The sequence below is a fragment of the Clarias gariepinus genome, chromosome 11 (genome assembly GCF_024256425.1).
Source record: "Clarias gariepinus isolate MV-2021 ecotype Netherlands chromosome 11, CGAR_prim_01v2, whole genome shotgun sequence".
Taxonomy (NCBI): domain Eukaryota; kingdom Metazoa; phylum Chordata; class Actinopteri; order Siluriformes; family Clariidae; genus Clarias; species Clarias gariepinus.
This window is the reverse complement of record NC_071110.1, coordinates 11,224,051-11,279,209: the sequence shown is the minus strand read 5'-3', so window position 1 is coordinate 11,279,209 and position 55,159 is coordinate 11,224,051. Positions and strand designations below refer to the sequence as shown.

The 55,159-nt window shown below is 37.5% G+C and overlaps 1 protein-coding gene across 5 annotated transcripts; it reads left to right on the top strand.

Moving 5' to 3' along the window:
* Nucleotides 1-12,173: 12,173 nt before the first annotated feature.
* On the top strand, nucleotides 12,174-54,292 carry si:dkey-24p1.1 (uncharacterized protein LOC556718 homolog). Of its 5 annotated transcripts, none has more exons than XM_053507116.1 (17): nucleotides 12,174-12,392; nucleotides 12,982-13,039; nucleotides 23,428-23,832; nucleotides 23,933-24,223; nucleotides 25,790-26,050; nucleotides 26,251-26,523; nucleotides 27,017-27,292; nucleotides 30,404-30,658; nucleotides 30,785-31,051; nucleotides 31,680-31,940; nucleotides 32,747-32,831; nucleotides 50,418-50,526; nucleotides 50,797-50,888; nucleotides 51,025-51,082; nucleotides 51,265-51,356; nucleotides 51,474-51,540; nucleotides 53,492-54,292. In XM_053507116.1, exons 2-17 carry the CDS (start codon nucleotides 13,012-13,014, stop codon nucleotides 53,717-53,719), a joined length of 3,048 nt encoding a protein of 1,015 aa, XP_053363091.1. In that variant the 5' UTR covers nucleotides 12,174-12,392; nucleotides 12,982-13,011; the 3' UTR covers nucleotides 53,720-54,292. The 5 variants fall into 5 exon arrangements, with proteins under 5 accessions (XP_053363091.1, XP_053363088.1, XP_053363089.1 ...); XM_053507113.1 differs by having other exon boundaries at nucleotides 12,174-12,397; XM_053507114.1 differs by lacking the exons at nucleotides 12,174-12,392; nucleotides 12,982-13,039 and adding exons at nucleotides 21,854-21,987; nucleotides 22,796-22,859.
* Nucleotides 54,293-55,159: the final 867 nt, after the last annotated feature.

Genomic DNA, 55,159 nt, shown 5'->3' with positions numbered 1-55,159 from the left:
TTGAAGATGTTTACTTATGATAATGACCTCTGTGTATATTGATTATGAAAGAATGATCTCATTTCAGAGTCCTGACTGACACCTGTGCCGGATGTTAAAAACCACCTTGGAATCAAATGAAACACAATATGTGCACGAACTACCTGCATGATCTGGAAATGTCTGCCATATGAGTAGTGTAACAATTTTAAAAAGTGTATTGATAAAGCACTACATAAATAAAAGAGACTTATATTAAATATGGATAATATATTTTTTCAAACATAATATGTATGAGAACAAATATTACATTATGGTGGTGAGTGGTTTATGTCATTGACAGTTCATTGACAGACACTTCCTGTTAAACCATAGCACAATTTATATTAAATGACAAGTTTTTAACAGATCTGGGAAATAAGGCACACTTTTAAAACAATATTTACCTTTGTACAAACTCCAGGGTCCTTAAAGCTTCCTCTTGGTACTGTAGATTAAAGACATAGTAAGTGGAAAAAACAGCAGCTAGGCCTGTGATGAAGCTTTGGTCGACACCTTCACAGATTACATGATTTTCGATGGTGATCATTTATCCTCCAATTGTGGTTTCATCACTGGCAACTGATAAAGACAACAAATTGTAGTTAAAACAGTGTTTAATATGGTCATCAGTACTTTATTCATTCATTCATTATAATGTAAGTAAAAATTTTTTTTGCAGATTAGTACTTTTTGGGAAATGGGATGGCTAAAACAATATTGATGAGGCAGACTGATGGAAGAACCTTGCTTATCTGACACTTACACAGCAGTATCAGTTGTGGAGAGGCAGGGAGGGTCAGGGTGCACTCAACGTCTGCTACGGTGGCAGATATCTGTAGAATACAGGCAATTGTATACAAATTATGAATCTCAGAATAGCAATCCCAGTAATAGCAAATATATGTAAATGTAAACAAAACATACGTCAGCATGGATATGGCAAATGTACATTTTCTCCTGCAGTCAACATATATCAATATGAAAATAACCATGCTAGTTTGACACAAGCCCTCTTTGAGCTACTGTAAAAATTAACTAAACTTATGTTGACTGGCAATGCAAACGTAGCTACTACACTGCTAATTCAGTACATACTACTCAGAAAAAATAATTTTATTAGATTGTTATTAGCAAATAATATAATAAAGGCTAGTACAGTGTAACAATGATAATGATAAAAGTGCATTTACCTCAAGCAAGGAAGAAAACACCGTGCGGGAATGCTGTTTATCTTGACCAGTTCAGCCTCATGAGCCGATGAGTTTATAGTCCGGACAAATCACAAAATTGTTGTGTTCTAAAACTCTTCCTCCTTTGTTCTTCAATATTTATGTACACCAGGTGTAAAGATGAGGCTAGATTTGATGATCTTGCTCAGATTAAACCTGCAGGAATCTCCTCTGAGGAGTTGTGAGCGACAGCAACAGCATCGGACATGTGACTAGACTTAAAAAATACTGTTCTTTACCGTAGAATTAAACAGTAGTTTGCGATTAAATTTTTTTTTCAAAAAAGGGTTCGCATTCACAGTATTCAACTGTATTTTGAATAACAGTTCCTTACTGTTGGAAAATCCCTGTTTTTTTACAGATATTTTTTACTGTGTACATGTAATTTTACTGTATAGCATACCTACAGTATATTGATAACGCAATGTGATATTTTGCTGTATTTCAGAGAGTTTTGCGAATGGATGTGGAAGAAGTCCCGCATGAGTTTATATACATTGATGAAGCTGGATTTAACCTGACAACAGTGAGAAGAAGGGGAAGAAACATCCTTGGCCACAAGGCTATTGTCAATGTACCAGGGCAACGTGGGGGTAACATTACCCTTTGTGCTGCCATTACACAGAATGGGGTCCTCCACCGTCATGCCAACTTGGATCCTTACAACACTGACCTCATTCGTACATTTTAGACCGATTAAACGATATTATTACAGCAGCAAACCAAAGGGTCCAGATGCAATACATTGTCGCCTGGGACAATGTGGCTTTCCATCGTTTCGCCCACGTCCAAAACTGGTTTCATCAACACCCACAATTTACAGTACACTACCTTCCACCATACTCCCCCTTCCTAAACCCTATCGAAGAGTTCTTTTTAGCATGGCGGTGGAAGGTTTATGATCTCCGGCCCTATGTCCAAATGGCCCTCATTCAAGGTATGGAGGAAGCATGTGATCAAATTGAAGCAGCATCCATACAAGGGTGGATTCGTCACTTCAAAAGATTCTTTCCACATTGCCTTGCAAATGAAAATATAGCCTGTGATGTTGACGAGGCCCTGTGGCCAGATTCAGCTAGGTGGAGAGATGTTTAGGTTTTTATTTTTTATTTTTATTCTGTACTGAACTGGATATGTAATTTGTTACAGTATTATTGAAAGCTTACAGTGCAATGGTATGTTTAGTAATACCATATGGAAACTGGAAAGAATTTTGTTACATAGGAATGTTTCGTTCAAATGTTCAGTATTGACTGACTGAGTACATGAAAAAAAAAATATGTTCATCAAGGTGCAGTACTTGTCTCGTGTGTTGTGTTTGGTCAATATATTCATGTTCTTTATTAATATCTTAGAAAAGGGACAAAAAAATCTAACCAAGACTGTGTCATTAGAAAGGTGGAAATGTTACAAGTGTTTAAGATTGAGCACAGCAGTGTGTAATTGGTTCAAACAGAATCCGACTGTATAAACCATGTGGGCTTTTGATAAGTTATTGTACAGTTTTGAATTACGTGTTTAATTTTGCAAAAGATCTGAGATGTTTTGCTACTTGTGAGTGTAGATGTGTGAATTGTGTGTAGGGTTTTGACAAAATGAGTCTTGTTTTTAAAATCGTGCCTAAGCAATCGTAAAAAACTGTAGTTTTATTGGAAACTACTATTCAGCATCCAAAAGTATAGTTAATTTTAAATGACATGACATAAGCAAATGATAATGTTATAAAATGGCAGAGAATTGTATGAAAGCAACTGATACATGTCCAAGGGCATTGGCAATTCGTTCAGAGGAAAGAGAAATAGCTACTATGACGTGCACAAATTACCAAATGTTGTGGAGGTTGCACTTATTGTTTTGAGACTTTTCGTTCTGATCTGAGAAAAGCACCAAAGCAACTTAGAAAAACTGTAATAGCAAGGCTCATTAAAAAATGTTCATGTTCACTTTAGGTGTAGCATTAATATCCATGTTCTGTCTCTTCTGTTCTTGAGGGCACTGGTGGCTCAATGGTAGGTGTTTCGCCTGGCATGTGGAAGGCCTGGGTTCGATTCCCAGCCACTGGATGCAGTGCCGGTCCCAAGCCCGGATAATGGGAGGGTTGCGTCAGGAAAGGCATCCGGTGTAAAACCTGTGCCAAGTTGTAGTGCAGACTGGGTATTCTGAGGTGGCGACCCCTTGTCGGGAGCAGCCGAAAGACCAACATCCATGTTCTGTCTCTCTGTATTTGCTTTGGCACTATATAACTTCTAATAAATAAACATTTTCAACTGTCCCCATTGCAATTTGTCACCACATCCCTTACAAAAATAATTCAGCTATGTCTACATCTCTGCTCTGCTTAAAAAACAAAAAACAAAAAACTTTATGTACTGTAAATGACATGCCAAACACTCATCTTTACTCATTTGCAGTGTGTGTTGTATTTGTATTAAACAGAAATTTTACATAACAGGGCAAAATAAGACAGTAAAAAGTGACAAATAACATTTCTGACCCTTTCAAACTTAAAAAAATATATATTAGTACTGTACTTGCACATTGTGCATAAAAATTGGATTTTTATAAAGTTTTAGTATTTTACTTTTGGTAAGGCTGACTTTGTGGTCTTTTATAATTAACACATCTGTCTCCTGACTAAACATATTTAAATTAGTTACCATGACCATATCAATATGACCAAAATAGCAACCAGCTAGCATCACCCTGACACCTGGAAAACCACAGCAGCATCACAAAATCAATCACCTGGATTACCATAGCAACCAGATAGCATTAACTTATATAGTGTTATCAGTACCATTCTGGTTTAAATGTGAACACAAATACAAGGATATTTTTAAGAGTGATACACACTTTTAACTTTAATTTGCTTTTCTGCCAGAGGTCCTGATGTGCTTACACTAAGTGAGGAACTGAGGAATTCAAAATAAAGAACTTTTGCAGGAGAATGTGAGGGTAGTGATCTTTACAACACATAAGTTTGCAAGAAAGCTCTGTCATACTGGAACAGGTTTTGGTCTTTTTTTCGGTCTCTAAAAGTTTTTTTTCCCCCTTCCAGTTGAAGTAAATTTTTTATGCAAAATCTGACATTTCCCTCGAAATGTACAATATATGTGGTAATACAGTTTCTCAACTGCTTTCAGTCACTTCTCAGATCAGAATTGAAGTTTGCAGATCTCCAAGTGCATTTCCCAAAACATGTACAAACTCCACAACATACGTAGTGGATAACCGGAAAAAGCGTGTCACCTGCTCAAAATGCTTTGTCAATCGTGCAAAAGCGTATTTTTTCAACAATGTGAATGTGACAGGCAAAATTATTAGTCATGTTGTCAGTATAACATCATACTTAGTTTTAGTTATTTAAATTATACTCAACTCAGGTTTTAATGACTAGAAACCACTAAATTACCGTACTGGTGTGTGACATAATTTACAGTGTCCTTCCAGTAAAAAAAAAAAAAGTTATTCCTGCAAATCATTGTGCATCAACCATGTGTTACACAGTGTTACAGTAATTTACATGGTAAAAATAGATCATTTTTCTGAATTATTCCATTTAACCTCATCTAACCAATTAACATGGACTCACGTAACAGTATACGGAGGAATCAAAAAGATCAAAGGATCAGACATTTTTATTGTATTGTCAATAGTAGTACTTGTATACAGAAAACAAAGGAAACTATGCTATTTACCAACAAATGGAAACATAAAAAGACAAAGTTCGAAAAATCGTCTTAAGTGCCTAATCCAGCCTCTGCATGCATTTGCTAAGATGTCCTCACACGCTGCATCCATGACAGCCAGCAGTGTCACCCGAATATGTGGCTAATGATCATAAACCTTCCACCTTCAAGACGAGAAAAACTTTTCAATTGGGTTCAGGAATGGGAAGTAGGGTAAAAATAATTCAATCAAATAAATTTAAAAACTATGGTAATTATCTTTTACTAAAAGATTACTTTTAAGAACAAAATAGGGCTCGATAGAAACTCTTCAGAACCAGGCTCGCTTCGCTTGTCCTTTCTAAAGTCCACCACCATCTCTTTGGTCTTTTTTTACATTGATGCAGAGGTTATTTCCTCTACACCACTGTACCAGTTGTTCCCCCTCTCTTTGTAATAGGATTCATCGTTGTCAGTGATGCATCCCACTACTGCTTTGTCATCTGCGAATTTGAAAATATGACAGCACTTCATGACTACCGGGGTTAGAGCTATGGGTCGGTAGTCATTCAGACAAGTCACTGTTGAACACTTTGGCACTGGAACAATAGTGGCAGTCTTCAGGCAGGTAAGAACAGACGCAGTTGACAAAGAGGTGTTAAATATGTCAGTTAACACTTCTGACAGCTGGTGAGCACAGTCCTTAAGTACCCTTCCTGGTATGTTACTGTATCAGGGCCTGCAGCTTTGCAGGGGGTTAATTCTTTTTAGAACGGCTGTTTTTACTCTAAGGAGCATGTCATCAGGAAGTGATGGGAGCTTGGTACAGGGAGGAGCGTTGTCGTGTTCCTTGAAGCGGGCATAGAATGAGTTTAGTATATCTGGCAGGGAGGGGTTTTAGGGCATTGTGCATCTTTGGTGTTGTATCATATCAATAACAAAAAATACATAATAAAGAAACAAAAACATAGGAACAAACAACGAACTCCAACAATAAAAGCATATGGCGAAACAGGCTCAATGGCAAGACACAGACTCAATGACATCAACAGGCTCTAATACTTTTACCCGCAAAAACCTTCACTCTGTCTCCCCTTCCTCTGTGTCTTCATACACCCTATCATTCCTCCCAGACCCAGACTCCTTCTCCTCTTTACCACTAGAGACTGCGACTGAAACTTTCCTCTCCTCTCTCTCCTCATCCATAGATCTCCTTTGCCCGCTGTCATCTAAACCAAGGAAGAAATCTTGTCCTGCTCCTTGGCTATCTGATGTACTGCGCAACAACAGGAGAGAATTAAGAACTGCGGAGAGAAGATGGAAGAAATCACAGCTTGATGCAGATCTCATCTCTTACCAGACTCTTCTTTCCAAATTCTCATGTGATGTGACTTCTGCCAAAACTACCTTCTTCAGACAAAAGTTGGAAGCGTCTGCACATGATCCTGGCAAACTCCACAACATCTTCTCCTCACTACTCAACCCACCGACTCCTCCTGCCCCTTCCTCTCTGACTGCTGACGATTTTGCCACATTCTACGATGGGAAGATTGTAGCAATCCGCCAGTCCTTCGCTCTCAACCAAAGTCCTACGGCAGAACCTCAGGACCTTTCCTTCCCTCCTTTAGCAGAATTTTCCAACTTGTCATCTGACGAGATTCAACAGATCATCTCGTCATCTAACCCCACCACCTGTTCATTAGACCCAATCCCTTCCACAATGCTCCAGGCCATCTCACGAGACCTCCTTCCCTTCACCACAGCCATCATCAACCAATCCATATCATCTGGTCATGTTCCTGCCGCTTTTAAGAAGGCGAGGGTTATTCCCATCCTCAAGAAACCCTGCCTGGACCCATCAGAAGTTAACAACTATCGCCCGGTATCACTGCTCTCTTTTATTTCCAAAATTCTTGAAAGAACGGTTTATAATCAAATGTCTCTTTATCTCTCACAGAACAACCTTAATGACCCAAACCAATCTGGATTCAAAGTGGCACATTCCACAGAGACTGCCCTTCTGTCAGTCACTGAGAAGCTCCATGCTGCTAGATCTGCTAAACTTTCATCTGTCCTCATCCTCCTGGACCTGTCAGCTGCATTTGACACCGTGAACCACAAGATTCTATTATCTATTCTTACAAGCCTTGGAATTTGTGGTACAGCGTGGCAATGGTTTGCTTCTTACCTTAAAGATAGGTCATATGAGGTAACATGGAGGGGATCTACATCTGCCCCACGTAGACTCTCTACTGGTGTCCCGCAGGGCTCAGTACTTGGTCCTCTTCTGTTCTCCCTCTATACCCGGTCTCTTGGTAAGGTCATATCATCGCATGGATTCTCATACCACTGTTATGCAGACGACACCCAACTTGTCCTCTCCTTTCCTCCCTCTGACACTCAGGTTTCTACCCGGATCTCAGCATGTCTGGCAGACATCTCATTTTGGATGGCTGCTCATCAGCTGAAGCTCAATCTCAGTAAAACCGAACTGTTGTTTATCCCTTGTGACTCATCTCCAGGTCAAGACCTTGTGATATCCATGGACAACAACCAAATCACTCCCTCAACCACCGCCCGCAATCTTGGGGTAACCGTGGACAATCATCTGTCATTTTCCCCACACATCGCTAACCTTACTCGCTCTTGTCGATTTCTTCTTTACAATATCAGAAGAATTCGCCCATTTCTTTCTTCACAGGCTACTCAGGTGCTTGTTCAGTCCCTTGTTATTTCAAGACTGGACTACTGCAACTCACTCCTGGCAGGCCTGCCTCTGTCCACGATTCGTCCTCTGCAACTGATCCAGAATGCAGCAGCACGACTCGTTTTTAACCTTCCCAAGTTCTCCCACACCACCCCACTCCTCCGCTCCCTGCACTGGCTTCCTGTAGCTGCCCGCATCAAATTCAAAACACTGATGCTTGCCTACAAAGCCAAAAATGGCCCAGCACCCACTTACCTCTCTGCGCTAATTACACCACGCACTGCACCACGTTGCCTCCGATCCTCCAGCACTGCTCGCCTCATCCCACCATCTCTCAGGGATCGAGGGCGGCATTCATCCAGGCTCTTTTCTGTTCTGGCACCTAGATGGTGGAATGAACTTCCTCTAGATGTCCGTACATCAGAGACTTTGACTATCTTTAAACGACGACTCAAGACGCATCTGTTTCTCCAGTACTTGGACTAACCCCCCTCCCCCCCCAAAAAAAAAAAAAAAAAAAAAAAAAACTCAGTTGTGTTGGACTAATGGTACTTGGTTATTAACCTAGTTAACCCAGTGTAAGTATGTATCCAATGTTGTAAACATTAAAGCACTTTTTGTAAGTCGCTCTGGATAAGAGCGTCTGCCAAATGCCTAAATGTAAATGTAAATGTAAATGTACCTGTTACACTAAACATAAGCGCTATGGTGAAACACAGGCTTAAGTACATACACAAAAACTAAGCAAGGAGCTGAAATGGGACAAGACAACACTAGAAAGATGGAGGGACCAGAGACACGAAGAGACCAGCGGCCCGTTTTTCGTACGTTGCTAACTCAGTTAACTGGATTTAATTGTTGTGGATTTGTCCTGATCTTGGATTGTTTTGTTCTTTGATGCGCTTCTCGCATTTGCTGTCATAGCAACATATTTGTAAGCTTAAACCTGCTCGGGAGCAGGTTTTTTTCATGTAAACAGGATTAAGGCTGCGCTCCTGGTGAGTTATGATTGGTTGAAATGGCGAGGTCACATCTGATTGATTAAAGAGCACGACTGGTTATGATTGGTTGAAATGGCGAGCTCACATCTGACAAATGTGGACAAAAGAAAAGTATCTTGCATATCTATCTATCTATCTATCTATCTATCTATATATATATATATATATATATATATATATATATATACACACACACATAATCGCTATCAAATATTATATTAGAAGATAAATTCATAGGTTTATTATTATCAAATATGATATTACTATTATAATGAAGCCTAAGCTCAAGACAGCCGTCAAGACCATTAATATAATTTCTTGTATAATGTTTATTTTGTAACAGATTTATTTTTCAGGGGTTTGTCATGAATATGCAAATAAATATTTAGATATAATAAAACTAAATATTTTTAAAATGAATAAATTTATTATAAAATAAATATAAAAGTATACATGTACTTAAAAAAAATAATATTTTTATTTTTTCATATACAACATATTTATTTTCATATTGCTTATTTTATTGTCTCATGTAATTTGTAAACCATTAACCTATGAATTTTTGGATCGGAGGGCTTGTGATCATTGTTTCTACTGTTGATGCATATCGACTTTTAAACCAACGCACGAAAGCACAATCATCCTAGACAACTCAATCCAGCTATACTAATCATCAACAACAGGTGTGCTCGAAGAACCAGCTTAGCCAGACCGTAATTAGCACGATGATCTTATCTTAGATGTGTCAGTTCATCTTGGATGTGTCAAGCGACGTACGAAGAACGGACCCCTGAGACACGAAGAAACTATGGCTAGAGGCATGGCAATCAGTTAGGCATGGCAAGTAGATAAACATAGCAACTAGCTCCACATGGCAATTAGCTAAACATGCACCTAGCCAAACAAACTGGGAAATAACAGAGGTCCGTTCTTCGTACGTCGCTTGACACATCCGAGATGAATTGACACATCTAAGATGAGATCATCGTGCTAATTACGATCCGGCTAAGTTGGTTCTTTGAGCACACCTGTGGTTGATGATTAGTATAGCTGGACTGAGTTGTCTAGGATTATTGCGCGCTCGTGCGTTGGTTTAAAAGGCGATATGCATCGACAGTAGAAACACTGATCACAACCCCTTTGATTGGTTGACGAAATGGAAAAAGAGCGGCTCAATTTTTTTTATAACACGTGTTATGCACTGAAATGCCCCCCTGCCATGGATTGCCCCCCCTACATAATCGCTATCAAATATTATATTAGAACATAAATTCATAGGTTAATGGTTTACAAATTACAAATTACATGAGACAATAAAATAAAATAAGCAATATGAAAATAAATATGTTGTATATGAAAAAATTGAAATATTATGTATTCTTTTATATTGTTTATTTTATAATAAAATTAGTTTCGTCCAATTTATCATTATAAAATATTAATTTTTAATATATATAAATATTTATTAGCATATTTTTATGACAAACCCCTGAAAAATAAATGTTACAAAATAAACATTATACAAGAGTTTGTAATAATGGTCTTGATGGCTGTCTCGTGCCTAGGGTTTATTATAATAGTAATATCATATTTGATAATACTAAACCTATGAATTTATGTTCATATATAATATTTGATAGCGATTATGTTTGTGTGTGTGTGGGGGGGGGAGTCCATGGCAGGGGGCATATACTTAGGGGGCATAATCTCTTTCCACGTGAGTCAGTCGTGCTCTTTAACCAATCAGATGTGACCTCGCCATTTCAACCAATCATAACCCGCCAGGAGCGCAGCCTTAATCCTGTTTACATGAAATAAACCTGCTCCCGAGCAGGTTCAAGCTTACAGATATGTTGCTATGACAACGAATGATAGAAGCGCATCGAAGAACGTAACAATCCAAGATCAGGACAAATCCACAACAATTAAATCCAGCTAACTGAGTTAGCGACGTACGAAGAACGGACCCCAGGAGGCCACAACCAACAATACTTTCATAAACAGTAAACACACACCACACTTCACATGACCAAGTCAGCTCCACAAACATAGACACATACTGAACATTAGACATAGCCAAACTAGAGCCTTTTTATCTTAACAAAAAAACCTTAAAACAAAACACCCCCATACAGTAGTGACAGTAATCTATAAACAATGCTCAACCCAGTTTCCCAGACTAAACAGCTATTTATAGATGATCTAATGAGCTACCTCGGTTCAGGTGTGCACCCGCATCTCCTGACCGAGGTGCCTTCTGGTAAACTACAAAAAACAAAACAGTGACCTCTAGTGGTGGTCCCTTACACGAGTAAATAAAGTATTATTTCCACTGTTTAAAAACTCGACATACACCTTCACATACTGTAAATCAAATTTGTAAAACGTAGAATATGTTTTCTCACTGTTAAAAATGTAATGTAAAAAAATGTAGATAAAAGTGTAATTGAGAGTTAATTTCTGTAGGGTGATAGGTTAACATGGGATCTTTCCATTTGTTTTAAATGACTGAAATTTGTACCTGTTCATTATGAAACCACTGGTGTGCACACTCAGTTCCTAAAGACAAAATAACTTATTCAATTATAGCAGACTACTTACAGTACTTGCTTTTAGTTGAACCTCAATCTTTTTTCATATTTCCAAAATGATACAATGCCAAAGTTATACACTGCCTGGTCAAAAAAGCTGTAAGTTCAGAAGGGTCAAATTATTGTGCGGCATTGAGCAAAGAAAACAACTAAGGAGAATTTACATTTCTGGAACTGAGTTAAGAATCCTTTAACACATTTTCAAAACCTGTAAGAATAGTGCTGAACCATCAACTTTTTGCTGTAATCAGAAAAAAATAAGTTCACTCAAAACAGTATGTTTAATAGTAAATAGTAAGAGCATTTCCATATACTGTACACATCATGTTATGAGATCTCACAACATTGAGACTTTGAGCTTTGTGGCCATGAAAAAGTCACTTGTTAGTGAGACTAACAAGAAAAAAAGGCTTTGGTTTTCAAGGAAGCATAAAGAATAAACTTTGGAGCAATAGAAAAGGGTTCTTAAGAGCCCAGATTTATCATATTCCAGAGTTATGGGTGCGTCAGGGTGAGGAGAAAAGTGCATGCTGCACTGTGTTATGATCTGGGGTTGCTTCAGTTGGTTAGGTCTAAGCTCAACAATGTTATGCGGCAATAAAATAAAGTCAGCTGACGACCTGAATGTACTGAATGACCAGGTTATCACATTAATATTTTTTTTCTCCTGATAAAATAGACATATTGCAGGACTGTGTAAATAAGAAATTAAATAGCTGTTAGGAAACTAACATGCATGCATTCCTAGTAATTCTATAAATCTCCACGTTTTAGAAGAAGTTTAATACCAAAAAAAGATAGTTCTTCCTTCCTTGCAGCAACATCTGCTAAACAAATAATATTTACGCTGTACCACAATTGACTACAACTGATCACTCCAGCAAATGTTGTACTAAATTTTTTCTCACCACGGAGGTAAAGAGGAAATTGATGATACAGGAAGTGGGCTAGTTTGCACACCTTCAGGAGTAAATTTACATTCTAGAATTTTTAAACTTTAACTAGAATACATGTTTCTTTTTTTTGATTTCTGCATGGTTGATGATGCAAATTTAGCACATTGAGGAGTTCTCCTTTTGTTTAATGGTTTCTATTTCTTTTAAGAGACTTATTTAAGTTTAAGGACCTCACTTTGAAGTCTGTGGAGCTATATATGAGAAACGCTGGTTTTGACTGTAAGGTAAGCTTTTTGCGAACTGTAATTTATTTGTTATCATACAAATAATTTTCTGATGAGTTGACAAACCGTCTATTACTTTGAACATTGAAACTACTGAAATACACTGCAAACATAAATGTAAACAAATTGTTACAATGTTCAATGAATTAGTTTGCATGTTAAGCGTATTAAATGTTAAATATACATTAATTAGATATTGAGATTTATATACATATTAAAATGTAACATTTACTGTATATTTTTGCATGACAGCAAATACTGTAATTAATACTGCATTAATATTATATATTTATAGAAATATGTATAAAGTTCTAAAATGAAATTGGACAATAGTATTTGTGAATGGACAAACGTTTATTGTTAATTTACTTTAAGTGTTACTTTCTGCAGGAACAAATTTCTCAGTTCCTCACCAGCAGTTTAACCGTGAAGCTTATACCTTGAGAGTTAGTCATTTGCAGCTGCAACATGTCAAATATGATTATGTAGTGCATTCATGCATGAACAGAACTGATGTGCTTAGTCTAAGTTTTAGAGTTTCTGAAAACCAGAAATTTAAATGGAAATGTCTTCTTTTTTAAAAGAAACCAGATGACACCATAGCCAACAAAGCCATGTGTTCAGTGTGGATTTTTCCTTGGGGTGTGTATTTTATATTAAATTCTATTTACATTTTGTGAAGTACTTAACTTGTCAAAATAATTCAAGTAAGGTATAACACTTATAATAATTCAAATAAGGTATAACACACTGCAGAAAATAAGAAGTAACTAATAATAAACAAGTAACAGTTCCTTCACTGTGCTTAAAAATACAGAAATTGCCTAAAAACATGAAAAAGTTTTTACCCCAGCCAAATGTTTCAAATTATTAAAAACATTAAATTATTAGCATAAGATTGTGTAGCATTCACTATTACTGTTGAACACGATTCTGTTCTTAACTAATTTACTGTTGTTTTAATTATGATAATTAATTATGTTTTTTTATTATGATAATTAATTATGGTAACTGACTCTGGTTTCTCTCTCAGTTTTGTTGTGTTTGTTTAGCTCAGGAGAAACAGCAAATTCACCACCTAAAATCATCCTAGATAAACAAAGCGCAACAAGACAAGAGGGATCACATATCACAATCAACTGCAAATATATATTTCAGGAACAAATGCAACTGTTGTGGATTAAAGATCCCAAGTGGAATGAAACAGAAAAAGGATATTATGGAGTTATTGTATATAGTAATACAGAGAAGTGGCCACAGGTCTCTGAGTACTCTGACAGAGTGGAATTTTTAAATGACAGACTTTTTGAGACAGTTTGGACCAAATGTACATTAAAAATTAATCATCTTAAAAAGAACGACAGTGGAAAATATGCATTTAGGTACATAAGAGATGGTGAAAAGTATTTGGGAAGTAAATTTGAACTTATGATCACTGGTGAGACCTATAACCTCTGTTAAGTAATTTTTCATTCTTTCTTTTCTTTTCTTTATTTTATTTTGTTACAAATCATTTATTTTGTTATTTTATATTGTAGACAATCCCTGCAACATCCACATTAAACCACAGATTTTGAAGACACTTAAAGAAGGAGATGCTATAAATCTTTCCTGTACAACATCAGCAGCCTGTGAGACTTATCCTAAATGGCAGTGGTCTGACTCAAGTGAGGATCTTATCACAGAGCATAGAGAAGATGAGATGAAAAAATACACTGAGCTTAAGTACAATGTGAGCTGGACAGATGATGGGAGAACTCTGACATGTCTTTTAAGATGCAACGGTGATGACTGCGCAAAAAAGAGTGTTACACTGAGAGTTGAACGTAGGTACAAAATACAGTATATGCATGATGTATTTATTGATTAGGGTTTAAAAGTAAATATAAAATAATGTTTAATTATGTAGCACTTTGCATTTTAAATTCAAAATATGTCATTTACAAATTTCAAAATAAGCTTATGGTATTAAAAAAAAAAAAAACTAAACAAAACAGGGTGTTGCAAGGCCGGAAGTTAATTATTTTCCAGTAACAGCACAAATAGAAGTGTTTTATTCCTCTTACTGTACAAGACATCAGTTTGTCAGTGCTAAATATGTGCTAATTTAAGAAAGGCAAAATATTTTATTTTGTTTAAACCTATGTCTATTATTTTGAAAAGAAAATGAAACAAAGACATTAATAGTTTATATGGTATGTAACACATTGTATAATTTCTAAACAGCCTCTTGTTTTTCTCTTTTTTGAAGCTCTTCAATGTCATGTGACAGAGAAACCTCAAAACCCCCTGTAGTGAAAAAATTTTAACTGAAGTTTAACCTGCACCATAAGAGAAATTAAAATGTTGAGTAAAAGTGATGTTATGAACAGACATTTGCCATATTTTATAATCCACTTTAAAATAAGATAAAAATAAGATACTTGCTCAATTTAAACAAACACACCAAGGCACCAAAAGATTTTAATTAAAAAAGCTAACCTAAATATTTTTGGTGGTAAATTTTATGGTTTTAAGACAAAACTTTATCCAATCTACTATTTCCAGTCTCTGGAAAAAATGGGTACTTATGTTAGCATAAAATAAATCTAGCTGAAGTCCTCAATGTTGATGCAAAAATAGTTTATAGAAATAGTTAAAAAGGTAAAGCTAAAAATATGCTGATTAGCTTAAATGTAATTAGTGATATTATTTCACATTGAATTTCACATGTACAGTACTGTACATGTCTGCTTGTCTTTCTGTTTGAAAGAACCTTTAGCCTAAGAAATTATATTTGTAAGGTTAAGTATCTTACTGTTTGCCTTGTTCACGTGACATAACTGTTCATAATATTGGTTTTACTTAACTTATTGATTTAATATATGTTGCAGATTAAACTTCAGGTAGATATGTAAGTAGTGCAGAAGTTTTAATAAATTCCGGCAAGCAGTCTATTGAAGACGTATACACAGTTTGACGCATGCACAGTACGCTGTCAAAACTTGCGGTTTCTAATCTGGCACAAAACCTGCTCATAACTTTACCTCTACTCAACATTTTGATTTAATTTCCATTTATTTAATTAAATTCTGTCCAACCAGTTTTGCATGTGGCAAATTATGGCTGGACAGACAGACGGACATAGACAGAATCTTTTTACTGAGGCTGGTTTCAGATCCTCCAATGTGTGAAATGTAAAGACATTATTGAAAGAGTAAGTTCTGCCCAATGTACAGACAAAATCTTTCTTTTATTTAAATAGATATTTATCTAAAAAAAAAGGGGATTGGGGGCTCAAATTTCAAGCATGTGAAAGAAAGACAAAAAGTGACAATTTCCTGCTCTAGCAACGACCACCCAAAGGCTTACTTTTTTATGTAAACAAGAAAGTTATTTTTCTTCCCCAAGAACAAATCTTACTTTGTTATATGATACCAGAAAAGTGTTATACTGTCAGGCTAAAAATAAATATGGAACAGATAATTCACTTTATATAAATATCAACATTGTTTGTAAGTACTGACTGTTATGGAGCAAATAATTGCAATGTGTTCACAGATATTAATAAAAAAAAATACTTAAATATTCTTCGGTTTATCATCCAGAAATGAACAGAAATCAGGAGCTCAAAAAAATTCAAATGTAATACCCATGATGCGTTTTGTTTTGTTTCTTCAGATACTCCAGATGCTCCACTAGGTGTAAACATCAGTCCTAAATTAACCGTACTCACAGAGGGAGACCATCTTATACTCACATGCACAGTGCAAAACAACAATCCAGTAGTGGAAATGCAGTCCTACAGATGGTACAAAGATGGTCAAGAGATTTATCAACAAACAGGAAATACATTCACTTTGCCAAAAGTAACACGATTTGATAAAGGAAGTTATCAGTGTCAGGCCAGAAATTTAGTAGGAGAGACCATGTCTACCCACACTGCGCAAGTATATGTGGAGTGTAAATGTGAAATATGAAATATGACATGTGAAATATTATGTTTAACAATATTTCACTCAATACTAATCCTACATTACGTTAACAAAAAGACAGATTGGTAAATGGATAAGTGGGCAAGAACTGTTAAAGTTTCAGTCATCAGTTTTCTTAGGTACTTTTTTAAAATCAGAAAATACTGTATAGCTGTAACTTGTTGTTGAAATGCTGAATATTAATGCAGCATAAATATTTGCATTGCTAGAATGTAAATCAGAAATCTTTTTTATTTGTTTGTTTCTTTTCTGCTTTTTTTTCAAAACACTGAACAACTCACTTCCTCTATTTTTAAACTATGTACAGTACATATGTCCTGTTGATGGCCTTGAAGGTATTAAACCAGGATTGAGTAACTGTTTACGCAAAGGTTCAAATATAATTTTTGTTGGCAAAAATGTAAGTACAATGCTAAAACAAAGAAACCAGCAGACTCTAATCAGTATTGCAATTTATAAAAACCCTCAAGTTTTAAAAAATTATTTATGTGATTATTGTGAACGTTTTAAAACTTTTAACTGTTTTATACTGTAAATATTTACTTGTGTTGTCCATAAAGGGTTTACCAATGATTGTGGACATTTGAATTGAATGAAATAAAGTAACACTCTTATCAATTTAACTGTCTTTGTGTATAGAATGAAGAACTTTTGGGGGTGTGTATGTCCAAGTTAAATGCACCTAATAAAGAAGTCTCTGAATGTAGATACACAGAGTAACACTGCCCACATATGGCATAAATGGCTTTTATCTATTTAAATAGATTTTACAACAGAAGAAAATTGGCTGCACAAACTTAGTCACGTGATTGTAATGAACAGCTCAGTCAGAACAGACTGACCCAATCCGACGAGATCTCAATTCAGTTTTAATCGGAATTTAATCTATCTATCTATCTATCTATCTATCTATCTATCTATCTATCTATCTATCTATCTATCTATCTGTCTGTCTGTCTGTCTGTCTGTCTGTCTGTCTGCACATGATTTTCCCTGAGACTTGAGACTTTTTGCTTCCAGTTGTGATCGGTAAAGTTTGTAAGAACATTTCTCTCCATCACTTTACTTAAGAAATCATCCACTGGGTCCTCGCATTTAGGATTAGGATTTGCCTGCATTTTAGCCGAGGGGGGAGGGTGTCATTCCTCCTCCTCTTCTCTTACTTTAGATCAGTGGTCCTCAAACATTTTCTGTCATTCCCCACTTAAGGGGGTGGGCAAATTTTCAAGCCCCACTTGTCAACAAAATGCTAACGAAATCGGCCAAGTTCACTATTTATTGAAATATCAATTTCCAAATCAAAAATATCAAATAACACCAAGTTCGAAACAGATAAAATGCACATGCAATTGTTATAACAGACTTACTTCGTCACTTATCTAGAGATTACTTTCAAAGAAGTCGAGTGGCTTATTAACGTGACTGGGGTGTGTTGTCTTTAAGTGTCTTCCTACTTTGTTGGGTCACATGCTGTCTGCTGTCAGCGGTTTAAGACACAAAAAACACACGGGTCTCTCCTCTGCCCTTACCATCCCCACCATGAATCCAAGCGCAACATAGACTTCATCATGTTTTCCTTTCGGCTGGCTTTTTGGTTGATTAGGCTGATAGTGCTGAATCATCTGCTTTTTTGTGGTCCATGTACAGTAACAAATCCATCTATTGGATGACGTTATTATGCTCACTATATATAGTACGCTACTGACCCAATTTGTGTCCGCGGTAAAGTTAGTTTTATATTCGCAGCTCCGAATTCAATAGCTGCGTAAATAAACCCGCAAATAAGGTGCCCACATATATTTCCTCTCTACATTGTCTTTAAGCTACATCCGCCTTAAATTATACATGTTTAAAAGCATAAACACCATTATTCTCTACGGCGCAACGCATGATTTAGAAATCATCGCAAAATGCCGCACACCAACAAAAAGCGTAGAACGATATTGATCTTCCAGAGTAATGGACATGTCGAAAGGTTGGGGCGTGCCGAAAGGTAGCGGGCGTGCCGAAAGCTCTTCATGATTGGTTGCACAAGTTGCCTGTTTAAAGGCTAATATTAAACGCTATTGTACTTTCTAATGTGTTTAAGTAATGCAGCCAACATAATCCTTTATATTAAAATTCGATTCTTTTCTTGTAAAATATGAATATTACAAATATTTCTTTCTAAACATTCTACTGCGTTGACACGAGTTACTAAAAGGGATATATAGCTCCAACCGGAAACTAACAATGAAATGAATTGTTATACCTATTGTATCATTTTTCACGTCTAAAACTAATCCTTTCTGGAATACTACTAATAATAATAAGTTTTATTGTTGAATAGTGAGAGAGAAAAAAAAAACGTCAGATTGATGTGCACATGCTCAATAGAGCTCGAGCTGTATTCCTTCTAGCCTTAACTGTATTAAACCCATAATCAAAATCATATTACAATTATTTAAAAGTAATTTCTATATTTTTGGAATACTATTAACTTTGTATTGGTTAAAAAAGACTATAAAAAGTTACAGAATTAGTTATTCAGAATTTGTTTTGAACTGGCAGTTGTTTTTCTGTAGTTTACTAAAAACATTCTTGTTTATACTGTTTTGTTTACCGTTTTTTATACTGTTTTATATTGCTCTTCAAAATGTCACTTTAATCAACTGAAATAAGCACACTGGCACTATTTTTATTGCACTGTTCCATTTTTCACCATATTCTGTGTTGTAAACTGTACAGTAACTCAATTATCTTACCTCTGTTGTTCTCCAAGTTCTCCAGTGTTATTGAATTTTTTTTTAGGTTTATTTAATTTTTTTTAGTGTTATTTGTAACAAGGGTTAAGAGAAACGTAATTTCAGTTCTCCATATGTATGCACTGTACATGTAGCAGAATTGACAATAACGTTGACTTTGACATTGCCTGATAAGGACAAATATGGTTCATAAAACACCACAATAAAGAGGAGGAGGAGTACAGTTTAGTAACCTTTGAAGTGGCACTTATTCAGTAAACAGACACAATTTTAGCCAATAAAACATTTTATTTATGCTGTAGTAGCAGTCCATGGAACAGAATCCTTCAAACTCTCGGTCAAAATAAAATGACAAGGCCTAAAAACATCTCTAGCGCAAAACGGACACCGATACAAACTGCCAACCCTTACTTCGAGGGGAAAACCTGTCCGTGTTTCGTCTCACAGTAATATTTGTCGGTCGACAACAATTAAACGAACAATTAAATGATGAAAATAAAGAAAAAAATTATTTATTTTGACCAACCACACCAAGCCTTATCGCCGCCATATTCTTCTACGCTAAAATAAAGGTACTTCCATATAAATAGGATTACTGCTGATTGGCCAACATAGAAGCTCCTTTCACCAATGAGAAACCTTTCGGCACGCCCCGACCTTTCGGCACGCCTTATTGCTCTAGCCTGACAAAAGTATGACAAAAGTATGACCTCAAATTGACATCTGTACACAGAGAAAGCAAAAGCCAGATGTGTTTTGTATTCATACCATCAGTGTGCATCAGTTGGCGCGTTGTGTGCTTAGTAGATGATGGCTTGTGTGTACTGTTTGATACGAAAACACCATTTTTCCGAAGGTGTGAAGAGTTAATCTAGCTGTGTTTGCTTTTTCAAGAGAACTACAATGTTTTGATAATTGCGTGAAAGGTTTTCTTATTTGTATGTAGAGTTTTGCAAAAATAGCAAAATGTGCTTAAGCAATCAGAAAAAAACTGTAAATTAGTTACCATGACCATATCAATATGACTAAAATCGCAACCAGCTAGCATCACCCTGACACCTGGAATACCACAGCAGCATCACAATATCAATCACCTGGATTACCATAGCAACCAGATAGCATTATGCAATTTATCACCTGAAATTCTACCATAAAGCAGCTCTTAACACTCTAGCAACCACCCACTTATATAGTGTTATCAGTACCATACTGGTTTATATGTGAACACAAATACAAGGATATTTTTTGCAGTGATACACACTTTTATTTTTAATTAGCTTTTCTGCCAGAGGTCCTAATGTGCTTAGAGTAAGTGAGGGAATGAGGTATTTAAAATAAAGAACTTTTGCAGGAGAATGTGAGGGTAGTGATCCTTAAAACACACAAGTAAATTTGCAAGTAAGCCCTGTCATACTGGAACAGGTTTGGGTCTTTTTTGGGGTCTATAAAAGATCTTTTTTTCCCCTTTCAGTTGAAGTAAATTTATTATGCTAAATCTGACATTTCCCCAAAATGTATATATGGTAATAGTGAGTGTGTGTGTGAGTGCATGTGTGTGTGTGAAGGTGAATTCCTACCTATGGTAATTATTTATTAAAAGATAACTTTTAAGAACAAATTAGGGCTGCAGGCTTTCACATACAAACAAGGAAATGAAACCCCAAAAGATGAATGATAAAAAAATCAAAGATTTCCTGTTCATCCACATTATGTAAATAAAGTATTATTTCCACTGTTTAAAAACTCAACATACACCTCTGCATACTGTAGATTAAATTTATAAAACGTAGAATATATTTTTTTTTTACTGTTAAACATGCAAAACAGAATCATATTATCTAGATAAATATATAATTAAGTGTTAATTTTCCGTAGGGTGATAGTTTAACATGGGATTTTGCCGTATTTATTTAACCCTTTCCATTTGTTTTAAATGACTGTGAAATTTGTACCTGTTCATTATGAAACCACTGGTGTGCACACTCAGTTCCTAAAGAAAAAATAACTTATTCAATTATAGCAGACTACTTACTTGCTTCAGTTGAACCTCAATCCTTTTTATATTTCCAAAATTATACAATGCCACAATTATACACCACCTGGCCAAAAAAAAGCTGTAAGTTTAGAAGGGTCAAATTACTGTTCTGCGTTAAACAATGAAAACTATTAAGGAGAATTTACATTTCTGGAACTGAGTTAAGAATCCTTTAACACATTTTCAAACCTGTAAAAATAGTGCTGAACCATCAACTTTTTGCTAAAATCAGAAAAAAAAATTGTTCACCTAAACAGTATGTAGTAGTAAATAGTAAGAGCAATTCCATATACACATCATTTGATGAGAACTCACAGCATTGGGACTAAGCAGCTTTGTGGCCATGAGAAAGTCACTTGTTAGTGAGACTAACAAGAAAAAAAAAAGGTTTTAGTTTTTTAGGAAGCATAAAGAATATACTTTGGAGCAATAGAAAAGGGTTCTGTGGTCTGAAGAGCCCAGATTTACCATATTCCAGAGTTATGGGTGCGTCAGGGTAAGGGGTAAAGTTCAGGCTGCGATGTGTTATGCGATTTATCAACAGACATATTGCAGGACTGTGTAAATAGGAAATTGGTTAGCTGTAAGAAAACTAACATGCATGCATTCCTAGTAATTCTCTAAATCTCCACTTTTTTTAGAGGAAGTTTAACACCAAAAAAGATACTGTAGTTCTTCTTTTCTTGCAGCAGCATCTGCTAACAAATAATACTCGGGCTGTACCACGATTGACTACAACTGATCACTCCAGCAAATGTTGTAGTAAATTTTGTCTCACCACAGAAGTAAAAGGAAATTGATGATACAGGAAGTGGGCTAGTTTGCACACCTTCAGGGGTAAATATAGAATTTTTAAACTTTAACTGGAATATATGTTTCTTTTCTTTTTGATTTCTGCATGGTTGACGATGCAAATTTAGCACATTGAGGAGTTCTCCTTTTGTTTGATGGTTTCTGTTTTATTTGAGAGGATTATTAGAGTTCAAACTTAAGTTTAAAGCCTGTGGAGCTACATATGAGAAACGCTGGTTTTGACTGTAAGGTAAGCTTTTTGTGAACTGTAATTAATTTATCATACAAATAATTTTCTGATGAGTTGACAAACTGTCTACTACTTTGAACATTGAAACTACTGTAATACACTGCAAACATCAATAGAAACAACTTAAATAAACTGTAACAATGTTCAATGCATTAGTTTGCATGTTAAGCGTATTAAATGTTGAATATACATTGGTTGGATATTGAGATTTATATACATTTTAAAATGTGACATTTACTGTATATTTTTGCATGACAGCAAATACTGTAATTAATACTGCATTGATATTATATATTTATAGAAATATGTATAAAGTTCTAAAATGTAATTGGACAATAGTATTTGTGAATGGACAAACTAAGTTTAATGTTAATTTACTTCAAGTGTTACTTTCTGCAGAAAAAACAAATTCTCAGTTCCTCACCAGCAGTTTAACCGTGAAGCTTATACCTTGAGAGTTAGTCATTAACAGCTGCAACTGTTACAATGTCAAATGTGATTTTGTGGTGCATTCATGCATGACCAGAACTGATGTGCTTATACTGTAGTCTTAGAGTTTCTGAAAACCAGAATTTTAAATGGAAATATATTCTTTTTCAAAAGAAACCAGATGACACCACAGCCTACAAAGACATGTGTTCAGTTTGGAATTCTATCCTTCCTTGGGGTGTGTATTTTATATTAAATTCTATTCAGAGAGTTTTTGTAAAGTACTTTACTTAAGAAAATAACTGAATTAAGGTATAACACTTCTGCTACTGCAAAAAATAAGAAATAAAAAGGGTAGTGAAATGCAGATTGATGTGTCATGGATTTTTTATAACCATTGTAAAGTTATTTTCCTTAAGCAGTGTTTTGCTTTGCTCATATGGCAGCAAAATAACACTAACATTTTTTAATGATTAAATAAAAATAGTAAGCTAAAAGTAACATTTCCTTCACTGTGTTAAAAAATGCAGAAATTAGAATGTCTTTAGTAACTGAAAACATTTTTTTAATGCCAAATGTTTCCAATTATTATAACTATATAATTATTAGCATTAGATTATGTGTAGCATTCATTAACTTAACAGACCTGTGAATTGAATTAGAGTTAGCACTAATATTAAAGCAAAGCAATCAATTTTGAGAATTCTGTTCTTAACCAATATACTGTTGTTTTAATTATGATAATAATTATGTCTTTTTTTATTATAATAATTAATTATGGTAACTGACTCTGGTTTCTCTCTCAGTTTTGTTGTGTTTGTTTAGCTCAGGAGAAACAACAAATTCACCACCTAAAATCATCCTAGATGAGCAAATCGCAACAAGACAAGAGGGATCACATATCACAATCAACTGCAAATATATATTTCAGGAACAAATGCAACTGTTGTGGATTAAAGATCCTAAGTGGAATGAAACAGAAAAAGAATATTATGGAGTTATTGTATATAGTAATACAGAGAAGCGGCCACAGGTCTCTGAGTACTCTGACAGAGTGGAATTTTTAAATAACAGACTTTTTGAGACAATTTGGACCCAATGTACATTAAAAATTAATCATCTTAAAAAGAACGACAGTGGAATATATGCATTTAGGTACATAAGAGATGGTGAAAAATATTTGGGAAGTAAATTTGAACTTATGATCACTGGTGAGACCTATAACCTCTGTTAAGTAATTTTTCATTCTTTCTTTTCTTTTCTTTATTTTATTTTGTTACAAATCATTTATTTTGTTATTTTATATTGTAGACAATCCCTGCAACATCCACATTAAACCACAGATTTTGAAGACACTTAAGGAAGGAGATGCTATAAATATTTCCTGTACAACATCAGCAGCTTGTGAGACTCATCCTAAATGGCAGTGGTCTGACCCAAGTGAGGATGTCATCACAGAGCACAGAAAAGATGAGAAGGAAATATACACTGAGCTTAAGTACAATGTAAGCTGGACAGATGATGGAAGAACTCTGACATGTCGTCCTTCAAGATGCAGTGGTGATGACTGCGTAAAAAGGAGTGTTACACTGAGAGTTGAACGTAGGTACAAAATATGGTATTGATTAGGGTTTAAAAGTTAATATAAAATAATGTTTATTTATATCATACATATATTATATATTATATATCATATAATAAAATCTGTCATTTACAAATGTCAAAATAAGCTTATAGTATTTGAAAACAACAACAACAAAAAAAAAAAAAAAACAGGGTGTTGCAAGGCCACCCAGAAGTTGATTACAGTAAATCCTTGGATTGCGAGTAACATGGTTTGCGAGTGTTCGCAATTTTCGTTTTAAAATCGTTTTAATAAATTTTTACTTTATTTTGTGTTTGAAAGCACGTGTGTACAGCGCGCATGCTGTTTTTTATAACACACGTGTAAGCATGCGTGTAATGCAAAAGAAAGTCTCATTACAGATTAAAAATCCATTTTCTCCTTCTCTGATTCAGCCTTTCGTTATGTGTGTGCGTTATGTGTGTGTGTGCGTGTGTAATTTGACACCGTGCTGGTTCACACACTCTTTCTCGCGAGAGAGAGATAGAGAGGAAGATTGCATTATGTGTGCACACACGCAATTTAACAATGTGCCGGTTTACACACACACACTCTCTCTCTCCCCCTTTTCTCTCTTTAAGCCTTTTGTGTGTGTGTGTGTTTGTGTGAAGCAGAGAGGGGTGCTTTACACACACAAACACACACTTAAGGAGAGAGAGAGAGAGAGAGAGAGAGAGTATGTGAACTGGCACGGTGTCAAATTACGCGCACACACACACATAACGCACACACATAACGACAGGCTGTGTTATGTGTGTGCGCACGTGTAATTTGACATTGTGCCGGTTTACACACACACTGTCTCCCCCCCCCTCTTTCTCTTGCCTTTAGTGTGTGTGTGTGTGTGTGTGTGTGTGTGTGTGTGTGTGTGTGTGTGAAGCAGAGAGGGGGTGTTCGCTGTAAAACGAATAAATTGAGTTTACATTATTTCCTAAGAGAAACTTTGCTTTGGTTTACGAAAAGTAAATGAAACAAAGACATTGATGGTTTATATGGTATGTAACACATTGTAAACCGCCTCTTGTTTTTCTCTTTCTTGAAGCTCATCGTTGTCATGTGACAGAGAAACCTCAAAACCCCTTGTAGTGAAGATTTTTCTAACTATATAATTATATATATTTCTAACTATATAAAAATAACATCTTTTATTCTTCTACTTTTTGAGTGTTCTAATGGAAACCATCACCATGGCAACAATTACAAACTCTTTAAAATGTGTAACAGACTGTTTTTTAGAATGAGGGCATTAATATAACCTGTGCTTTGCCAAGCAGGCAAGAGGATTGTGATATCTGCTAGACAATTAATGGACACCGTCTAAAAAATCATAAGTGAGAGATCAGTATTGTGAAATAAAACATATAAAAGTGTTTAAGGAAAAAAAGTCAAAAGGTTTATGAGAATTCCCAATTAAATAATGGTGTTTTAGCTGTTTGTGAGTTTTTTTATGTTCACCTTTAATCTATCTATCTATCCATCCATCCATCCATCCATCCATCTATAAATCTATTATGTGTTAAATTTTATTCTATATATTTATCTAGATTCACCCAAACAAACAGAAGTGATTGGGGGCTCAAATTTTAAGGACGTGAAAGAAGGAGAACAACTGACAATTTCATGCTCCAGCAACGCTCACCCCAAGGCCAACTTTACCTGGTTTAAACGCAATGGCTCTTTTTCTCAGACAGGAGAAAATCTTACTTTTCTTAATATCACAACACAAGAGGGAGGGATGTTCTACTGTCAGGCTAAAAATGAATATGGAACAGATACGTCACTTGACATAAATATCAACATTATTTGTAAGTATGTGTCTGCTATGGAACCAATAAATTCAATGCATCTAGCAGTGGTTATCTTTTTTGAAAATAATACAGAAAAAAAAAATTTATTAGCAGATTATTATCCACCAGTAAACAGAAATCATGCAAGAAGTCAAAAACAAATAAACTAAAAATTATAATAAATATATATTATACAGATGTGTTTTGTGTTTTTTCAGATGTTCCAAAAGGTGTAAACATCAGTCCTAAATCAATGATCCTCACAGAAGGAGACCATCTTACACTCACATGCACAGTACAAAAGAGCAATCCAGCAGTCGAAATGCAGTCCTACAGATGGTACAAAAATGGTCAAGAGATTTATCAACAAACAGGAAATACATTCATTTTGCCACGTGTAACACGATTTGATAAAGGAAGTTATCAGTGCCAGGCCAGAAATTCAGTAGGAGAGACCATGTCTACCCACACTGCCGAAGTAAATGTGGAGTGTAAGTATAATATGGATATTTTTTACAGAAGCTACAATTTCCTTAAACGTTAATGGTTAATGATCAGTTATTTAATGATTTACACTTGTATTTTATTGGATTGTAACAGATGTCTCATACATTACAAGTGATATGGTTACTCTAATGTTATTGTCCTGTTGAAAAACACATTGACTTGCATACATTTTTGAGTAAATTTTAAAAACATGTTCTAACACCTGCCAACATAATTATATCTCACAAACATAAGATAATATCTAGTATTTATTGTAATAATCCCTCAGTGATGATAAATTCCACAGATGCCATAGCCGGAAATTTTAAAAACTAACAGCAAAAGTAATCTTGCATATGTGAGGAGGTAAATTATGAGATATGGCATCTTTAAACTTTTTTGAATCCCAAAACCCATTTTTTGAGACCAAAGTGCTTCATACAGTGATTGTTTTTTAATTTTGGAAATTCTACTTTAAAATTTTTATTTTTCCTGCAGATGTTCCACAAAACGCAAACATTGAAGGCACAAGTAGAGTAAAGTTGAATTTGGAGCTTCACCTTGAATGTGTTACTGAAGCTGATCCTCTTCCTAACAAGTACTCCTGGTATTTTAAACCTGAACATAAGCAGCAGTTTGTGACCCTTTCTCACATCGATCAGGTGTACCGGGTAAACAACGTGGCTGTAAGTGATGCTGGGTCATATCAATGCAGTGCACAGAATACTATAGGGTCAGGAAAAAACTCTGCAGAAATAAATGTTCTTGTGCTTTGTAAGTATTTTTATCTTTTGTTTATTTATTAACTGAATGGCATTTACCTGTCATTTATGTGAAATATTGTGTCTATAAATTTTATAATAATCCTACTATATCAACAAGAAAACAGCTTGTTTTTTTTTTTAGAAAATGTACCTAGAAATTGGTGTTATTAAAGTTATGGCAATTTAAAAAAAAATGAAAAACTTTAAGATATTTCTTCCAGACTCACTAGGAATATTGTGTGAGCAGCATTGTAATAATATTGTGAAACAAACTGCTATTACACTTACTTTCAAAATATTCTAAAAACATTATTTGTGGAGTGTCACAGTATTCTCTTTAAACCTTCTTAAAACACATACTGAATAAGCATCATACTGTATGGTTAGTTCTCTGTTAGCTGAAACTTTAATATTGTAACATTTAGATTCTAAGTATAGTGCATATATTTAAGCAATATCACATGAGAGGGAGTGCTGTTGTACTGAATATCAGCACGGCTGTGATGTGGTTGTGGGCACGAGGTCACAGCCAAAGATATTACAGCCATGCTGATATTTAGTGCAGCAGCACAACATTGAGTGTGATATTGCTTTAATACAGAAGTTCCATAAATAACATTTATTATTAAAAGATTATGATTGTTTGTTTATTTAACCAGTTATTTTGCTCCATCAACACAAATCCTTTTACAATTGGTCTAACTAACTAACTAGCCATGACTGAGCTGCCAACTGTAATTGGATGGACTAAACTGGCAAATTAAAATTCCAATGTTATGAAAGATAGCAACATAGCAGGTTAATGAACATAATTGTTATACAAGCCTATTTTATTATTTTATAATGTACATAATGTTGTACTTATAAAGTTATGACATAGCTGCTTCTAATTTCTAAACTAGATACCTAATTGGACTTTGGATTGATCAAAGCATTAAGGGAAAGCCTCCTAATGGCTTTCCCTTTGTTTTTTTTAATGATTTAATGATTTCACACAAAACAGAAAAATGAAATATGCCTGTGAAACTACAGTACAAGTTACATTGTCTGGCTAAAAAAAAAGTCACACACTCCGAGATTAATTGACTGCTGTTAGCTTTGATAAAATTCATGTGTCAAATTGATTCCTCATGCTCCCAGAACCATACTTTTACAATTTTTTACTTTTTTAATTCTGGACTATGCCTGTTCCATCAGGGAATAAAAAAAAAACCTTAGATATGATAATCTTGTCATTCAGCTAATCAGCTGACTTTATTTTATTGCAACATAACGTTGCTGAACCTAGACGTGATCAATGGAAGCAACCCCAGATCATACAAGTTTCCTCTCTCAGAGGCCTGTACAGTGGATACGATGCATCTCAGAGGCCTGTACAGTGGATGCATCATTAAATGCTTCCATTTTTACCCTGATGCCTATTCTCTATCACTATTACTCTGAAATAGTGTCAATGTGCATTCATCAGACAACATGTAAAATCTTTATGATCCCTAGCAAACTTAAGTGCTTTGTCCAGATTAATCTCACTAACAAGTGGTTTTTTCATTGCTAACCAGCTTTTTAGTCCCAATCCTGTGAGTTACTGTAACATTCTGCATGCCAAAATGCTCTTACTTTTATCATGAGGCATAGCTGTCATTTTTACTTTCAAATTTGATGTGCATATTTAATAATCATTAAAGTGATCTCCATTAATGTTTTTTTCGGCCAAATTTTTTCCTTGAATTTGTTCTTTACTTAATTTTAGTAATTAGAAATCTCCTTAACTGTTTTTTGTGCTTAATGCAGGCCAATAATTAGACCTTTTTTTTTGTGTGTAAAGGCATTGTATATTCACAGTGGTAAGAATTATCACAGTCACCTCCTCACTTTTGAGTGAGAGACCTTCCCAGTCAGTTATGAGGGCACCAAAAAGATTAACTGATCCACATTGTGACATAAAAAAAATTTGATTATCATTCAGAATTTTTATTATTATTATAATAATTTTTTTGTGAACTTTTCTCACATGCAACCCTTTCTCACATGCATACTCCAGAAAGATGCTGCCCTGGTTGGCTGCCAATGTCACACATACCTAAATCAGCTTCTGAGTGGATTGTTCAGAGGCAATTCAGAATGACTAAGAAAGAGTTACTAAGGAATCAAAGAGTGTTTTCTTGCTGAAAGTGCCTCCATGACTGGCTTTGATTTTAACTTTTGTAGGTCCATTCCTGACATCTGTACTGACCTATAGTACTGTGCAGAGAGAGAGAGCAGTGGGTCATTTAGCTATAGATATTACTCCATGTCATATTAGTTCTAACAATCACTAATTACACTAACTGTCTGTCTCCAGCATAGGTGAAAGTACAAAAGTCAAAAGTCTAAGGCACCATATTATCTTTAGTGCCCAATGTATTATATACAGTGGCAAAAAAAGTATGTGAACCTTTTGGAATCTCATGGATTTCTGCATTAATTTGTCATTAAATGTCCACAGCTACAACCAGGGGAAAAGGCAACCAGTTATTAATTACAAGGGTTCATTTACTTTTTCCACTACCATTTTGAATGTTGAATGAGTGTGTTCAAAAAAGACTCAAAAGATCAGAATAATTTTTCGTGGTATTATTTTAGGCACATTATATTTGTGAATACTCTTAACTTAGATGAAGCTCAGATCACATTTTAAGACAAATTAATGCAGAAAACAATGAAATTCCAAAAAGGTTCATAGCATATTTATACATATTTCCAAACCCTTAAAAATTAATAACTTAATAACAATACAGAACACTATTTGCATGACTGTAAAGAAAGCAACTTATTACATGACAGACCAGCTTTCAGATGGAAACAACAGCAATAACACAATTTTATGTAGGCTCCTGGGTGTTGCAAAAAATAGAAAGTGTGGCACAGTTACCAGAAGACCTATGGAATAAGCACTTGCTAAATGCCTCTCGTCCAATCCGATTACTCGGTTGAAACAGATTTTATACAAATGTATAATAATTTAGCTTCTAGGTGACTGGTGTATTTTATGCCTTTACAGTACATATTGTTAAACTGTTTTGTTTTGTAATTCCTCTAACATAAATTTCCTTCTAAAGTAGTGACCTCACTTTTTTCACAGACCCCCCCAAACAACCAAATCTGACCATGAAACACGTTGCTAAGGAAAATGAAGATTATCATATTACATGCAATGTAGAAAGCTTTCCTGAGTCAGAGCTCACACTAACCAGGAATGATAAAACATTAAAAAATGTTCAGTTGAACTTTCTCAAGTTTTCTGTCAAAGTGTCCCGTTCAGATGCAGGGGTGTACAAATGTCTAGCAAAAAACTCAGAGGGAGAAAACTCCTCAGAAAATCACCTAAAGGTTCTGTGTAAGTAAACCTGCTCTATTTTGTGCACCAAGGGTTTTCTTTTTCATTTGTTATATTATGATATGACGAAGTATGCTTTCATTAAGAGAGAAATATATTCATTGCTGCTTTCTGTTGTCTTTGCAGATGCCCCTAAAGATGTTACAGCATCAGCACATCCTAGTGAAGAACTAAAAGAGGGCTCTGACCTGACACTCACTTGTAAAGCTTATTCTGTACCCCAGGTGTCTGATTACACATGGAAGAAATCTGGGACACACCCAGAGACAGTGGGACATGGACAGAAAATAACACTCCATTCCCTGAAGAGCTCTGATTCTGGCAATTACAACTGTATCTCCAGTAATGAAATTGGCAGTGCTTCATCCTCACCAATATACATCAGAGTCAAGTGTATGTAGATTCTAACATATCTGGCATGTTATCTAAGTTAATGCGGAGGAAAAGGGGTAAAATGGGTAAAAAAAGGACAGTGTAATGTGTGAATAATGTGTTCAGTGGGAGGGTTTTATCTGTATATCAGAAATACAGCTTATTACAAACAAGGGATATTTTAGCTGTCTTATCTTCCTGATCCTTAAGCCCAGCTGAGAAATTTTAATCCTACACATTGTTTTAAAGCACATTAATGAACAATATTCAAGCTGGTTAGTCCAGTTGTCAAAAAAAATAAAAATAATAATAATTAAAAAAAAAAAAAAAAAAAAAAAAAAAAAATATATATATATATATATATATATATATATATATATATAGGATTTTGATGAAGATTTAATGTTTATTTGTTACTTAGTAGCTGGGTCCTTAAGGGTCACATTGCAGATACAAACCAATTTAAAACTAAGTGCACATCCCTAGTTTAAATTAATTATAAACTGGAGTGAAATAGCTGAGGTTGCCAGAGCCCAAATTTATACACAATAATGACAGAGCTGGCAATTCTACATGCAAAATTCATAATATGTAACCAATATGTAAGCCATAATATGTAATGTTCCTTTTATTCTTTTTTCTTGTTTAGATCGGCCAAGCATAACGTTAATTCATAACATGACATTAGTGGGTCTATGGGAAAAGTTGCCTCCAATCCACCTGACTTGCAGTGTTCTGTGTTATCCACCCGCCACCTCTTTTGCATGGTACAAGCTTGAGGATAACAACACAGTCCTTTCAGTTTACCAGAACTACACAGTTCAACCAGAAAACCCAGGAACGTACTACTGCTTCGCAAAAAACGATGTAGGAAATTCAACATCGGAGCCACTCCAAATATATCTTCATCGTATGTACAAATTTAGACTTTTAAAGCTATTTATCACTGACAATTTATCTGAGAAATCAAGGCAAATATATACAGTGTACACTTCCGCTCAAAAGTTTGGGGTCACTTTCTAACTCCATGATGGTTCCTGATTTTTTTTTTTCTTTATACACTGTAAAGCAATGCTGAAGTCATCCAAAATATGCAATAATCAACTTTGAACAGTTAATGTTGTAAAGATGTATGTGTAAAGCCTTCATAATGGCTCTAATCTGAGGTGTTGTTTGACAATTGGTGATTTTTGAGGCTGGTACAGTAACTCTAAATGAACTTCCCCTCTGCAGCAGAGGTGAGTTTTGGTCTTGCCTTCCAAAGGTGAGTGATGGTCTTGATGAGAGACAGTTTTATCATGGTGCCTAAAGGTTCCGCAAATGCACTTAACAATATTGTTCTTACAAGAACTACTCCAGAACAGCTGATCTATGTGGCTTAAAATAACAACTCACTGTTGTTGTTGTTATTTTTGTTGTTACATAATTACCTAATTCCATATGTGTTAGTTTATAGTTTTGAAATTCCCAGTATTGTTGTAGAATGTAGAAAATAAATCGAAAAAAAAAAAAATTTGCAAGTAATCCCAAACTTTTAAGAGGTAGTGTACAAGAAAAGAAAATTAATGTAATATATATTTGTTAATTTATATAACAGACTTTTTTTCCTTTTGTTGCTTTTTAATGTTCAGTTGTAATCTTAATTAAATTATAACATTAGTGTGGTGCTCTGAGATACTATTTATTCTTACTCCAAATTAATTTCTTATTTCTTAGATATCATTATTAAACGGCTCATTCAGGTCATCATCTCCCTATTGGTCATCCTCTCTCTAATCGGAGTCATATTTTTGCTACATAGGTAAAAAATTCTTTGCTATATTCTATTTTTTTTTTTTTACAAGTAATGTGTTATTGAATAATTTTTTTGCACTTGTGGATAATAACCACATCATTGAAGATTCCCTAGGAAAAAGAGTATTTCCTTCCTTTCATGCATTTTATTCAAAGACTGTCTATTTCTCATTATGTATTTTTTAATGATATTTGAATGCTTTCTTAAAATACTTTTAAAAACATTCAATTTTTAATGATTCTCACAAATTACAATATTAATTTACATATTAATTCACATGGTCACATAACTAGTTTTATTAGTTTTGTGTGTATCGTGTACTTTTAGCCTTTTTATGATGTGGATGTACAGCACTTTGGTCAGTCTCACGGCTGTTTTAAATGTGCTATATAAATAAACTAAACCTAAACCTAAACCATATTGAATACACACTTACAGTGCATTTTAAATGGAACACCTCTTCTTATGCAGTTATCCACTCAGCACAATGCATGAAATCAGATAAAGATTACCTATAAAGCCTGAAACATTTAAAAATTGGAATGCGTCTGGTGTGATTAAATCGCAACCGGGGGTCGGCCAAGATGGCGTCCGTATAAGTCGCACTTCTGCTGTCTCTATCAAACTTCGTGCAGGACTTGATCTTATTTTGCCTTCCTTCATGTTTGGAGTCGTTGATGCAAATGTATATGTATTCTGAATAATTTTGTGGCATTTTTTGAGCCGGAACAGTGAATCTTTGCTACTTTTTTTGTCGAAGAGAACGTGTGTAACGTTAGTTGTCTCCTAAGCACGCTGGTGTTTGAAACATACGCAGAAAATTCTGAAAGGATGGTGGATGCGGTGAAACGCGTGCATGACTATGCCAAATCTACTCCCGAAGACGATGCGAGCATGGACTGTATGCCACTTTTAGATACCCCAATCAACAGCCCTCTTGCGAAAGTGCGGCGGCAAACTTCTGAACCTTCGAACGCAGCTATCCTGGAGGCGATCGAGAGGCTAGGAAAAAAGCAAGATATCTTCATGGAGAAGTTACTGGAAATCGAAAGGTCGGTTACTTCTAATTCGACCCTGATATCTGAACTTGCCATTAAAATTGATTCAGCTACCGACAAAACGGAGAGAGTGGAAGTTAAAACTAACGAGCTGAGTGCTCAAGTAGCATCTGTAATTGCCGAAAACAAACAGCTATGGGGAAAAGTTGACGAACTGGATGCATACAAAAGACGATGGAATTTGAAGATCGCTGGTGTCCCTGAGGAGGCTGGAGAAAATGTGAAATTGATCGCTATGGATATTTTCTCTCGAATTTCGCCGGGGTTGAGGGATGGTCTTCAGTCCTCCATTGATGTTGCACACAGACTCGGGCAGAGAGATGCAGACGCGTTTCCACGGCGGATTATTGTGCAGTTTTTGTCACGTACCCATCGGGATCGCATTTGGTTGGACTCCAAAAATTCTGAAGTCCTCAGGCAGAAAGGTATCAAAATCACAGAAGACCTGACACAACGAGCGAGAGAGGCACGGAATAAGCTGTGGCCACTTGTAAGTCAAGCCAGGAAAGAAGGAAAACGAGCTGGGTTCAAGGGCTCGTTCGCCATTATTGATGGAAAGAAGCTTACAGCGGATATGTGAATCATGTTAACGTTTTCCTTTAATCTCGTCGAAGGATTGAATATTGACTCTGACTGTACTCTACAGGTGTTGTAAACTTCTGGTAAAGAAGATTTTTGAGGTTTTTTCCTTTTATCAAGGCTCTTTCCTTTGAATATATCAGGATACAAGATTGATGCTGGTTTATGGAAGGTTAAAAAAAAGATAGGTTTTGCACTTTAAACCTTTTTTGCTAAGTTACCTCTTTCGCCTTAGGGCAGATTGTTCTTGTTCTTTCTATGTGTTTAAATTGTTCTTGTTTTTCTCTAAATGTTCGGGGGATTCGTGACCTTACTAAACGAAAAGCCTTATTTTTATTTTGTAATTCTAATAGAAGAGATGTTTATTTTTTACAGGAAACTCATTCTAGTGTTAATGATGAATCTTTTTGGTCATCACAGTGGGGAGGTAAAGTTTTATTTTCACATGGGTCTACTCATTCTGGGGGAGTTATGATTTTATTTAATTATAACTTTAATGGCAAAATTCTTGAGTCACATTTTTCTCTAGAGGGCAGATGGATAATAGCTATAGTTCAATCCAGAGAGGCTGTTTTTATTTTATGTAATATATATGGCTTTAACAATTCAAAGTCAAACGAAGCTCTTTTTCAAACGTTATCTAACAAATTGGCTTCTTTAAAATTAAAATTTCCCTCAGCAGCTGTTATCATGGGAGGAGATTTCAATGAGGCCCCTGATCTGCATTTAGATAGATTCCCCCCAAGACTCAATGTCAATAAATTTAATTTACTTATAAATGATCTCTGCAGTAGCCTTGATTTGTTAGATGCTTACAGACACGTCCATGGAAACAATATTTCCTCATTTACATGGTTTAAAGCAGACTTGTCTCAAAAATCTAGAATAGATCTCTGGCTTATATCTGACTGGCTTATTCCCTTTATTAACTCTTGTACCATTTCACATGCTCCTTTAACAGATCATGCTTATATCGATCTTGAAATTTCAGAGAATCAAAATAGTTCTAAGAGACATCCAGGATACTGGAAACTAAATACTACTTTTTTACAAAACCCTCTTTATTGCTCAGGTATAAAGGACATAATTGAAACATTTAAAGGTAATACAGGCTCTGCTACTGCAAATTGGGAACTTTTTAAGTATGAGTGTCGGAGATTCTCTATACGGTTTGGCAAACGGTTTTCTAAGGAAAAGGAGTTGAGAAGCTCTGCAATTATAAAGGATATAAATAATATTTTATGTTTGTCCTCCCCTAGTGATCAGGACAAGGAGAAGGTATACTTACTGAAGGAAGATCTCGATGCTCTTTATGCAGAAAAGGCTAAAGGTGCTTTTGTTAGATCAAGAGCAAAGTGGTTAGAATTTGGAGAGAGGAATTCGACATATTTTTTCAATTTAGAAAAAAGAAGAGGTGAATTGAAAAAAATTTCAACTCTTGATATCAATGGTGTTCTTATTTCTGATGAGGCCAAAATTTCAAAATTTGTAGCTGACTTTTATCAGCAACTTTATACCTCTTACTTTCATTCTGATTCCTCTAAGCAATTTTTTTCTAAAGTGGAGCAGTTTATCCCTAATATAAGTGAGGATAGTTATACTGCTTGTGAGGGTGAGATAACTGTGGAGGAGATGGATATTTTAATCACAAAAACTCCTCATAATAAAAGTCCGGGCCCTGATGGTTTACCATTTGAATTTTATCGATCCTTTTGGAACGATATAAAATATTTTATCTTAGATGTCTTTAAAGAGTGTTTAGACCGTGGTGAGTTAGCTGAATCCATGAAGCAAGGCATTATAACATTAATACCCAAATCAAATAAAGATAAAAAATTCTTAGATAATTGGCGCCCTATAATTTTGCTTAATTCTGATTATAAATTATTAGCTGCTTTATATGCAAGAAGATTAAAACCCTGTTTAGAAGAAGTTATCTCAATCACACAGTCTGGCTTCATGAGGGGTCGGCACATATCAAATAATATTCGCCTTGTTTTGGATCTTTTAGATTATTCTGAGTTGGTCAATGATGATGCGCTGATTCTTTTTTTAGATTTCTATAAGGCGTTTGATACAGTAGAGCATGCCTTTATGTATGAGGCTTTAAGACATTTTGGCTTTGGCCCTAATTTTATGAAAACTGTGCAGACTCTCTATAAAAATATCACTAGTAACGTATCCTTGTCTTCCGGAACTTCTCCACGGTTTGTCATTGGGAGAGGAATTAGGCAAGGATGCCCTATTTCTCCCTTTTTGTTTTTGTTAGTTGCAGAGCTCCTTAACCTTTATACAATAAATTGTTTGAATATTGAGGGCATTAAAATTGCAGATCGCTCTATTTTAATTAGTCAACTTGCAGACGATACTTGCTTATTTCTAAAAGACAAAGGGCAGGTCCCTACTATATTGCAAGCTTTAAAACTCTTTTCGCTTGCCTCTGGCCTCTCTGTTAATCAGTCTAAATCTGAGATTATGACAGTTCATCATTCTGATATGTCAGATGTATGTGGTATTAAAGTAAAACAAACAGTTAGATATCTTGGTATTACAATTACTAAATGTCCTGTTGAGAGAATTGATTCAAATTTTTCTAAGTGTTTGCTTAATGCAAAAACTGTGTTTAATTGCTGGTCTCAAAGGAATTTATCAATCTATGGGCGTGTTCTGCTCTCAAAGGCTGAGGGAATTTCGAGGCTGGTATATCCTGCTCTGTCCTTATATGTCAACCCTAAAATGTGCTCAGATATTGACAGGGCTTTATTTAAGTTTATTTGGAAAAACAAAACGGAGTATGTGAAAAGAAAAACTATTATTAGACCTTTTTCTGAGGGTGGGCTCAATGTGCTTGATTTTAGTACTCTAAATATTATCTTTAAAATCAATTGGATTAAACACTGCTTGTCCCAAAGTAATTCTATATGGTTTTATATCCCCAACCTATTTTTTGAACAGTGTGGTGGATTATCCTTTTTATTATCCTGTGACTTTAAATATAGTAAACTTCCCATAAAATTATCAAACTTTCATAAGCAATCATTAGAAGCATGGAAATTGGCCTTTAAACATAATTTCTCTCCACATTCATGTATATTATGGAATAACCAATTTGTGTTGTCTAGAAACAAGAGTATATTTAAGAAAGATTGGTTTGATAAAGGTATTATATTTCTTTCTGATTTATTGAATGCGAATGGTGAGGTTTATACTTTTCAGGAATTTTTTGCTTTCTCAGGGATTAGAACTACCTGTAGAGAATATAATCTGCTGGTGAAAAGCATTTCCCCTAAATTGCTTTACCTTTTGAGAATACATCTCGGTTATAATTCAGCTGACCGTCAAATCCCAAAGCTTATTATTGGAGGTATTAATATCATGGACTTTAAATGTAATAACTCACATATTAGGGAATATCTTATTCGTGGTGTCAGCTGTTACCCAATTGCACTCAGAAAGTGGAAACAATTCTTCTCCATACCTTCCATTGAGAAAATATGGTCAGCTTCCAATAAATATTTACTCCCAAATAAGGTAAAGGAAGTACACTTTAAGATATTGCACAGGTACTATCCCTGTAACACCTTTATCAACAAGTTTAAAAAAGATGTCTCACCTAAATGTTCATTCTGTAATCTAGAAGATGAAACACTCACTCACTTATTTTGTAAATGTATATATTCTGAAGGCTTTTGGAAACGGATATCTAATTTGATTTTTGATGTGTTTTATAAGATAGTTAAAATAGAGGAATCTATGATCTTTTTTTTGAATTGTAAAACTGGATCAGAGGAAGTTAATAATGCTTTAGAGGTGTTAATCCTCTTTGGAAAGTTTCATATTCATAAGACAAAAATAATGTCTATTACTCCCTCATTTAATTTTTTTTGTAAAGACCTTAATATTTTTTTTGAATCTTTGACTTCAATCACTAGCAACAAGAAATGTATAAAAACATCTCGAATGTTAAAAAATGTTATGTGTAAGCTGTAAGGTACATGCTGTATACTTGTTATATGTATCCCCCTCTTTCTGTTTTTGTTTGTTTGTTTGTATTGTCTTATATGTTGCTGTTAAATACTGTTGTAAGCTGTTTTGAAAGAATAAAAAAAAAAATAAAAAATCGCAACCACCATTTTGAAAAGCTAGAAAATCACCCCTCTACTACCTGCAGTACAGTGAAAGTCCACAAGGTGGCAGAATACACGTATCAAATTAGATACAATAGGTTTTCAAATAAAAGTATTGCTCTCATTGAGTCAATATATGTCTTAGAAACTCGTGTATCAAATATGATACGTGCGGTTTTAAAGGGTTTTAAGAGCTTTAGAGTTAAGGGGAATTTTTGCAACTTTAACCACTGCATGATTGTTTATACTATGGGTGCTTGTTTGAGCTTTTTAGAAACTGCTGACCTCTTGTAAATTCCATACACAAAAGTATCTGGACATTACTGTCGTGTGCGCGCAGATCGTGGGCTGTGAAGATGGATCCAGGTGCAGGTGGAGGTGTGGGTCATGAGCCTCACAGTTCTTCTGTGGTGCCGCTGTAGTGAAAGCGGAAGCGCTGAAGCTGAGATGTGAGATCCGTAGCGTCGCATTGGAGAGGACAGAGGACAGTTTACGATGTGTCGTAGCTGGGACACATGCAAGGTGGGGTACATGCGTCGCATGGGCGATGGGAGTAGGAGTCGGACAGTACACGGGCTGATTATCTTGGTTATTGTAAAGGGTCTGATGAAACGGGGAGAGAGCCTGCGTTAAAGTGTCTTTAGTGGGATGTCTCTGGTGGCGAGCATGACTCTGTCTCCTATGTGATACTTGGGGGTCTTGGAGCGATGGCGGTCCGCCTGTCTCTTGTATGAGCTGGAGGCTTGCAGCAGGGATCATCTGGCTCGTAACCATGTACATTTGCAGCGGCGGACAAAGCGTCGCGCAGAGGGGACCTCTACCTTCTCCTCTTGATTAGGGAACAGCGGTGGTTGGTAGCCCAAACAGCACTGCAACGAAGAGAGCCCCGTGTAAGCAGATGGTAAGGAGTTGTGAGCATACTCGACCCACGGGAGAAACCAACTCCAGGTGGTAGCATCACGAGTGGTCATACACCTGATGGCGACTTCTATTGCTTGGTTCTTTCGTTCTGTTTGGCCATTGAATTGGGGATAAAAACCAGAAGACAGGCTAGGAAAGGCTTCGATGAGTTTGCAAAAGGCCCTCCAGAAGCATGAGGTGAATTGAGGACCACGATCAAAAACTATGTCTGTGGGGAGGCTCAGCAGTCTCTTTGGCGGACGGAAGCTTGGGTGGACTTGGAGAAGCGGGCAACGATGGTCAGGATACAAGTATTACCATCTGATGAGGGTAGACCTGTTACGAAATCCAGCAAAAAATGCGACCAGGGACGGTGAGGTATGGGTAAGGGTCTGAGGAGGCCAGCCAGAGGGCGGTTGTTGGGTTTTCAGCGGGTGCAGATGTCGCAGGCTGCCACGAAGCTGGAAACATCCTTCCCCACGTGGGCCACCAGAGGCGCTGTTGAATGATAAAGAGTGTTCGGACAAAGCCTGGGTGGCAGGACAGCTTGGATCCATGACCCCACTCCAGGACCTGCGGACGCAGACAGAGGGGAACAAAGAGGCAATCTGGTGAAACATTGCTTGGGCCGGGCTCCTGAGTCAATGCCTGCTTGACTTTGGTCTCGATGTCGAGCTCTAAGTGGTGGAGGATACCCGACGACGGTAGTCCCGGATTAATTCGGGGTCGAGAATGAACCGGGCCAGGACCCAAGACCGTTCATCGGGGCCGTAGCCATCCCAATCGACCAGGTACTGGGTGCCCCTGCCCCGAGGGCGTGAGTAGAGGATCCGGCGCACAGTGTAAGCAGGATCACCGTCGATGATCCTGGGAGGAGGAGCAGGGGGGGTGGGTGGATTCATTGGAAAGGTGGTGAAATGTTTTAGTTGGGAGGTGTGGAAAACTGGGTGGATCCGGAGCGCCGCAGGCAGCTGGAGCCGGTAGGTGACAGGGTTTATCCGGTGGGTGATGCGGTATGGACCGATGAACCTGGGAGATAGTTTGCGGGATTCTGTATGCAGGTGCAGATTCCTTGTGGAGAGCCATACCCTGTCACCTACGTGGTACAATCGTCCCGGAGGGTGTTGGCGGCGATGCTGGGCGACGTAGGTGGTATTGGCACGTTGGATGGCGAGGTTGGCTTGGTTCCATAACCGCCGACACCTACGGACCAACTGTTGGGCCGATGGTACGTCAACCTCCGGTTCTTGATGGTCGAACATCGGAGGTTGGAAACCACAACATACCTCAAATAAACTTAGGTTGGTGGCTGAAGAGACGTGGAGGTTGTGGGACAGCTCGGCCCATTTGAGGTAGCGGGCCCAGGAGCGCTGGCGATCCGAAACAAAACACCTCAGGTAGCGCTCCAGTTGTTGGTTGGCCCATTCCGTCTGACCATTAGTCTGGGGGTGATAACCGGAGGACAGACTGCAGGTGGAATTGATCAGACGGCAGAAGGCTTTTCAGAACCGGGCGGTGAACTGGGGCCCCCTGTCCGAGACGATGTCCTTGGGGAACCCATGCAGGCGGACTACGTGTTCCAAAATCAGCTCGGCGGTGTCTTTGGCTGATGGGAGTCCGGTGAGGGCCACCAGGTGTACGGCTTTGGAGAACCGGTCGATGATGGTTAGGATGGTGTTCTTTCCTTCGGAAACCGGCAGGCCCCTGATGAAATCTAAGACAATGTGCATCCAGGGCCGTCGGGGAACGGGCAGGGGCTGGAGTTCTCCAGAGGTAGGCTGGTTGGAGTCCTTGGCCCTGGTGCACACCGGGCACGCCTGAACGAACTCTTCAACGTCCCTCCTCATGGTGGGCCACCAGAACGCCCGTCTTACAAACTGTAGGGTGTGCCGAGTCCCGGGGTGTCCTGCGACGGGCGAGGAGTGGCCCCACTGGAAAACTTCGGGAACCAGACGCTGAGGAACAAAGAGTCGTCCAGGCGGCGCACCTGCCAGCCCAGTCTCCGCAGCCTGAGCCTGGCGAACCCTTGGCTCTATGTCCCAGTGGAGGGGTGCAATGATCCGTTAGGTGGGCATGACAGGCACGGGGTCCGCCCGGGGCATCTCCTCTTCTTGTTGGCGGGAGAGGGCGTCGGCCTTGGTGTTCTTGGACCCCGGGCGGTATGACAGATGGAAATTGAAGTGTTCAAAAAACAATGCCCACCGTGCCTGTCGTGGGTTGAGTTGTTTTAAATTCCGGATGGTGATGAGGTTCTGATGATCCGTCCAGACCATGAACGGCTCACTGGCGCCCTGGAGCCAGTGACACCATTCCTCCAAGGCCCACTTTATGGCCAACAGCTCGCGGTCCCCTACCCCGTATCGCTGCTGAGTGGGGTCAAATTTCTTGGAAAAGAAGCCACAGGGGTGTAACTTCTGGTCTGGATCTCGCTGAGAGAGAACAGCGCCAGCGCCCACATCTGACGCGTCCACCTCTACAACGAACGGTTGGTTGGCATCTGGGTGAAGAAGAATGGGTGCAGTGGTGAAGCGGTGACAGAGTTCTTGGAAGGCGGAGGTGGCTTCAGGAGTGAGATGGAAGGGTTGTGTCGGTTGTGCTGGAGATTTGGAGGGAGGCCGGTGAGTCTCTCCTCCGGCTCACCGGGGCTGCGCGTTTCCCGGACGAAGAGGGCAAATCGCCCGGTGGTGTGCCGCGGACCCACAGTAAGCACACAACCCCTCTCGATACTGGCATGCGCGTTCTGCTGTAGTCAGGGAGGCGCGTCCTAATTGCATGGGTTCCCCGGCTCCGGTGTCAACCACGGCAGTAGGTGGAGATCCGACAGTCCAGTGGTGGCAGCGGTGAAAATGGTCGGTGGTGGAGGTGCAGAATGGTGAGAGGTGAAAGCAGGCGGCAGGGTCCTCAGGGCTGGCTTCGGACGAGAGAGAAGGCGCTGGTTGATGCGGAGGGCTAGCTGGATTAATCCCTCCAGCGTAGCTGGAAGCTCTTGTCCGGCAAGCTCGTCCTTTATGCGTGATGCCAGCCCCTCGTAGTAGGATGTCCGGAGCGCGGCGTCTCCCCAAGATGTCTGATTTAATCACTGCCGTGGCCCACTCAGCTGCCTGCCCAGTTTGCAACGAAACGAGGAGAGCAATGCGTAGCCGATCGGTGGAGTATTTGGTGGAATTAAACTCAAACACCAGATCGAGCGCTGTTAAGAACACACTACACTTCCCGTCCGTGCCATTCCATTTCTCTGGTAATGCGAGAAAGACATCAGAAGAAGATGCGGAACCGCGACCGCCGCAACGGGAGGCCGGCTCGCCGCGCCAGCAACAGCCGCCTGGAGATCCGCGTTCTCCCGCCTGAGCTCCGCGTCTTGGACGCCCTGGCGCAGAGTAGGGAACTCCCCGGTTAGCTTATTGATTAGCTCGGCATGCTGGTCAACCACGTCGCAGAGATGCACGTAATCCGCTGGGTTCACCGCTTTTGGCTCAGTCATTCTGTAAGGATGAACTAACCTAGGCGACCAGATGACTTAGCTTTAGCGATTAGCCCAATGTAGCGTGGATGGTGAACCCAAACGAGGAAGAAAGCGAGTAGATAGGATAACCACGCGTTTTAGTCTAAGGACTCTCACAAAAGGGGAGCAAGGGAAAAACACAAATTTAACCCGCGTCCTATAAACACACACTCAAGATCAGAAAGCGAAACCCAAATAAAGTGAGTACTCATGATGAATTAATGCGAGAGATGTTAAAGATGTTGGTGAGAACATCTGCCAGCTATTCCGCACATTCTCTGAGCATTCTAGCTGGGATGTGTCTGGTCCAGCAGCTCTACGTGGGTTGACTCTGCGTAGAGTCTTCCTCACATCAGCTGTAGTGAGACAAAGCTCCTGGTCGTTTGGAGGAGGGGTGGTCTTCCTTGCTGCTACGTTGTTCTGCCTGTCGAACCAAGCGTAGAAGTTTTTCAGTGCATCTGTAAGGGACCCGTCACTGTCACAGGCAGGTGATGTCGTCCTGTATGAGTGATGGCTTGTAAGCCCTGCCACATGCGCCGTGTGTCTCTCATGGCCTGAGAAAGTTTGGCCATTGCTCTTCTAAGGGCCACCTTGTCTTCAGCTTTGAAGGCAGAGTCTCTTGTCCTCAGAAATGGACGCATTTCCGCAGTAATCCACGGTTTCTGATTGGGTCGTGAGATGATGCTCTTGGAGACAGTAATGTCATCGGTCCCTGATGATGTGTACTCCTCCAAGTCGGTGAAGTCCCTGTAAGTTGCAGCCTCCCTAAACATGTTCCAGTCAGTGGTCTCAAAACACCTGACGAGTGGTCTGTATGCTGAAACTAGCATAACAGAGATGTGGTCTAAGTAGCCGTGGTGGGGGCGGGGCTCTGTGATTTTGTGTAAACAAAAATTGTGTTTTCCCCTCTCGTTGCAAAGTCCACATATTGATGGAATCTAGGAAGCACTGACTTGAGATTTGCATTGTTGAAATCTTCAGCAACAATAAACAGTCCATATCCGGGTGTGTATTTTGCAGTTCACTGATCTTTGCATACAGTTCCCATAGCCCTTCCTTAGCAACAGCGCTAGGTAGAATGTACACTCCAATAATAAGAACAGTGGTGAATTCCTGTAGTTAACTCCACCAGCAATGAGCAATAACTGAAAACTAACACAGAGTTCTTGCACCATTTTGTGTTGATGTAAACACACAAGCCACCACCTTAAGTCTTACCGCACAGAGCTGCATTTCTGTCGGCGCGAAACAAGGCTAGCCCGTCTAGCTGAATAGCGGCATCCAGTACTTTGACGCTGAGCCATGTCTCCGTGAAAACAAAGACACAGCAGTCTCTAACCTCTTACTTTGTAGCCTGCTGGAGTCGGATGTAGTCCAGTTTATTGTCCAGGGAGCAGACGTTGGAAAAGATGATGGACGGGAGAGCCGGCCGGCTAGGGTTTTCTTTTTAGCCAAGCACAGACTCCCGTCCGCTTGCCGTGCTTCTGCTTCCTCGTGCAGCGCTTCCGATGTCCCCTTCTCCGGCATCAGGCAACGTCGAGGCTTTGAGGCCTGGTTCACGCAGCAAGACGAGGTCGTGTAGCTTTTCACATCATGGATGTTGTTAACCGGGTTATTTAGGTAAAAAAGTGTCTGTCGGTTGTATGTACGGACACCAGTCGCGACGATATCCATACACAGAGTAAAATAAACACGCAACACACAAAACCTAAACAACGTAGCACCATTTTGGCTCCAGAGCGGCCGCTGCATGCTACTGCCGCGCCGCTATCTTGGATCTAAAGTGGCTGAACATACAAATAACTAAACATACAAATAACTAAAAACATACAAGAAGCTAATCATACAAGAAACATGTCCAAGATGTCGCCGGTGAGGTCGGCTGCCATCATGACTGCTCTGACCTATTTTACTTTGTTTTCGTCTTTTAAGTTATCTATCAGTAACTTTAAACCGGCTAATTCATCACCATTGAGTACATTAGGTATGATAGAGACACTCTTGTTTCTATTGGTATACAATGTACTCACAATTTGACATTTTTAACTCCGGATCCGAGCTGGCCGAGTGAGATCCTGAGGGAAAACAAAGGACGCGACGCGAAGCGGCGGCCACGAGGGAACGAGTCAGCGTCAGAAACAGGCTGAGAGCCCGTGCATACCGCACACCTCTGCCTAGCATCCTGCTCGCGAGAAAAAGACTACTGTATCAGAACGTTTCCCGACCAGAAGCCGTGGGTGGAAAAAACCATCCACGATGCTCTGAGATCTCGCACCACTGCCTACAACATGGGACTTGCGTCGGGGGACATGGACCTGTACAAGGCTGCGTCATATAACGTCCGGAAGGCGGTGAAAAAGGCGAAGCAGCACTACGGAAGGAAACTAGAGTCACAACTCCAACAGAGTGACTCTAGGAGCCTGTGGCAGGGACTATGGACAATAACAGACTATAAAGCACCAACATCCGGTATGACGAACGCGAACGTGACTCTGGCAGACTTGCTTCGAGGCTGCAGCTAAAGACGCTAGTGATGCTAGCGCTAGCAGCGCTAACGGCTGCAGACAGGAAGACACTTCCTGCACCGGAAGCGCGCTCATCATCACCGAGCATAACATGAGGAGATCCTTCAAGAGAGTAAACACCTGGAAAGTAGCAGGACCAGACGGCATCTCAGGTCGTATTCTCTGGGCCTGCGCAGACCAGCTAGCACCTGTGTTCACTGAGATATTTAACATCTCTTTATCTCAGTCGGTGATGCCCACATGCTTCAAAGAGTCCATCATTGTTCCTGTCCCAAAGAAACCACATCCTGCTGCTCTCAATGACTATCGCCCTGTAGCCCTCACCTCAGTAGTGATGAAGTGCTTTAAACGCCTAGTCAGAGACTTTATCATTTCTTTACTACCAGACACACTGGACCCACTACAGTTCGCTTACCGTCCAAACCGTTCCACAGACAATGCAATCTCAAATCTCCTCCACACTTCACTTACTCACCTGGACACTCGGAGGGGGAATTATGTGAAAATGCTCTTCATCGACTACAGCTCTGCATTTAATACCCTAATTCCCTCCACACTCACCAACAAGCTGGAGCACCTGGGACTCAGCTCACCTTTGTGTCAGTGGATCAACTTCCTAACCGGCAGACCACAGGCAGTAAGGATGGGTGGACATGTCTCAGCCTCCCTCACTCTCAGCACTTGAGCCCCCCAGGGTTGTGTTCTGAGCCCCCTGCTGTACTCTTTATACACCCACGACTGCGTGGCCACTACCAACTCCACCACCGTCATCAAGTTTGCTGATGACACTGTCGTGGTGGGCCTGATCATGAACAATGATGAGTGGGCCTACCTAGAAGAGATTGGAAATCTGGAGAAATGGTGCCAGAGGAACAATCTCTTCCTGAACGTCAGCAAGACAAAGGAGCTGATTGTGGACTTTTGTACAAAGCAGGAGAGGAACTACCTTACCCCAGTCATTAACAGCAGCCCAGTGGAGAGAGTGGACAGTTTTCGGTACCTCGGTGTTCATATCACGCAGGACCTGTCATGGTCCTGTCACATTAACACTGTGGTGAAAAAGGCCCGGCAGCGTCTCTACCACCTCAGACGCTTGAGAGACTTTAGACTGCCCTCTAAGGTGCTCTGGAATTTCTACTCCTGTACCATAGAGTGCATCCTGACGCGGAACATCACGACCTGGTTTGGAAACAGCACCACGCAGGACAGACGAGCTCAACAGAGTCATCCGCACCAAGCTCAACACGAATCATCCGCACCAAGCTCCCTGACCTGCACTCGATCTACAGCAAGCGGTGCTAGACCAAGGCCAGAAGGAAAGTGAAGGACCTCAGCCATCCCAACAATGGACTGTTCTCTCTGTTGCGGTCTGGGAAGCAATTCCGCTCCCTGAAGGCCAACACAGAGAGACTGAGGAGGAACTTCTTCCCGCAGGCGATAAGGTCTCTCAACCACAACACAATACAGGACTAACATAATTTTTTTACATCCAACGCTGACTGGGCATTCATGGCCACTGTGGACACATTCATGCACACCTTTCCACTATATATTCATATTTTTTATTTATGGATTCACTGCACAAATCACTTTAATAACAATTCACTTTAAGAAGTCACTTTTATGCATATTTGCACAACTCAGTCATTTCTAAATTTCTGATTTGGACAAATTTCTATTTTCTTCTTTTTATATTTCTATATTATTATATTAATATTTGTTCTTATTTTTACAGTATATTTTATTTTACTTTGTACAGTATATTTTACTAGTTAATTTCATTTTCTACCAAATTTCTTTAATTACAGTATATTTTATTTGTACAGTATATTTTATTAATTTTATTTTCTAACGTATTTCTTTTATTCATACTTATCTCTTATGTTTAAGCTTTTATTTTTTAAGTTCACCGGCAGTCGTGTAAGCATTTCACTACATATCGTACTGTGTATGACTGACTGTGTATGTGACAAATAAAATTAAAATTTGAATTTGATTTGATGTAAGGGGATAAACATGTAAGGAGCTAAACAAGTAAGGAGCTAAACAGAAACTGAGGACACATAGCACAGTATTGACATAGACTTTAATACAAACTAACCACACTGAACTAAACACAAACAGCTCCATAACACATAAGCATAACTAAAATAGACATTACAAAACTAGAGCCTACTTAAACAGAGGTGACATAACAAACTCAAACAAAATACAAAACACAAAACCTAACAAAAAGCACACATGACAAAACTAATATTATTATTAATGCTCGACCCAGTTTCCCAGAACTAACGGCTATTTATAAGAGGTCTAATGAGCTACCTCGGTTCAGATGAGCACTCTCATTACCTGACCGAGGTGCCTTTTGGGAAACTCAGTCTACAAACAAAAACTACAACAAGATTCCAGGCACACAGTGCCCTCTAGCGGTAAACCCTCATATATATATATATATATATATATATATATATATATATATATATATGTGTGTGTGTGTGTGTGTGTGTGTGTGTGTATTATTATTATTATTATTACTTTTGTTAAAAATACTGGTGTGAAAATTACTGGTAACTAAGCAAGACAGACAGAACTGGAAATACACTATTATAGTACAGTGATATAGACATTAGGTTATAGTAAGACAGTATTGGTATTGCTATCATCAAATGTGCAGATTTGGTGTCCATTCCTGCTATTTAATCTCATGGTATTGTTTTTCTTTTGTACTCAGAAAGAGATTGTTCTGCTTCATTTCCTCATTAAAGTACTCAACGCACAATTTGCATAGTCAGCATATGGGGCTGTTTACCAGGATGTGAACATTCACTAAAGATTTTAATCTTTAGTTGCATGAGCCTATACTTGCATAATATTCAAATAGCATAAAGTAAGCATATACAGGTCCTTCTCAAAAAATTTGCATATTGTGATAAAGTTCATTATTTTCTGTAATGTACTGATAAACAGTAGACTTTCATATATTTTAGATTCATTACACACAACTGAAGTAGTTCAAGCCTTTTATTGTTTTAATATTGATGATTGTGGCATACAGCTCATGAAAACCCAAAATTCCTATCTAAAAAAATTAGCATATCATGAAAAGGTTCTCTAAACGAGCTATTAAACTAATCATCTGAATCAACTAATTAACTCTAAACACCTGCAAAAGATTCCTGAGGCTTTTAAAAACTCCCAGCCTGGTTCTTTACTCAAAACCGCAATTATGGGTAAGGCTGCCGACCTGACTGCTGTCCAGAAGGCCATCATTGACACCCCCAAGCAAGAGGGTAAGACACAGAAAGAAATTTCTGAACAAATAGGCTGTTCCCAGAGTGCTGTATCAAGGCACCTCAGTGGGAAGTTTGTGGGAAGGAAAAAGTGTGGCAGAAAACGCTGCACAACAAGAAGAGGTAACCGGACCCTGAGGAAGATTGTGGAGAAGGACCGATTCCAGAACTTGGGGGACCTGCAGAAGCAGTGGACTGGGTCTGGAGTAGAAACATCCAGAGCCACCGTGTACAGGCGTGTGCAGTAAATGGGCTACAGGTGCCGCATTCCCCAGGTCAGGCCACTTTTGAACCAGAAACAGCGGCAGAAGCGCCTGACCTGGGCTACAGAGAAGCAGCACTGGACTGTTGCTCAGTGGTCCAAAGTACTTTTTTCGAATGAAAGCAAATTTTGCATGTCATTCGGAAATCAAGGTGCCAGAGTCTGGAGGAAGACTGGGGAGAGGGAAATGCCAAAATGCCTGAAGTCCAGTGTCAAGTACCCACAGTCAGTGATGGTCTGGGGTGCCATGTCAGCTGCTGGTGTTGGTCCACTGTGTTTTTATCAAGGGCAGGGTCAATGCAGCTAGCTATCAGGAGATTTTGGAGCACTTCATGCTTCCATCTGCTGAAAAGCTTTATGGAGATGAAGATCTCATTTTTCAGCACGACCTGGCACCTGCTCACAGTGCCAAAACCACTGGTAAATGGTTTACTGACCATGGTATTACTGTGCTCAATTGGCCTGCCAACTCTCCTGACCTGAACCCCATAGAGAATCTCTCTAGTTGAGAGATGAAAGACCCAACACTCTGGATGAGCTTAAGGCCGATATCGAAGCATCCTGGGCCTCCATAACACCTCAGCAGTGCCACAGACTGCCGCATTAAAGCAGTCATTTCTGCAAAAGGATTCCCGACCAAGTATTGAGTGCATAACTGAAATTAATTATTTGAAGGTTGATTTTTTTTTTGTATTAAAAACACTTTTCTTTTATTGATCGGATGAAATATGCAAATTTTTTGAGATAGGAGTTTTCAAGAGCTGTATGCCAAAATCATCAATATTAAAACAATAAAAGGCTTGAACTACTTCAGTTGTGTGTAATAAATCTAAAATATATAAAAGTCTACTGTTTATTAATACATTACAGAAAATAATTAACTTTATCACAATATGCAAATTTTTTAAGAAGGACCTGTATATTCTATTAATATATACATATTTGTTTTGTTTATACAGATTCTATTAAAGTAAATATTACTTCTATTAAAGAGTAAATGAGTTTCTATTAAACTCATTTATTCTATTAAAGTAATAGAATTCTATTAAAGTAAATGAGTAATGTATTACATCTGATTTATGTCACAAGTTTGATTGCAACTGCAATTCCTATTTCAGGCAGTAGAGGAATACCCCTAAAACAAACAAATAAATAACAACAACAACAAAAAACCAAAGTCGGTCCAATTCACATAATATTTATATTAACAGTTAAATGTCTTTTTTAGTTTTATTCTTTTAAACACTAAATACATATATCTTTATTTTTTTTACAATTTTCTTCTCATATAAGTTGCTGTTTTTTTATATTGAAATGTGTGTGCATGTGTGTGTGTCTTAATTTTGCAGCTTCTGTCTGAAAAAAAGAAAAAAATCTTCAGGGAATAATAACGGGGGCCCGAGTTTATTTTCCTTCTCAGCAGCTCCGTTACAGACTTTATCAAACTTCCGTCCATCGGTTAGTTTTCTTCTGTCTATTTTAAGATTAGGTAATTTCAGAAAATACCATGCCACATTTAGTCTAATATTAAATTTTAAATATAACATATAGTAGCACATTGGTGTAGTGGGCAACATTGCCACTTCACAGATCCAGGCAGTTACTGTTGATCTTGAAATTGGTTATTTGCCTGTGTGAGGCATCTGTTTTTTTTTCTCATTTTGATTCTAAAATCATGTAGATATTCACTCAAACATAATTTAAGGTAAGAAATTGTGTTGTGTGTAGGGCTTACATACCAACACTAGGGAGAACCTGGTGATGGAGGGATCTGCTGTTCACTCAAATCCTCCAGCCAACAGTAACAGACAAGCAGGAAGGTAATCGACTTTCCATACATGAGTGTTTTGGTGAAATCAATTGATTGTATAAATAAGATTGTTAACTGCTTAGTTACATATACTGTACTATATATCTTATAAATATATTTTATACATATTATTTATATATTTCTAGGCCAAATCATAACATTCACACAGTGTATGATGCTGTAAAACTGCCACCATCCATGCCAGTATGTAGTATTTTATTTTCCTTTTATTGCATTTCTTGAAGTATATAAGGATTTTCTATATATAAAAACATAGTCTTATGTTTTTATATATAAAATAGTAAGTAAGTTAGTATAGTGATTAAATAAGCAAAAGGCAAATGTAATACACTGTAATAAGCTATAATCTTACTTTGGTTTTATAGAAACAACATCATTATACAGAAGAGGATTTAAACCTGACCACAGTGAACTATGCTGCGCTACAGTTTAATGATAGCAACAATCCAAATAAAAGGTACATAAATAAAATGACAAATTGAGCAACTGTTTTACATGACAATTCAATATAAACAATTTGTTAAACATCAATCATAGTATCAAATTATATATATTTTTACTTTTGTTGTCCTAGTGCACCAAGCAATGATGATTTTATCCCAGTCTATGCTAAAGTTTTAAAAAATAAACAAATAACACAGGTAAGTCATACCAAACATACTGCACTTCAACAAGAGATGAGCTATTGACCATGTCTTTTAATAGCATTAAAATATACCTACTTTAAAAGACATGCTAGTTTTTATGTTTAACCAAAATACACAACACTTTTTTTATGCATAAGTTTAAGTATCAAGAAACTTTCACAAAATTTAAACCTAGAATTATAGGAGGACCATGACTGCCATGTAATCGATCGCCATCAGAGGGCGAGAGAGAGCTGCCTCTAGGTAAATAGTGGCAAAAAGGAAACCCTTTTTCTTTCCTAGTAGTGAAAAATCAGAGATTCCTTCAGAAGTTACTCATAAGGTTTAAACCTTAAAGTCATCTGTTTTTGTGCTCACTTGTAAAAACCTGAGGTAGTAAGCTTGGCTCTAATTCTATTATTGAATACTGTTTCACAAGTCCCACACTAATATAACATTTATTTACATTTAACTTTAATTATTGTAGTGTACAATTAATTTGTGAAAATGACACAGCTGTGTCCAATCCTGTGAGTTCACATTATCACATTATGCATGCTATTATGCTCTTACTTTAACTAATATAACTTACTTTAACATAGCTGTGATTTCTTTTTTTTTTTTTTTTTTTTTTTTTTAATATTCTGTATTCTTTATATGGATGTTTAGGTAAGAGAGGTAGCCTTTGGTAACCATTGGTTAAGACCAGTGGTCGAATTGAAAAAAAAATAAATAAAAATAAATAAAATCAAGGAGGATGCTGTAGTCAAGTTTTTTTTTTTCATACAAACTGTTTGCGAAATATGTAACATTTTTAAGAACAGGTACAGGTAACATTTTAAAGGACAAAATATAAGCTTAATTATATCAACTTGGAGCCATCTAAACAAAACCTGTATTTAAACATTCAGTGGTCAAAACTATCATTTGATCCTTTCCATGGCTTTCATCTGAGGAGAATTATAATCAACTTAAACATTAGTAATTAAATAATTTCTCTCTCTTTCTCTCTCTCTATCTCTCTCTCTCTCTCGAACCCCCCCCCCTCCACACACACACACACAAATAATCAAATTAATGACATTTAAAAATCTATTTTGACCCTTTCGCACCCAAGCATGTAGGTGAAGCCACAAAATCTAATGGAAAAAACTCTTCTTTAAATTGAGAATGAAATTACACAAATTGGGTAAAGAACTTGTCTTTTATAATCATTAAAGCTTTCAGTCATTTTAAAAATTCATGTATTAAGCTGAATATTTTGTTTTCATCGTGTCTCTGCTGAGAGGATATTTCAAAAAGAAGATTCTCTTCTTTTTGAAATATGTCAAAAGCTGTGCTTAAACTGTTCTCTTGGCTGTTGCAAAAAAAAAAAAAAAAAATTCATGACTATTTTTTCCATAAAACACAGCATTATTAATCTAAAGGTGATTGTAAGAAGCTGGTTTTGGTCATTTTTTTTCAATATCCCCCTGGAAATCCAAGTCCAAGAAAGACCTTGGACTTTTGATGAGAAGGGTGTGAGTTCACATTTCAGCATTGTCACAGCTGGACACAAAGCCCATAACCCTTAGCTACTCTCTTGTATAGACTGGATAAATCTAAGTTGCACTGGATATAAGTGCTCTAATTATAAGTAAGGTGTCCACCCAGGGGACAAGTGGATTCAATCCACACCAATCATCAGTCTTAATGATCAATTATATGTGCATTATTAAAAACAAATAGGAAACAAAAAGTTAGATATCCTGTAAAATGTTGAGACACTTTTCAGGTTCTTCATCTGAAGGAGTACTCTAAGGTTCTATTTAGACCACTACGTAGACCACTGCAACTACATTGTCTTTATTTACATGAAATGAATACCCCTATACTTACAGTGATGTTTAGATTTTTATGTACTGTATGTAAATGATTTGGTAGGTTAAAGCATGATGAGGTCACTTTTAATGAAGAATTCTTGCAGGAACAACAAGGTGGCCATGAAGATTATGAGAACATGTTTGCTGCATGCACACTAAAGCAGCCATTACCAAACATAGACTGGGACTCGGATAGCAGTGAGTCAGAAGATGAGGTGAATTACACTAAAGTGTCATTCACTGCAATACAAAACGGTAATCCACGGAAGGATACAGGTACATCCAGTTCAGATGAGGAAGGAAAAATTGAATACACTGAGGTCAAAATTTAAGAGTAAAAGAACATTTGTGTATATGTATGTATATAAAGAATCTATTACAGTATGCAGCAAATTTTGCTCTCTAAAATGATTCAGCTAAATAAGAGCACTTTTTTATTGTTGTAGACTGCGAAGTCTTTTTATGTTTCTGTGACTAAATATACTATATCTGATTTTACTTTAACTGAATATAATAGTCTCTACTTTAAGAAAGCATCATTATTATATATTATAGATAAAATGTAATTATTATATGTTATACATAAAATAAAATTTACAGCTTCTGAGGCTTGTCTTAGATGGCTATCTCTAAATGGTCATGTTTTGTAAGGATCTAGTTTAACAAATGTTGTGGTAAAAATTGTCTAAAAGATGTCAAAAACCTGGCAAGTTAAGTACGATTTCCCGACATGGTTAATGTCAAGTTTAGATTTTTGGATAATGATATGCCATAATGACATGGAAATGAATTTCTAATTCATTGCATAATTAGATATTGACTATCAAAATGTTGCTACTTAACTTAATAAATTATGTTATGCTAACACTTTTGATTGTTCTTATTAAAATTTATTTCTACCCAAACATTTTATTGTGTTTTTCTTTCACTCGATTCTGTGAATCTGATTAGAAAACTGAATAGATATTAAAGAAAATGAGACTATAATGACACAGGTCTTGCGAGGGGCAGATCCATAAGGAATTGCACTGTGCTGTTTAAAATGGGCAGTTCCGCAGGCAGCTATGACAAAAACAACGGCAAAGGAATGAAATGAGCCTGCGTCCAAGAGTATAGCAGCATGCAACATAATAGGTGTGATCTCAGACAAAATTTGTTCTCAAAAATAGAGAACAAAATGAGAGAAAATAACTGATAAGACACGAAACATAAATTTAAATTGATAACCAGGTACTTAAAACAGGAAGACATGAGAAAGTTTATTTTAGTGTCCTGAAGCTCCACCCTGTCTTGGGGAGACGGAGGAGCTTTGTGTTTTGTGTGTTTTTTTTTTTTTTCAGGTTTACTTAAGTTCCCATTTAAGTTTCTAATTAATAAACCCATGTTATCTCTGAACGGGAAGGTCTTCTCAAATGTGTACATACAGTAATCACTCTTGCACACTCCTGTTTCACTGACCGCTTCTGAAGCCTTGCACTAGGGCTCTTACCCTTCTATTAATATTACATGTCAAGACATTTACTTTTTACCTTTTAACATTGTGGGAGTACCATAAATATTGGAGTAAACTGATATTACAACATTCAAGAGACATATGAAATTTCATGCTACTTTCTGGGTTCCATAATGGGGGTAATTAGGGGCAAATTCCAAAGGCTTCTGAGTGACAGGGTGAGACACCCTTAACAATGGCAAATGAAAAGGGTTGGCTTGAAATTTTTGCCCATTCCTCTATGCAAAATAGCACAAGCTCAGTCAGATTGGATGGAGAG

What these genes read in the sequence shown, in the direction of transcription:
- si:dkey-24p1.1 (XM_053507112.1), top strand. Translation starts at nt 22,166, where the DNA reads ATGAGAAACGCTGGTTTTGACTGTAAG. An exon ending in GTCATATTTTTGCTACATAG is followed by an intron (nt 32,832 to 50,417) that starts GTAAAAAATTCT and finishes TTAATTTTGCAG; the next exon opens with CTTCTGTCTGAAAAAAAGAA. An exon ending in TATCAAACTTCCGTCCATCG is followed by an intron (nt 50,527 to 50,796) that starts GTTAGTTTTCTT and finishes TGTTGTGTGTAG; the next exon opens with GGCTTACATACCAACACTAG.